Here is a 72089-nt window from a genome sequence, read left to right as displayed (position 1 = left end):
GACACAGTCTTCCAATGGAGGGAGGAAACCAAGAATGCTGAATACCTGGAAGTATCTAAAGGAGATGTCAGAGCAAATGTTGGCCAACAAGGACTGTATGCTGCAGCTTCACTGCAACCCCTGATGGAAAAGGGAATGAACCAGCATTGCTGCTGTCAGTATTAGTGGCAAAAAAAAAAAAAACAAAAACCAACAGATAAACTTAGGAACGAGAGGCAGAAAAGCATTAGCATGCAGGGTTCCTGAGGGTTTCTGTTTCTTGAGAGACGTGATGCAGCCAAACAAAACCTCCAGGCCTTGTTTTCTCCCCACTGTGTAGTAGGTACAGACCATCGGGTTAGTGAGATTTCATTTATTCTTAAGTTCTACTTCAAATTTGGTGTCTACTGTGAGCACACAGTGAATATGAAAGAACTTCTATTTGAGCTCATTTTGAGTGCCCCAGACTCAGGCTGTGCATGAAACACATGGCAGGAGAACACCTGAGCATTTAGCATCCAAGTGGAACGTTGCAATCCCACTGATTGCAGTAAATATGTGTTTGCACTATAATTGCTCATCTTTTAAATTAAACAGCACAACAATTAGCATGTGGCTGTTCCTCACACACCTTAACATCCCTCACATCATTAAGTGCTTTACATGATCAATTCTTACACCTTCATTTGAGTAAATTTAAAGCTAATCCGCCCCAAGTCTTTTCAAGCTTCTTAAATCTTCAGGTATTGCCTTGGTTCTGACACCAATTCCTGTGGAAATAAAGCTGGGGCTCATCTAAGTTCACTTTTCCTTCTGTAGAGAGAAAAGAGAAAATTCTTTTCTCTTGAGTTCTTGCTGTGGGATCAAACCAGCAGAAGTTGGGCTACCTTTAAAATACTGTCCATGCAGGTTATAAAAACATGAAACCCCATCCATTTCTGAAGTTTGACTAGAAAGCTCCAAATTTAAGAGCATTAAAAGGGTGAGAGAGCAGAAGAGAGCAGAGCACAGTGTGGCTTTCTGTATCTTTTTTTCATTCAGAAGCCGCAGGTCCCAGAGCAGCGTCACACTTCTATTGCAGCAGGTAGAGCACAGCAGAGACCTTGTCCAGCCACTTGGTCACAGCATGCAGTTAACCTAAGGCAGCCAGAAGTTCAGTGACCGCCTGTGGTTTCAAATCCCAGAACCCGTACAGCACAAATACAGGTTCTATATGTGAGGCTGCGACCTCTCTGCTCACCAATAAAACATGCCCAAAGTCATAATAAACAAAGCCTCACAATTCAGGGTGGCAAGGCATAAACCAGTCATATGTATTTTCTCTCTGGCCACAAGCAAAGCTTTGCTTTCACCAAAAACTACCTCAGTGCACTAAGTTAGCAAAACAATTCTGATTACAACATAGGTTAAAAAAAATAAAGTCAAATAAACTTAACCTAAGGTTTCCCATGGGATGTTTTATGTTCTTGTTGTTGCAGAGCAGAATAAGGGCCAGAACAAACATGGAAGGGACACGAGTGTGATAATAGAATGATACCTTTTATTAGCTCAGAGAAGAAAAAAAGAATAACAGAGCTTTGCATATATCAAAGGACCTTTTTCTTTACTTTCAGAATGTAGAAAGGAAAAAAAAACAGTTTGTGCATTGCATTCCTGACAGTACTCATCTTGTTAGGAGCATGAACTCACATTGTGGGCTTTTCATTTCTCCATATAGCCAGCAAAGGAAGGGAAGGGGAAAAAAGGAGTTGCTTTGCAGGAACCGAAGGCACTGACATTGGGTTATACAACAATACAGATTTCCAGGTTGCACCTAACAGCACGAATAATAAACCAAAAAGAGGTGCTGGCTACTTTTGGCAGAACAGCACAGCAACCTTGTTAGGCTGTTGACCACGGGCTGCCCGCAGAGCTGCAGCAGAGCATGCAGGGAAGGAGCAGGGACAGACTGTCAAGAAATAGTCAAGCAGAGGTGAAGATGCTAAGATCCCAGCCACACAAAGATGCATGCTGCTGCAAATGTCAGTCTTGACAGTACAAGGTGAAGAGCAGATGTAGAAACAAACAAGCGTACAAAAAACCCTTCACCAAACCCGAGGAGAAGAAGCAGTGCCCAGGAGATGAACCTGCGGGTAAGAGGTGTGCTGGCAGCCCAGTATCTGCTGGCTGTTACCACGTACAGTTGATGCAGTGGATTAATGATTTCTTTTCCATCCTCTTAACATCTTTTTCAGCCCCTGCCATTATTTATTATAGCATCCTTACTTTGCTACTCAGGCTGACAGAAGGGGAATAAACTTTACCCTGCAGGCGTCTTCAGGAGAAATTACCTTTTCCCCAGGAATGGGATCCTAGATGTGGTAACAGCTATCTTTCCCAACAGTTCATGACACTTGCAGCAGATACTTTTTCCCTGGGTATTTCATATATGCCCACCTACATCTAGACAGATCTGTTCTACTGTGAACATCTGTTTCTCAACTGTCAGATGGTATTATAGAATGTTAGGCTGAAAAGTACATTAGAAGATCTATCACTTACATTGATTTCAAAGCATTAAATTTTGACATCCTCGGTGAAGACAGACCAAGAAGCTTAAAATGGATTTATCATATGAGAAACAGATTTCAGTCCACTTTACCATTTCAAAGGGGATCTCAAGAACTTTCTCAAGGAACAATGGTGTATTTTTTTCCATTGACTAAAACATAGGGGTCTAATAAGACTTAAAGTGACTGGAGAGAAGGAGCCATCTCTAAAGGAGATTCCAGGACACAGGCAAAGGGAGATGGAAAAAGGGATGTTTCCCATCATTCTGTTCTCCTGTTAATATCCTCCCACCTTCACTTAGCGAAGATCTGACATCCAATTACTTGCTTCCCTCAGTATTTGTGTCTGTATTAACATACAGCAGAAATGCTGTAAGAAAAAAGCACGAGGAACCTAATGCAAGTTTAAGAGGCAGCCAGCACAATGCAGGAGGAACGAGAGAGAAGTCATCAGGTGAGCAGCTCCAAAAGCTGAGGATGGTGGTGGCAAACATCTGAAAGGACAAGGAGGGAGTGGGACAAGCATAACATGCTGATTGCCATGGCTCAGAGAGGAGTCCCCAACTTGCACACATCTGGTTTGGGGCTGCAGCACCAGCTCTTGACCCCAGATCTGTTAAGCAATGTTTGATGAAATAAAATGGTGCATTTTAATAGATTTCTTTTTCCATACAACAGCATTACTCTGAAGCACAGAGAGACTGAAGGAAGAACAGAAATAGGTATTTCTAGAAAGAGCAGTCCCTGTGCTCCTAGTACACAAGGCACTGCTGGAGGAAGCCGAAGTGCCAGAACATCCCGCTCCAGCAGAGCTGTGCATCACCAGCCCAGCTCAGACCCCCATCCTGCTGAGCTCCACACCGGGAAGAACCTTGATGAATTATAAAAGCAGCTGCAGAGAATTTGGGAAAGCTTCACAGCACCACCTGGAAGCCCAGACCAGAGCACAAGAGGCATCCGCACAGTTTCAAAGGAGGAGAATTTTGCTGATGTTAAGCATGCCCTTGTTGATTCAGAGAGATATTCAGATATGAGCAGGGTGAATGCCCACATACTGAGAGCTAGCATTTACAGTGTGCCTTCAGGTGCAGGGTAGGGCAGGGATAGAGAGCTGTGCACAGGACAGATGACCCCAGTCATCTCAAGAGCTTCATGAGAGCAACCAGCAGAGGGGACCAAGCAGGCCAAAGAGTTTCTGCTTTCTTCCAGATTGTTTTTCTGCATTTCTGTTGCTCTCCTTCCAGCCACTGAGCAAGCTATTGTTGGTTGTGGTAATACACGGAATAAAAATTAGGCCTTTTAAAGGTTATTTTAATGGATTGCACAGCTCTCATTAAACATGCACTCTGCCACTAAGACAAACATGAATAAGATGGTCACTCAAGGAAGACTTAGCACTGGTGCATGAATATCCTAAGAACGTCAAGTTTGACACGTGGTCATCATATGGGAAACCTCATAGGGCACAGACCATAGATTATTTTCTTTAATATTTTCTTTTTGCCACAGCCAGTCTTCACAGAAGACAAGGATGTTACTTAGACCAGCCTGTCAGCAGCAGCTTTTGTAATTGCACCGGGCCTTTACCTAGGCCTAAACAAAAATGTTGTTTAGGCCTAGGTAAAGGCCCGGTGGGGATTTAGGTAAAGGCCCGGTGTTTAGGCCTAGGTAAAGGCCCGGTGGGAATAAGGGGAGATAGGTTTTGTCTTTCCTCCCTTCCTCCTCCATCATAAAAGATACCAAATGTGTCAAAAATCTAGTTTGCCTGTCCTCACATTGCTGCATTTGTGAAAGACATACTCCACTTAGATGACAGCCGAGATTGGCCTCGATCCAGGAAATGCAGAAAGGAAAATACATGAGTGATCTATACCACTATTTATCGTAGCAGCGCTGGGTCATTCCACAGGTCAAATATTTGCTTTATTGGATTATCAGTGAACACACGTATGTGTCACACACACACAGAGCAGCTTCTTTCCTCTTTTTCTCTGGCTTATGGGTTAGGTGGGAAGAATACTCCATTTCTCCTTTTCCATGGAGGAACATGGATAGACAGCTTTGCTCAAGCACCTAAGTAGCTCTAAGTTCCCCACCATGCCCCACCCAATGCACAGCCATTAACTACAACAGCTTCATACCCCTCGCAGCAGTGCACAGGGGTAAACTGGCCACCCCAGCTTTATGGATATCAAAGACAAATCTCCCCCTCTCAGGAAGGAGTGGCTGCCCTAAATCTCTGCCACTAGCACAGCTCTTTAAGAGCACAGTAATTCTCCACCAAATTGAATCTTCTCTGACAATTGGCAGCACATCAGAGACAATTCACAGGCATATTTTTTCCCCTTTCCTAACAGGAAATAGGGCTTGCGTTACATTTACAGTGACCTGGAGCTTTGAGGGCAGACTCATATCTCACCTAAACAAACAGACAGTATTTCTTCCCCGATGAAGGCAGATGGGCTGAAAAGGAAAAGTGCTGTGTCCAGCTGCCTGCAGCAACTCTGCAGGTGCCAACAAGGTGCAAACCCACAAACACCAACACAAGCATCCCCAGCACAGCCCAGATGCAAACAGCACTTCAGAAAGTTTGGGTCTTAGTTTTCATTACAACCAATGATTTTATCATCTCCCATGGATATGTGTGCTTTGGACTGGGGCTCCACCGCTCAAGTCACAGTAGTGCAAGGGATGCTCAACACCCCTGTTCCTGCTAAACCCCTCCTTGGAGTCTGTGGGATTTTCCCAAGAGGTTCTCACTTGCCTCTGTGGGGACAGGGAGGATCATTCCAGGTTTCATTTGCAAAAAAGGAAAACTTCAAACTGTGTTAAACAGCTCCGAGGGACAACAACTTGCAACAAACGTCACGATTGTTCAGTGTCCAATTAATGAGAAAACCTTCAGAAATTATAAGTGCCTACATGTTCTTGCTTGTAAGACAAAGAGCATTCAGATACCCTTTCACTTAGAGTACTACATCTAGGGGAAATCCATCTCCTGCCCATAAGTGACACCCCACTTAGCCCTTGTAAACTCAGAAACAAGTCAACCCTGATGGGGAAAAAAAAATCTACTGATTACAAAACAATGCACCGTATAGACATCACACTAAATATGCACACAAAAAGCAGAAGTGAGAGTCCAGTTTCACTCCCCTATGCTCAAAACTTCCAAGGCACCATAAAAATCTGCACCTTCACAAAAATCTTTGTTTCATAAATACCTGCATGCTTCAACTGCTTGCAGGCAACACACCACCAAAAGCCTGACTTTTGATGCCAGCAGCATCCACTTTCCTGACGCACAGGAGCTTTGCATTAGATCCTTGGCTTCCCCCAGTGCACAAACTATAGAGCTGAAGGCAACACATCTCTCAGCCTCGCACATTTTCAGCCTTGCCAGACACCACCAAGAAGCAAAAACTCTGCAGCTTCTCTCCTGCTGGTCTTTGCCCCTACTGTAGTCAGGCAATGGCTGAAAGTAAAGAAGTGGTGTATACGGGCTTCTGAGAGTCAGCAAAAGCCCAGCTTCTTGGCAAATAAACAAAACACCCAAAACACAAACAAACCCACAGTATAGCATCAGGAGAGAAGAAACCCAAAGTGGGATAAGTGTCTTTAGTAGAAGGACCAGCAGAGCGACAGGCAAGGGAGCAGTACTGCTGGAATGACTCCATTTAAGCTGTTGTTTTGGCTTTGATAATGCAACCACAAGTCTGATCATGTTAGGAACAGACCTCTCTCTCTGGTTATTTCCAGGAATCAGCCATCACCAGTTGACAGGAGAACAGCCTCAGCACTGTGGCTGGCCAGTCTCAGTGGGTCTGAGGTTCTTGGTTCATTATTTTCACAAGAGAAACAGCTGCTGACCTTGGGTTTCTCATTGCCACTCATTGTCATGGCACTGAGTGGAGGTAGGAAGGATGACCACATCTGTTTACAGTAACAGTTACAAAACATCCCCTACGTATTTCACTGTTAGGTGGAAAAGCAGTGTGCCAGTCAGACGTCACTGCTGCCCATCCAGATGCTCCACAACCATCCCCTACAATGCTTCTTCCAGTCCAGGGCTGAACTTGGGAAAATAGTTGAATTTCAACCTCACTAAAACTGCTTTGGGGGCTCCAAAATCCCGTGCTGAAGCTCAGAGTGAAACCCTATGCCAGCCTCAAATGAGAGAGAATTTTCTGTGACAGAGTCCTGTGGTTTCATCTGGTTTTGCAATTAAGTTTGTGTCCTAGTTTCATTCTGAATTTCAGCTGATGCCATCTTCAGCTCAATAAATCAGAGCCTTAAAGTGAAACTCAAGGCCATACCCATACCAACCTCTCCTCTGAGAGAATTGTTGCCTTACTCTACTTGTCTGCCTGTTATTCTCCTAGCCCATCTCACTCAGGCCAAACCCTACTCTAAACCCCTGCCATTTGCTTTTGGAGCAACCTCCTGAGGACACAGAGGCAGACACAATCTTCTCCTCTCACGTGCAGACTGAGCAGGAGCTTCGCTTCCAGCCCTCGTGCATTTCTGAGAATAAAAAGGAGCTCTGTTCCCTGCCAGTGAGCACCACAGAATGGTTGGGTTGGAAGGGACCTTACCACCCACCCAGTCCCAACCCCTGCCATGGTCTGCCCCACACCAAAAGCTGGGGCACCATGGCTCCAGGCCACAGTGCCAGGCCTCAGCCCCCCCGGGTAAATAATCTCCTCCTCACCTCTAACCTAAACTTCTCCTATTTTGGTTTAAAACCACACCCTCTTGTTTCACTGTCATCTGCCCATGCAAAAAGTCACTTTCCCACACGTTTATAAGCTCCCTTCAGGTACTGGAAGGTTACAGCGCAGTCTCTCCAGAACCTTCCTCTTCTCCAGGATGAACAAGCCTGACTCACAGCCTCTCTTCATAGGAGAGGCATGAAAAGCAGTTAAGATAAACAAGCATTAAAATGAAAGAGAGTGGTCAAGTGTATGCTGAAGGGCTTCACAACTTCCCAGGAATCTGAAGCCACAAAGCTGAAATTCGGCCTAGCGCTGACAAAGCCGGGGTCATGAGGGTAGGCCGCATGCTCGTGCTGAAGTTATGCAGATGCAGTTATGTGCTTTTGTTTTCACAGTTAAACATGCAGCCTCCATCTGCACAAACAAGGAGCACAGCAAACTGATGCTGCAGTGAAAATACAGTTAAGAGAGCTGAGCAGGTCTTGGCTGCAGAGCAAAGAAACTCAATGGGATTAGGGCTTCAATTCAGATGTGACCTCATTCTCCAAAGCAGATGAAGGAAAAGAAAAAACAACCTGCAAAAGGAGGAAAGGGGAAATACCCTGAAAGGTACCAGCTAGGCCAGCAGCTTGACTTGGGAGAACTCAATTTGATTTTAATGCAGTGGGCAGCATACCCAGGACTCCAGTAATGCTCTACATTGAGCAAAGCATTTCAGAGCTCCAACGTCAGGGTCTGGAGCTGCCACAACTGGAGGGAAAGCTCCACAGGAACCCCACACTGCACAGCCAGTAAATAAACAAACCTCAGTGCCTTCACATATTTGCAGAGGTTTTGTTATTAAGGGTTAGGCACATTAGAAAACTAACAGCCACCATTAAGGACCTCAGTTATATTTCCTTCATGCAACCAATATTTATTATACCTTAGCACGTTGGAGTTAGACCAGATGAGCTCCAACCTACAGCACTCCATGATTACCTCTCTAGAAACACATCAGTTTCACATCTGCCATCTCCCTTCCTGCCTTCCTTTCTCCTACTCAATATTCTCTATCACTTCCTTCCTTCCTTCTCCTGTAAGTTTCACATGCATCTTTATCTGCTAGATAAAGCACCAAACACATTCATTTGACACTGCAATGCAACGTGCAGCAATGACAGCAGAGCAGAAAGGTCCTAAGCTGCAACAAGTGAGGATTTGCTCAAATGCAGCAGCCACAGAAATACAGAAAGAAAAAAAAAACAAACAGATTACCCTCAGAACACCTCAGGTACACAGGGATCTCCAACAAAATAACTGCCTCCACTGCTAACAGTTAAATGAGATCTGCCAACTATTAAATGGCTCCACCCCTTCCGGTTACTCAGGTTCATTGCATGCACCTGAGCATCCTGGCTTGGCCCTGCCTTCTCACCAAGTGCTCCATCACTGCTTCAAGCTTGACTCAGCTTTTCTGCTACAGACACATCCACTTAAAGCATGATGTGCCTCAACCTCGTGAAATCCCTTAAACTTGTGATAACCATAATTGCTTGCCCTGTTAATGTGATTCTTAACAAAATGATTAAAAAAGAAATCAGATGATTGAGTCCTGGGAAATCCAAGAGCATCTCGAGATCTGCTCAGATTGTAGAGCAAGAGTGCTGCACCACAGGTGTGGAGTGTCTCTTTCCCAGCTCCAAGTGTGGGGCCATACCTGTGGCTTTCATTTTTTTAAAGCTATTAGGCAACAATAGATAGACAAAGCTTTCCACTCACCCATTCAGACACACACCACCCAAATCAGAGCAAAACCAGACAGTGTGGGTAGAACAATGAGAAACACTGGTGATTTATGTGACCTGTCTGGTACGGGCTGCAATGTAAGAGGTGTAAGTAATATCCTCATGTTGTCATCTCCGCTGTCATATTATTAATAGCAATCAAGAATTCAGTAGGTTCCTCTCATATCCCAGTACAGTATCTTTGTGTGTAGAAAACACATAAAAGTAATTAAATAAACATGCTCATGGATTGCATACTACCAGGATTTAAGCCACCTCTGGGTCTATAATCTTTACTTTTTTCTTTTTTTCCTATGCCCGCAGAACCCCAAAACACCAAAGAAGCAGCTTCAGTCAAAAAATCAAAAGCCACTTCAGAAAACTTGGAAGTCAAAATGAGATAGTGTTTCACACTTCACAAACACGAGGGGTTTGTGTTGCCAGCATACGTCTGCAAAGAACCAGCCATGTGCTCCATTCTTTTTATACCTCTGAGCTGTGTAAACTCCTCAAAACTGGAGGGCACATGTCACTTACACTGACATGCAAATCCTTACTGCTTTGTCTGCCAGGAAATCTGTGCAAACCAATGCTGAGTTCAGGTTCGTTCTATTGACATTTTCACCGAGTAAATTGGAAGGTTGCACTGCTGACATACCAGATGTTATGCAAACTGCTTTTCAAACCAAGCTTTCCATATATCTCTACAAATAAATAAATCAGACATTTGCAAATGGTGTGAGAATTCCTTTCATTTAAATATGGCAAATCATCCATTTAAATACATGCAACAGAAACTACTGTGTGTAAACCCTATACCTCACACTATACCTCACACAGTGTCAAAACCTCCATTTTCACCCAGTACTTTTCATTTTCCTGAAAATAGCTGTCATCGATGTAAATGTTTTCCCTCAAGACCAACTGTTCTTCATAGTAAGAACATCACATGGAAGCCTGGGTGCCTGAATTAGCACATGGCATTATCAATGGGAGCTGTGCACCCAAGTGGGAGTGAGACTACCATGTATCCTGAAGGATATGAATTTATGTCTTTACAAGACTAGTTCAGCATGTGCCAACTCCAGGCACACTCAAGTTTTTAATGTAGATTGGCTCCAGTTTTGATTTAACCTTGGGGTATTTTGACCCTTTGACTCATCTCTAATAACAAAACGAAGCTAAACACTTCTTGTCCAATGAGACTGTGATTTTGGACTGTTTCTGCTTTCATGGTGATGCTAATCAGGACTGACCTTGTAATTCCAGTCTCAGCAGAGCTCATGGAAGCACAAGAGTTAACCTGACTTCAAATTGGCACTGCACTCCTTTAGTCTCAGGACTAACACAGAGCTGGGCTGACCCCAGCAAAGCTTACAAATATCTTCAAGTTCTTCAGCTGCATTACTGCAGGCAGAGAAAAAGCCTAATACAACACTTCTTCATCCAGGTCTCCCACTGCCTTATCTTTAGGAGTACCCTGCAGTGCCAGTGATTTCTCACCATATTTAAAATGTATGAGTTTATTCGGGTGTAAATCAGGCAAACCAGACTCATTTCCTAAATTTCTAGATCCAGAGGAATGAGATTTCTTGCAATGACAGTGATGCCTTCTGCCAGTTGCTTCATCTTTTAATCAAAGTAATGTCATAACAGATCAGCTTTTCTGCAGTATCTCACGTGCATTCAATGTGCAGATGCAGAATGGTTTCAATGCACTCCAAGCTCGAAGAAGCCTTGATCAATTCAAAGCCTTCTCAACCAGCTGAGACACAGGACTGTGTCTTTCCCACTTTATAATTCTTCACTGAGTGCTCATACTGAAATTGTTTCATAACCACATGAATTTGGAGTTTTCATTTCACCCTTGGAAGAAATGTAGAGTCTGGCATGGTGACAAGTATAACAGTGTGTAAAAGCACAATTAACTTATGCTCCCACCCCATTTTTTTACATTTCTAAGGAAGCTCAGAGATTTCAGAGTGATTGTTTTCACTTCAGAGCCAGCAGCACATAGTCCCTTCAGAGCCAGCAGCACACAGTCCCTTCACTTCATCAGCCGGGCACGGGCGTGAGCTCCTGTCTCACAGCTGTGCCCCAGCAGTGGGCTTCCTAACCAAGAGAGGAAGGAAGAAAAAAGGCAAAATGGAGTTACATGCGGAATGAACACTGTTAGGCACTGTAACCCTGTTTTAGAACTGTGAAAGTTAAATACCTGAGTGATAGGGAGAGCACGACTGAACCTCACAGCTCATTTCAGATTTGTGTCACTCCTGGTGCCCAGCTCGGTCTGCTGGGTCGAGTAGAATGAGATGAAAAGTGTGCTCCTATATGTTTTCCACAGGGAAACACCAACTTTGAAAGTCTACACAGAAATGTGTTACACTGGTGCTTTATGCAGTTGCTAAAAAGAAAGAAAAAGAAAAAATATAAGAAAAGAAATATCTCAAAACTGCAGAAACATTTTCAAGTTTTGGGCATATTATTTCTTTTACCTGTATAACGAATCTGTCATTTCAAAATCGGAATTTGTTTATACATAAACAAGAAGGACCCCAGAGAATTAAGGTCAAACATAAATTTTCAATAGGATTGGGTTAGAAGATGTCAGAAGATGCTGAAGTACCTGGTTTGCCAAGTACTTTGAGATCCCGAATTCTCAATTTGCCGTGGTAAAAGAAAGATGGGTAAAACGAAAATGGTTGCCAGCACCTCATACTCATATCTCAGCAGTGCAAATTTCTACCAACTTTTGTATCTTTTTGACTTTCCAAAGGCGACTTTGTTCAAGTGGAGTAAAATGTAAGTGCTCTCAGAATACTGCCCTTCTATCTGTCAGACCTATCGTGTGGGGGTCAGAGTGGTGTGTGTCATTTCTGAATGAAGGAGCCATTTTAGTAGTTAAAGGATGCCAGAGTGAGGCAGAGGTGATCTGTGCTGAACCTGAAATGTCCACCAAACCACTGCTATGAACGTGGCTCCCTGGTGAATCTGGTTTACTGCCACTTGCATCCAAGTGACACCACGTTGAACGTCTCACTTGCACTTCACCTTGCTCCTGATGACAGCAGGCCCTCCCAGCTCTGTGTCATCTTCCAGTATATCTAAGCAATGGTCTATTCTCCCTTTCTTCACCCTGTACTTCACTTTTTTGGCAGCTACGTGGAGATATCTCACTAACAACTGGTGGTAGCACAGGCCAGAGGTGCTTTCAGGCCCTAATAGTCTTGAGTCAAAACTCAACTCCAGAAGCTCATCTGTCTTAAATTCCCCTGAAGTTTGTTTTAGATATCCATCAGGCTTGTCACTTCCAGGGGAAAATAATTTAAGCTGATATCAAGCAGACTGCTACTTCAGAACTGCCTTTGCTTGGATCATGGATGGCACAAAGCACCAGGCAGGTTTCAGACTTCCACAGCAGTCGATACCAGTACATGTGCTTTTCCCTTACCACCAACACCATAAAGACATTCTGCCAGGCACGATCATCTGCAACCAGCCTGGCAACTCAGAAGCTACCCTAAGCACCCGGTCTGAAGAGCCTGGCTGTTAAAAGAGGAACAGCTAGCTGCAGGAATGCATAAAATTGCACTGAAAAACAGAACAAAACAATGCCATGCCAAGACTTTGATAACAAAGCTTTTTCACAAGCCCACAGCCAGCTCTGCACAGGGCTTAAAGACCTATTAGATAAATAAATAGATATGTAAAAGTATTCCACCACTCCTAGCAGTCACAGTAGTCACAAATTAAAAGCAACGCACGCTGATACCCTCAGGAAAGGGAAGGGAGATGGAGTAGGTTTTATTTCATGAGGTTTTGTTCCATAGATTGACTTTTTTTTTTTTTTAATTGATGGTTCATTTTTAATGGAGTAACACCCTCAAGATCTGCAGTGGTTTGCCCCTACGGTTAGCAGGCCAAATAGTAGCACGTTTCGTTCTGCATGTAGCATTAGAAATGAGAGAGTAAGAGCATGGCTTGGTTTTACAAGACGTGGAGGGGCTCTTAGGGCCCATACAGCCCCTGTTTGGCTGCCTGAAGCCTCCTCTGGTCATGAAGTAATGTGGGAAGCTTGTAATAACAGCTGGTGACCAATACATTCCCTTTGTACAACTGCTTTACGTGTGTCACCAAAACCACTGCAGAGAGACAGCTCTGATCTCCCACATTTTTTGCTTACTCAAAAGCACACCATTACAAGGCACTACTTGCTAGGTATTGTTAAATTCTGATGAGAGCCTACAACCTGTGCTAAGATGAAAAAAGATCAGCTACAACACAAGCCTTCAGGATACCAAGGTATATAAAGTATCTCAAGGAGGAAAAAGGGTTCAGAACAGTCTTTTCTTACACTGCTAGGAATCATACTTCCAAAGGAAACTCTTTCCATCTGTAAAAGGCAAATAACCTCCCAGTTTTGCATGCAGTGAGGAAGAAAAAGGCCCTGGGCCTTGAGATGCACCATGTGAGTAACAAGCTTACTGCTGGGAAGCAAGAGGGGACAGTGACTTTGCTTCAAGTCCCTGGGGAAGGACCAGCAGCCCCTTGTTATAGAGGAATTCTAATCACTCATCTTCCACTCTTTCCAAGAAGATGAAACGTTTTCCCCTACTTGTACAGGTAATGTTATAACCAAACACTATTAGAGGCACTGCTATGAGTCAAGCCAAGTACTGCTGTTGGTGGTGCCCTCAAAAGCTTATACAGTGAGGGAGAGGATGTGAGACTGATGGCTAGAGCTGGCTGAAATGCTACAGCAAAGATTTTGCCAAAATCTCATTTCTGATCAACCAAACTGTTTCCCAGCACTGTGCTGCTTTCTGCAAAACACACTGGTTTAAAATAACATCCTCAATAAAAACAGCTTAAATTTTTTTACCTCTTTTATTTTCAATGTTTCAACAACACATGTATTTTTCAGGAACCAATTTAAAATTAAAATTCTATAAGGTTTTTACTTAAAATTTAAGGAAAAAATAAGACAATTACACACACAAAAAAAAAAAGGAGGTAAAATCTGTCATGCAACTGAAGAAGCAAGGCAGACAGCTTTTCAGTTCACACACTTCCTAAAGACAGTTTGTTTTGGATACACTCAAACAACCTTTACAAATATTTTTGCTGAATGTTTTCAGAATTGTCAGAAAACAAAAATAGTCCATTATTCACATAGCTTTGCTAGCAGGTTCCGTAATTACAAAGGACACAACTCACATGTCCTGCAACAGCTGTATTCCATCTAATTCACCTAGTTCAGCTTTTGGTTTCCTATTGGTTTGGCAACCCTGACGGTCCACAATATACTGTGGATAATGTCGGGCATAAGAACACAGGTAGTGTTTAGGCTGCCAGAAAACAGCTTTGAATTCAGAGAAATTTTCCATCTCCTGCTGCCCTTCCAGGAATGGTGCCACTCTCCTTTCACCAAGGACTGCGTTCAAATGGCAGATGTCCTCTGCAAATGACATTGAAATGCACACATACATCACAGTGGTGCTAAGGAATAATGCAGGACTGATATCAGATGAAAGGAAAGAGAAGTGCACCAAAGAAAAAGAACTTGGGAGTGATGAGTAAACTAACTCCTCAGAAAGACAGCAATGAGATGCTCTGGTGACAAAAGGAGATACGATTCATAGCAAAATTCACATGAAATATGAACCCAGGACCCAGTGTTCTCTTGCCATCTCTGGGGATGACTCAGTGCTCATGAGGGTTTCACCAGGAGGAAACTCTGCTCGATGTGTGTGGTAACCTCTTTCCTGGAACGCATGGCTGTCATTCATCAGGAAACAGAAGAGGAACTAAATACGAATGTACAAAATCTGTGCTTTCTCGTCAACCTTTTATGCAGTTGTGTTTTTAAATCCAAACTCAGCTGTTTGGATTGCTTTGTGACTTACATTCAGATTCTATGACCATCACTGTTTGGTCCCAAACTGAAGGCTCCTCTGGAATGATGACTGATGTAACACTGAACACCAAATCATTCTCTTGGGCTTCATCCTTCCCAAGGAGCCCAGTACCTAAATGGAGGACAAAAGAGAGACAGAGACAAACAAATGAGACATTAGAGAGATCTGTGAGACAATCATGGGAAGCAGTAATCTCAGAACATTGTGTTCCCTGGCATTGACAGCCCTTTTTGTAAGCATCATGGCAAAGGAAAATCTTCATTCTCTTACACCAAAAAATAATCTCTATTTTGAATGTTGTTATAAATTTGTTTTGACCACTCCCATGATCTCTAAGTCGAGAATAAACAAGTTATTTTAACATAAAAATAACTCACTGGATATTTATCTGCTGGCTTTGTCTCCCAAGCCATTTTATAATTCACACACACATATTAAATTGTATGCTTTAAATGAATTGGTGTTCATGCTGTGCCTGATCCTCGTTATAAAAATACATTTTCTGTGTAGAAGAGATATTTTTATAAGACACGGTTTTACTTCTGGTTATGGACAGCTCGGCTGTCCCTGGTGGAAATAATCCAAATAATGTCAGTAGAGGCAAGTCCTAAGTACAGACTGATGGTCTGTAAGATGGATGTGCTGGCATATTTGATTTACACTGCAGAATTGTAATTTTTGAAGTTCTTTGAGATATTGAGATGCAAAGTCCAGTTAAAGCAGACTTTGTCTTTGTTGCTACAAGATTCAGTGTGACTCGGTCTATGTTCCCATGCACAGGAAGGACAAACAGACTGGCCACAGAGGAAGAGGAGGATTTAATCCATTCACCACTGCTCTCTTCCAAGCAGGCAGTGGAATTATGGGGGAGGACACTAGGCCAGCTTCAGCTCAGGTTGCTGGCAAGAGCAGCTTAGGCTGTGTGGGGTAGGAGAAGGGAAGGCAAAGAGGCCTCCTGAAAATAGTGGCCTCCCTCAAAGTGGAGGAAGCAGGGAGGAGCACGATTCCAAGAGGTACCGAATTTCCTGCTCAAGTTTGCCAAACGATAATGCAGTCTGCATGCTGCCTACTGCCCTGGGAGATACCTGTGATCATAACTTCATGCACAGAGATACAGAGGCACCTGATATTTTAAAATGGAAGTCTACAGGCAGGGTTAGATCTGGAACTTCCATGTGGCAACTCGGCATGTGTGGGGGCTATTTGTAAGAAGCCTGGGGCAGAGGCTCCCAGGGGGAGCTTCCTAAGCTCCGTCTCCTTTATGGGAGATTTTTGTCTACCCTCCAAAACCCGTAGCTTTTGGCACAGAGCCACTTGTCACTAGGTGACTTGTTCAAAATCTATCATGAATATAGTGTTTACTACCTAATAACAAGAGTTTGGCAGCTGACATAAGCTGCCTTCTGCATTGGTTCAGACCCCAGTGGGGCACACTATAAAAACCTACCTAGCTCCCTGCACTAAAAGACTTACCAGAACAGCAGCCCACATGCAGTGCCAGCAGTGCTATACCATCGGTGTTGCCCAAAGCAGTCTAGGAAAGGATTGTCTGACTACTGTTTCCCTGAGGAGCTCCAGGAAATGAGATGTATCTCATGAGCTTCTCAATCAGCAAAAATTGGAACAAAAACAAATAAAACAGTTGGTGGTCTCAACTGTGTTTCTTGAGGTCAAAAGCTTTCCTAGTGATGGGCATTAATTGTTCCCCCTTGTTAGAGCTCTTAGCAAAGAAGTCAGCAATGAAATTACAACGAGAGTAAAGGTCAGGCAGACAGAAGCACTTGGGTTCCTTGCCTCACATAAAAGAAGCCTGAGCTTCCACTGTGACCAATACGAATTTTGGTGCCTATGCAGCAACCAGGACCTGGACACACCTGACCCACATGCTGTGACTGTTAAAATGTTGTCACCGTTTCAGACTTGTCTACAAAGGAGGGAAAAAAAAGTATCTCCAGATGTCTGCTCAGAGGTTTTGTTCAACACTCTGTTCCCCTGGAGGCATTCAACTTATTCATCAGTCATAGAGAAAGAACTGGAACTATAAAACCTCCAAAAATTGGCCGAAATGGGTAGTCATGAATCGTGGCCTTATCCAAGTCACCTTGTGTACCAGCTGTGATGGCAGACTGTCCCTCATCTCCCACGAGTCACCACAGTACCTGCTTCTAGTCCAAGCTGCTCACTGCAGGGAGGCATCTCGCCACTGATCCAGATGGATGCTTCACTCAGATTTGAAGCTTCAGGCTTCAGCCACACAGTTGTCAGGTCAGAGATGGAGATCTGTACGGGCCCTTTGTTGTTCGGCTGCAATGGGACGGCCAGCTTTGCTTCTCCCCTGACACTGCTTGTTTCCAAGCCAAATAATTCTGGTGCGTCAAATCACTGCTAGTTGTTATTCCTGGTCCTTTTGTACTGCCTTTTCATAGGGCTTCAGCTGTACTTTTCCTGTTAATTAGACACATCTTTTCCAGAGCTTGTAATCGACCAAGCCAAGCACAAGCAAAAACTTGATTTAAACATTAGGGACTTATCAATGTTATCAACAGGGGGTGGGCTGAAAGAGGTACAACCCTGTCTGCCCTGAAAGCATAGAGAAATATCTGAAGCAGTGTGAACAAGGAACCAAAACAGCACATTTTGAAGGCAACTAGATGGAAAAGATAGGCAGTCATTCACAGACACAAGCAGTAGTTCTCTAATCACAAAGCGGGTCGCTAATGGACTGCTTCCCATGAGCAATACATCTGTGGTTATGCAAACCTTATAGGCACGGTTCCTATTACAAGCTAACATCAATATTTTCATTGCCAGCAAGTTCACTGCAAATATGCATCTTTGTCAGTAAAACTTAGAACATTTTAATCACATCTCGCATCTTATTTTCATTCATTAGTGCATGGCCTCATTTTTTAAAATTGGGATTTTTAAAAAGAATAAACAGTTACAGAAGACACAGTTTCTCTGTGTTTAAATATGCATTCTGATGACCATGTCTACCAGAGCAGATCACGGATATTAAGATATCCTAAATGTCTCATTGGAGAAACCCTCAAAATCTTAAATTTAAGGAGTTTCAGGTAAATTCAAACCTTGCTCCTATGTGGGTCTGGCAGAAGGTTCTCCTCATATGAAGATGCTGTGAGGTCTGTCACAGCAGTGAGCAGAAATCAGTCTTTGGTGGGCAATGGATCAACTTCTTCAGGTTGTGCTGCAGCTCTTTCCATCAGAGGTGTAATCTTAAGTCTCTTCCCGCTACGGGTGTCTAGGTCTCATTTCTCTCTGTCTTCTGAGGTGGCCATGTAAGCTGAAAATCTTCAGGCACACAACAGTTATCGATGGCACGTGCTGTATCAGAGGGCATCTCTGGAGGTTACAAAGAAACATAAAATCAAATGAAACATAAATAGTTCAATTATACAAAACAAAACTGATAATACGTTTCCTAAGAATATATGTGATTTTAGTGGCAATTTTCCTATGCCATATTTCAATACTCAGGAATGTCAGAAGTTTAGAAAGTCACCATTTCACAATAAACGGTGTGTTTCAATGCCAAATGTTGGCTTCTTTTCACTTGAACATCACTGATTCTTGGGAATGTTTCAATAGCTTTCAGTGCATTAGTCAGTTCCAGCTACCACTCTCTGAAGGAGAGTAAAGGGGAAGGGGAAAATTCCTAGCAGAGCAAACAGGGTTTAGGATGACAGGAGCTCCTCAGTGCAGAGTAGGAAGGTGAGTTTGTGTGGGACCCACTCTGCCCAACCCGTCCCTCTCTTAACTTTAGCTTGGAGCAAGCATCAGATCCCAGTGTAAACTTTCCCATCTGTGTTATTCTATTAACTGAAAGGGAAAGGGATTAGCATGTGTACTTGTCACATCTTTTGACCTGCTGCATACTGAGACCGAAGGTAATGTTAAAGCAAACAGCATTCTTCTCCCCCTGCCAGGATAAGCAAGGCATGGGGGCGGCCTTCTGCTAAAAGAGAAGAAAGCCAGACCACGTAACACCAAGTATGTGCCCTGTGCAAAAATAAATCTTGGAAGCTGCAGAATTCCAAAGGGTATACCTTAAACAGGGCAAGAGAGACAGGGAAAACATCTGAGAGGAAAGTTCCCCTTGCTGCCAAGCACCAGAAGGAGGAGGGCCTTCCCACAGAAATAGCTGCAGAAACCACTGCCAGGCGAGGAGGTCCCACTCATCCTGCTGCTAAGAGTGTAGTGGATGACTGAAATGATGTACTCTGATGAAAACACTTGCTCCAAAGAAGGGGGTTGGAATGTGATACTGTGCTTTGTAATGTGACAGATCATAGCCTGTATCCCTGAAAGGAAGATTGTGTGAAATCAGGAACAACATGCACAAGGAAGGACAGAACAAACTATGGCACTGTCATCAGTGCTGGGGCAGACTATTGTACACAGCAGCTACAAAACGTACCCTCCCATCCTATTTTCTGCACATTTGTATCAGCCTCAGAGAATACTGCTTACTATCTTATGGGACTTTGAACTGGCAGGATTATGGCTAACACACAGAGAAGCTGGAAAATGGCTCCAAAGAAGGGTCATTATTTCTATCGTGCACTCTGGTGTTACTTCCTGCTAGCAAAACTTTACAGGCAACTTTTGGAGGTATTTTCCAGACACCCTTGGTCTACTGGCCCAATAACAAAGAGGGACACAAAACTTGCATTTTTGTTGTCTTTTGCCACCTGCCCAGGGAAAGAGTCCTCAAACTTGAGTAGTGGTCCCCTTACAGGAGAGGGGAAGATAAGCAAAATAGGATGGGTGGACATAATATAAGAGAAAAGCTTAATAGGCAACAATAAACTTATCCCTGAGGTTGATCATGCATGCATGATGACTGCTTTATTAACATTAATGTTAGTAATAATATTACTAACAGTAAAATTATTGATATTATAATTTTCACATTTCTATATATTCATGGCCTTGCTGTACAATGCCAATGACAGGAATAAAACACAAAGTGGATCTGTTGAAGGCAGTGGAATGAGCTGTGCTTAAACAACACTGCTTAAGCTCACGGCTCCAGTCTGGCAACCTACCTTGCACTCAGGATGTTTGTGACAAAGTTGTACTCTCTTCTCCTGAGTCCCAACTTAATTTTTCAGCCATGTGGGCTCTGTTCCTCGATATTCTGCAACACAAAAGTCACAAGATGGAAATTCAATTAATATTAATCAGAGATGTCATCAGACCTCTGTTGTTAAGGCAGTTGTACTCATTTCTTTGGATGATAATTCAGATGTGTGCTTACCAAACAGTTATCTTTCAAGCCAACAGGAGTAATCTTTTCCTAACTCTAAAATAGAAACAGTAACCTATGCCTAACACTAAAGTAACAGAAGTAAACCTAACCCTAAAACTGAAACTAAGTTAAAAAATCAACCATGAAAACAGAAACAGTGGGACTGGGAGTCCGCAAAATTTTTTCCTAAAGAAAAGAAGCGAGGGGGAGGAGATGTTACTGAATGACACCCAGCTAATGCTGGGTGTGGGGGCTGCTGCAGTGCAGAAGCCAAGTGCCAGGATGCTGTGGCCATGCCCAATGTGGGGTCTGGCATGATGGTGTGGTGCCAGACCAGCAATGGTGCAGGTGGATCCACTTCCATAGGCTCATCCAGAGGTGGATCCACCTCCATAGGTCCATCCAGAGGTGGATCCACCTCCATAGGCTCATCCAGAGGTGGATGCACCTCATCAGCTTCACGGGGCCTGCGTTCCAGGCGCAGTGGTACCAGAAGTTCAGGCTCCTGTACTGCATGATGTTAATTGCAGCCCCCTTCCTCAAATTATGGGAATTTAAGCTATCTAAAATGCAGCAGCCTTCACCCCTCGCTCTCTCAGCCTGAATGGCCATTAAGTGACAGAACTCCCAGAGGTCAGTGCTCGGGGTCCTGTTGTGGCAACAGTCCTACCGGCAGGGGTGTTCCTAACCCGTTAGGCAGGTGGCTGGAGAGCAGGAGTACGTGAGCATCCTTTACCTACAGCAGATGCCCAGCTATGACAAGTGAGCATTTCACCATGCCTTTCAAAAAATCCCAAAATGACATTTCCCAACACAGTGCGCTGTATGCTTCCTGACCGTTATCACTCTTAAGTCAGATGTGAAGCTGCCAGATCCTAGCACTGAGAGCTGCACAAACAGACTGTCCTTTTAGATGGAGCAGTCCATGCATACTTTTGTACAGGTGTGCACAGTGACATTTGTGTAAGTACTCAAGCACATAAAAACAGAGATGCACACATGCACATATGCCATTCATACTGTCAGAAAAACCAACATCTACACATCAGGGTAGTGCTTTACATCAGAAATCTGTGGTCTCCTGAACTGGACAGGTGATATCAGCTTTCCCTAGGGTTATACAGACTGTGTACCAAGTCAGTGGCTTTAAACACTACTGGTACTCTCGACAGAACTTAACAGTACTTGTTGGCAGCCTTCCACTCTAGCTCTGTACTGGCCAAATAATCTGCCTAATGCATTTTAAGCCTTAATTAGATTTTTCTGACTCTTATTTTTTCTGTTTGAAGAGCTTATTAGTTCAAGGACTAAATATTTATAGCATGCTTGGTGGTGTTCTGACACCAAATGCCAGTATTTCCACTGCATGGCACTGCCAAGACCTAACGACTCACACAGCTACAGGCACAAACACCATATCCTTAATGCTCTGAAATGCCAAAAGAGAGAAACTTGATGATTTGCCCTTACTTTAGCAGTAGCAAAGTGAAAGGAAAACATCGTGCGGAACATTCTAATACCTTAAGCTTTTCTATTTACTTAAATAACATTGCAGTTTTCCCAATTAGGATTTTTTATTTATTTATTTATTTTCATTTTCTGTTTGCCCTCTATTTAATTTAACTACAATACGTCTTCAAATTCTATATTTGAACTTGTCTGATTTCCACCTTTTCTCACTATTCCAATCTTCTGTTTTTATTTCTTAGCTGACAGGACCCAAAACCTATGTAGGATGGTGAGATTTCTGATAAAGAATATCTCCAGTTTTTCCTGTTTTACAACAACTGAACAATGGGAGCACTAAACCACTGCTCAAATGTATCCCAGTGTTGCAGACCACTTTTTTTTTTTTTAAACAGATAAATTTGGATCAACTCTCCAACACAATCAGAAACAGCAAACAGCACTCATGGGATCTCGTGGTAAGAAATGTAGGTGGAAAAGCTTCTGAAGCTGAAGGCAAACAGCAAATAACCATCGCTGTCAGCTTCATGCTGAGCTTTTTGAAGGGCAGTACACCCTTCAATCAGCTATGTGATAGAAGCATAGGTCTTGTTTGCACTTGATTTTCCCTATTTTTTAATTCCCTCGCCAGCTGCTGGGGTACCCCCAAGCTCTGTGCAGCACCATCCTGTTGGCTCTTCACTGTCTTCATTGCCACCAGTGCCACTCACAGAGCTCACACCAGTCCATCACACAGCCTCTTTTAGGCAAAGGTGCATCAGGATTAAATCACATCAAATTTCTCTTGCTACCTGGCTATGCTGAGTAGGTGTTGGTGTGAGCAAGCGTATCGAGACCTACTCCTCCAAGATGAAAATAAAGTTCTTTCAGCTTCAGCTTGAGTTTTGGACTGCAGCTTTTCCAAACACAGATGTGATCTCTGTCAGTTTGCTTATCCCTTCAAGCTGATAAAGTCCCCCTATAGTAACACAAAGTCCTCAGAGAAGTCTGTAAAGTGAAAAAAATAAAGGAACCCCAAGCTAAATCAACTCTCAAATTCCCATGTAAACTCGGTTTAAGAGTGGAAAATTTCTTTTACCTATTCTTTGGGTGGTACGAAAATCTGAAATTCCTATATCCCTGCTTCCTTGCGCCAAGTCAAACAAGGATATTGTCCTTTTAATGTCTTGAAGGCTCTGTTTTCTTGTAATGCCAAATGCAATATTTTTTTGAAAACACTACACCAGAAGTTTCCCAGCTGAGAAAACAGGCTGGTGAAAAATGGTTTCAGAAAACGAAATAAACCATGCAAAAGCTGTTCAGGGTGTGTGTATGAAATGAACATCTGGATTTGGCTTGTTAAACTGGCTCTTTTTTTTCCCTCTCTTCCCCCCTCCTTTTTCTTTTTCTCACAGCTGTTCGAAAGAGTCCTAAGGGCAAAGAGACAGGTCAGTAGACTGGGTTACACCTTTTCTTCTTTTTCTGTTTTTTTTTTTTCCAAACCTCTTTGCACCTACGCAAGGAATCCAGGCCACATGTGTGTTTAATAAGTAGGCACAAACACAAGAGAGAAAAAAAAAAATCTCAATTCCTGTTGGTTCTTAGCAGAGACACTGAAGGAAAAATAAACTCCGGATTTCAAATTTTCTCTCTCTCAAAAAAAAGAAACCTTATGGTTCCAATAAAATATTTCTTCAGAAACCCAATGGATTTTATTTTTTAAAATCGTGGTCTTTGCAGAGTGTATCTTTTTCTCTGCTCCCTCAGAGAGAAATAACAATGGGTTAATCCACAACCTGCTGGAGCAAGAGGAAATTATAAAATGCCAGTGGCCTGCTTTCATTGAACCAAGTCTTCCGATACCACTACACAGATACATAAATTTGTATTGAATGGGTTCAGATCTAATTTCAAGCTGCAACTTCCCCAGTCGTGAGGAACTACAGTTTGAATAGTACAGAAACAAATCAGAACAAAAGGAACTGAGAAATTAACTGGAGAAGACACCTTCTGAGAAATGATTTGCCTTTTTCTACTAATGCTACGCCCCATGGCATTGCTAAAGCTGTGGCCAGCAGCAGAGCATCCTTCAGCCATGGCAGCCTTCAGCATGCTGCTGCAGCAGGTTTAGGGAATCACTCTTGTGTGAGTCTTCCAGTCATTGTGCTAGGGCTGTGCTGGGCTTGACCCAAATCTTGGATTGTATATCAGATGAATAAATTACACGTCTTGCAATCAGGGCTGCTAAGATAGCCACAGACAACTGAAAATTATCTCCACTGAAAATACTGCATTCCCTTTGGAATAAAGCCACGGGGCACTGTAGCTTCACATACAGATGGGGGCTATCAAGGACGAGGGCACCAGCCCAAGGAGACACTGAGAGTTGCTATAAGTAAAACAAAACCCCTTCATATTTTAAAACACTGCTTTCTGCTCAACTAATAGCAATTTTTATGTAGCCTGTGCACTTCCACAATTGATACATGGATTTTTAAGGTTAGAACAAAGTATTGCACACCTGCTGATACTCACAGTAGCAAACTTGAGCTATGACTGCTGACTACACCTCAATTTACTCTTGCTCCTCTGAACTCTGCTTGAAGTTGGCCACGATATCACAGCCCAATAATGCAACAATGATCCCCCAAGTATTTGAATTTATTTGGAGAATATTACTTTGGCTAGAAAATTTATGTTGAAAATCAAAGTATCCTTAGTAAAGCAGAAGTCTCAGTGCCAGGAAGGAACCTCTACTGGCTGACATAAAAAGAACTCAGGCCACACGAAGACACTTTCTGGAGAAAGCCTTTGCAAAAAACTTCCATCAAAAAGCCAGGATCTATCAATAGATCCTGCACATCCAGACTGAATGAAACACACAGTGATGGTGCTGAGCTTTGGGAAGGTCTTCTTAAGAGAGGAGCAGGCAGTGCTGTTTGACGAATCTGGATTTGAACTATATTAGCTCACATTAACAACAAACATCAGCCCAATCCCATTGCTTCCATTGTCTGCTGCACCAGGTCTGCATGGGATCCACAGCAAGGAGACCAATCTCAGTCATAGATTCATTAGGTTGGAAAGGACCTACAAGATCATCTAGTCCAACCATCCTCTTATCACCATTCCTACCCACTAAGCTACTAAATCAAATCCCTTAGCACCTCATCTAAACGCTTCTTGAACAGCGCTAGGGATGGTGCCTCAACCACCTCCCTAGGCAGGCCATCCCAGTGCCTGACCACTCTTTCAGAGAAAAAATGTTTCCTCAAATCTAATCTAAATCTTCCCCGGAATGGGGATAGATGGTCATAGAATGGCTTGGGTTGGAAAGGACCCCACAGATCACCTAGTTCCACCCCCTGCCATAGGCAGAGCTGCCAACTGCTAGGTGAAGCACTAGATCAGGTCGCCCAGAGCACCATCCAAATCTCAATTACAAACTTGCCTCACACTGTGTTAAGTCTCGTGATTGTGACAGGGAACTACGTTTGGTCTTCAAAGAACTAACTTGCTGCTGTTTTCCAAGCTCACATCTGCTTCAGTAGGGCTGAAAGGCAATATTACCCCAAAACCCAGCGGAAGGCAAAGTGAATTACATTTCTCTCATCTTCTCCATTATTACATATATGTACATTTTTTTGTGCAGACTGTGAGAGGAGCGTGGCAGTGAACATTATTTATGGAGCACCTAATAAAAATGCTATGGGGAAATAATTACTGGAAACATCTGACTGTGTGACTGTAAATGCCTAGGCCCCAGTGCGCTGATTTAATGGACCGCTGCTTTCCTCTGTTCTGCCTCGTGCTACTGACTGCAGCCCCCTGCCCTCCTGTTAAACTGCCTGCGTCGCCGCGAGGCCGGGACTCAGCTCACGAGCTTCATGGCAGCATTCCAGGGACTGACTGTGATGGTAGGGCAGCAAGGCCTCAGCAGGGAAGAGGGGCTTCGTGGATGGACAGGGCTTCACAAAGCGACCATGGAGGAAAATGAAAGGCTCTGGGGTAGAGCATCCCTTAGCAGCGCAGTTGCCAGGTGCTTTCAGGTATTTCTGACTGACACTGTTGGGCTGCAAATTCTTCCCTCTTTTTTTATCCTATTCCTTTATGATCCACAAACCACCAAACAGGTTTCTCATTGCCTCTTAAAAAAAACAACAACTGTATTTAAATTAATCTTTTCTGACCTTCTGAACCCAGTGGCACCAACCCACACAGCCTCCCCACACAGAGGGCCTCTTACCCCGAGGATCCACTAACCCTTGCCGCCTTTTTGTGAACAGATGCAGGAGTTCTCAAATTCAAACACCTTGTAAGTGATACGGAGAACGTGAGGAGCTGCTTCCATTTGCAAGAACCAGTCCTGAAGAAAGACCGGAGGATGTCACTTCGCCACCGCTGCTGACTCGCTAAATGAAGAGACAGCGAAAGATGGCTCACTGCTACCCTGACAGCAAGAACAAAATCATTCCCACTCTTTCCGAGCCCAGCAGTTAGCACATTTTTTTCTTTATTTTTTTTTCTTTTTATTGCTGGTTTTAATGCAATATTTAAGTTGGAACTAAAACAGACCACGGAACGTTAAATCAGTACCAAATGCAAATTTACCTACGTATCTGAACTAAATTTTCTCCTACATTTACAAAGCAAAATTCTACCATTTGAACTGTGGGCTCCCATTGCATTGAATGGGAGGGAGCAAACTCCTGACATTATTTGGAATACACATGCACTTATCTTGTTGTTACAGGTCTCCCTTGCAGAACTAAACGAGAGCTTTAGTTCCAGACAGTATCTCTCTGGAGTCATACCCAATGAATAGTGTTTTTTGAAAGGATTATTTCAAAGGAAGTCTGAGAAAGAATCTAATGACTTGCAAGCTACAGAATTGCAGCACAGGAGGAAGCAGATAATGGAATATGACAGCAATGCATTTTTCATAAACTCAGTGATTTTTATCATAACAAGAAACCCATCTATAATTCGGAGAACTCCCCCCCTCCCCAAGAAGGAAACCCACACTGTTGCAAGGAGTGCACTGAAGTACGAAATGAAACAATGATGATGATGGTGGTGTTGCTGATGAATCCCACAGCTCTGCCTTCCCTCCCATCTCTCTACAGTTCCAAGAGGAGCAGCTCCGATCTCTCTCTGCCTCAGCACCGCTAACCAGGGGAGCTCACAGGCACGCATCAGAGACCTCGTGATAGATGAAGAACCCTGGAGAAGAGGTTGCTCTTTATCTGCACAAAGTTAAGGCCTGCATCTGCTCTCAATTAGCAGGCAATTAGGGGAGTTGAAAACAAACCTGTTTACATTGGCTACGAAGCCTAAAATAATTTGTGAGATGTCAGGATGGGATATTAAGATGTTAATGATCTTCTTTCTTTACTTTTTTGCATGCAGTGCAGTATCACATCTTCCTCTCACAGCTCTGTACAGTGACAGACTGACAGATGTCTGGGAGGGCAGGGACCACTGCAGGCAGGTTGGGGTGGGAGAAGTGCGTCTGATGAATGTGTGTGCTGGGGATCTGACAGTGAGGAGCATTTTGCAGAAAAGTAGGAAAAAAAAAAGCAAAAAAGGTGGCTGTTCACTTGTAATTGTGAAGTAACGTCAGGTCATGTGTTACAGCATTCAGAAAGTTCAAGCACAGTTCCCATAGCAAAGGGCTGGTCTGCAACCTGCTCCTAAACTGACTGCTGAAATCCCAAACTGTTTGCAGCCCTGTGCTGGAACTGCTCTGCTTGGACCAGTTTGACCCTCACAACACCAGTTGTGACCAGTGATGCTGCCCGCTCCCTGGAGTGCTCCCTCTGGAAGGACACAACTCTGAACCTCAGAGCTGGGAGAGTGTCCCGTGTCCTGCTTATTTCCGTGCTGCCCTCTGTTCAGCAGGGGTGAGGCCCTGCGGGCACAACCAGCATCTCTTACTTCTCCCTGGGTCACTGCTGCTCTGCCACATCCAATGCTTTGCAGGAACACCCTCCTTGAGCAGCAGCCATCGAATGGATCAGAAAAGCAGCAGGAAGCTGCTGCCCTGGAGAATGCCTGGGTCAAAGCCATCACACAGCGCAGTATTATCATCCTGCCCTTAGATGACACAGCCAATACATTTTACCTTTGACCCTCATAACTAACCCAAAAACAGTTCTGGTAAAATGACATTTTTACCATTCCAACTAATCAATGAAATGGTGCTAATTACTTATGTCGTGCAAACACAGGCCTAAATTCCCCTCTGCCCTCTGGGTCTTCAAAAACTGGCGAACACAAAGTGCACCACAGGTGCCACTGTGCCCTCTTGTGTTCTCCTCTGGGCCATCTCCTTTCTTGTCCTCCTTTTTTCCTTCCACCATACACTACTGATGTAGCTCTAACAAGAGCCAGGTGCTCAGTCCCCCAGGCTACGAAGTAGCTTTAATTATAATATTATTAATAGCATTCTGCTAAATAACAACAACAACAAAAAAAAAGAAGAAAAAAACCCAACAAATAGGTCATTATTTGTGGTTACATTTTTCAATGTCCTGGTGTTTGTTTTCCTTCCAATTTTATGTTTCTCGCTGGCATTTATAATGCCTAAGAGACATTCCAGAGGCCAAAACACGGGCGATTTGATCTTTGCATGATACTCTTGACTTCCCACAAAAAGAAATACCAGGAGGAGATCACATCTACATTATAGTGCTCCCAGAGGTATATACCCTTGAGTCTTGACCTCTCTTTGATGAAAAGCAGAAGAGCTCAGTATTATTAGTATTTATTGTTATTATCTTAATTGCTGCTATTATTAAGCAGCCCATGAAATAGATTAATATAAATAACACAAACACAGACATCTGAAACACAAATCCAAGTGCCAAGACACCTCCTCTTTACCAAATATTAAACCAAATTCATTTAATACTTTCCATTAATAACTCCTGCTGTGTGAGTCAGTCAGTAGTAAAGGTTCGGATGAGCGTGTACAGTAAGGAACGATCTCCTTTGTGGACACTTATTTTAAAGACTGGGGAAAAAAAAAAGAAAAGAGAGAGAGAAGCATTGTACTGGCCCCACTTTAATTTCTGTCAGCAACATTCAGACCAAGTCTGTTCAGTTGACAAGTCAAGAAGAACACAAAAACAAAGGCAGAAGATGACAGCACGCCCTGGATGCGCACTGAGCCCAGGGCTGATAGCAGCCGGTGCCGCGAGCTCAGCCCATTCAGTCCCAGCTCTATTGGCTCCACACAGCTGAGAGTAGTAAAACATGTTTTTGTCAGTAAATTAAACGGCTGTGACTCAGACATTGACACACAGGGTGCAGTCGCCGTGTGTACAGTAACACGGTGCCATATTTAGAGCCTCTAACCATAACCACACTCGCAAAAAACTGCATTAGATCAGCAGCCAGTTTCCCGGACTCCCACTCCTTGTTTCTGCCTTCAGGAATTCAGATTATTTGTCTTGTACCAAATAAAGTTGCTTAGGAGATAAAACAGTGAGAAGGAAAAACAGAGAGGCCTGACAATTAATCTGTTCTGGCTTGGACAGATAATGCTTATAGCGGAAAATAGCAGATAGGGAGAAAAAATATATATATTGTTCCTTTCTATTTTTTAAACTTCTAAGTCATCGTTAACAGCAGATACTCAATTAACAGAAGTGGTGGCCAATCTTCATTAATTACGTTTGTCCTCATCAAGACTGGCTGTGCATATCAGCACAGACAAAGCAGCAGGAGATGCAGCGCTGAGGTCAGCGTGTGCCTACAGCCGTTAGCACTGCCGAGGGAACTGCTCTGGTTTTCCCCATCAAGAGCACATTTGGTGCTTTTCTTTTTCCTTTTGTATATCAATAAAAAGGCAAACGGGTATTGCCGGTAGGAGGAAGAAAGCTGAGAGACGCACACAATCACACAGGATGTTTTGGGATTAGAGGGGATCAGAAGCTCACGCTTTCATTGCAAGGGAAACTGCTTAGCAGTGAGAGCAGCCAAGATCAAAGATACCTGTCCTGGGAAAGGAGGGGCAGATCAACATCGAGAGCGGGAGAAGATGACAAGTGCAGGAAAAGGGGATCCGGGACATATCAGATAACTCTGACCTCGGTCCCAAAACATCACCTGCCTGGTAAGGAAAAGGAGTCAGCCCTGTACAGGTGTATTTATATTTTGTCTACACTTGTTTCTTTCCCATGGTATTGAAAGGGAATCGTTTTAGCTCTGCAGGCAACACCTGCACACATGCTGCTCCCAGAACAGACGTCTCAGGAATTACCCGGTGAGCAGGGAGCGCCCGTGGGGCTGGGAGTCATGGAGAGCTCATGGACTTCAAGTGCAAGAGGTCATGGCTGTGGCTTTAGGGCAGCTGCACCACAGAGCTGCCTCAAACACAGTGCCAGGCACCGAGGGAGGAAGCATCCCAGACTTGGCACTCTTTTGGTGTAAGCACAGAAAGAAAACAAAGGGCAACGGGAAGCAGAAAAATGAGAAAAGGGAATCAACTATTGCCCTGTTCAGATTAGTTAAATGTTGAGCTCTGAAGAGCCCTCTTCTCACAACAGCACTGACATGTGCTACTGACCTGGTTCCTTCTCATGCATCATCCGGGCAGGGAAACAGCTGAGCCCAGTTAGCCAGGGCACAACAGAGACCGAAAAAGAAACCAGAACTGAGAAAATAAAGGCTTTCAGCAACACTGCTATTTTCCAGGGGACCCTGGGAAGTCCCTTAAATCATCTTCCTGTCCCTAGCAATGCCTCTCCATCGCAGGAGGAGCAGCATTGCTCCCAGCCTGCTCATCGGCCCCTGGGAGGCGGGCAGCAGCGGAAGGAGGGGGCTGGCTGGCTCTGCCATCGCTGTTTGTTTTCTGGGAAGTCAGACTTGGTCGAGCGGAATGAATCTTGTGTTCGTTTTAGGAAAGTTTATATTTGACTCTGGCGGGGTTGGGGAGGAGGTGAGTGATAGGAAGGGGTGGGATGGACCAGAGATCATGTGGGGCTGCCCCAACACCGCAGGCTGTTCCCAGCGAGATGAAGCAAAGAAGCAAAATCAAACACCTTGATTTATTTTTTTTTCTTCAAAGCTCAGAGATGACTCTAAATCTAAACCCACCTCTTACCCCACAGCTGACCTCGCGACCCACAGAAAAATGCAAACTAGTCTCTGACTTTTAAAAGTCAGCTTCAAGACTGAAGAAGAACACTTCCAAACGCGGCAGCACCACCCGACTCATGCTGCTGCAGAGATCTCTACTTGCTGTCCACATCTCAAGGATCTCTGAAAGCCTGTGCTGCCCTCCAAGAGAAAGCAAAGGGCTGCTTTGCTTTATGCAGGTGTTGTTCCACTGCCACAAGACGCAGCCCTCCTGGGGGAGGAAGGAGCTGGCCCAGCCCTGAGGCTCACCACCAGCTTTGCAGTTACACAAAGTGCTTCTAAACTTTTTGGGCCACATCCTAGCAGCAGGGTGGGGGAATAGTGGCAGAGCAGGCGCAGCATTGCTCCCTCTCCAGTAACTGCACAGGGAGTGTAAGCAATTCAGCCTTGGCTGCATGCAGAGGAAGCAGTAAACGGAGATGCTCTGTGCAGACTCTGAGTTCCCCCATGCAGTGTAAGCCAAAACCAGTCCCTGCAATTCAGTGCAATAATATAGAAAGCTTGCTGGCTACCTCTCCCACCCGTCTCCTGTGGGTATGGAATCCTGGCCTCTGAGGAAACCAAGAATGCCATCCTTCTAGATTTATAATCACAGAGATTTAAAAAAATACTGTGCTGTTGTGAGATGCCTTGAAGTGAAAGGGGAAAATAAATAAATAAGCTACGTGGGTGTTGCCACTGGAAAAAAAGAATCTGATCTCAATCAGCCAGCCACATCTACTACTCTGCATCTGTAGCCGGGCTTACTAAATAAACCACTGCCATCATCCCTTCATTCTTTTCAATACTTCTTAGGGGCATCCATCTTCCTTAACACAGCGTCCCTGATTTCAAAAGCCAGACGCAAATTAATTCCGGGAATCCTACGGTGGGGAGACATTAAAGCCCATTTAGAGGTTTCTGTGGAAGCCTCTCTCCATGCCTCTTTGAGCCAGCTCAGGCTCAGAGCAGAGCAGGCTGGAGCCAGCCTGGAGGAGCAGGGGGTTATAGGTCTGCGGCAGACGGCAGGGACACGCTGGGCTGGGCTTGTGCAATAACCCAGGGTTTTGTGTTCTGTGGTGGGGTGTTGGTGTGGCATGCGTGGGAGGAGGGGACAGGGCAGAGCTCTGTTTTAGGAGAACTAAATGAAATATTTCTTTTTTATTTTTGTTTTAACTCCTTCGTCCTTAGTCAAGGCATTAAGGGTCACACAGGTTTCATTTCCAGAGCCGCCTTCAAGATTTCCTCCCCAGCTCCCTGAGCCTAGGAAAAATAAGGGTGGGAAATGAGGAGGGGGAGCACAGACGCAATATTCCCAAGAAACATAGCTAACACATCTCCCAGGGCCTGCAGGAAGGAGGAGGCTCGCTGCAGGCTTCGGGTTAGGCTCCTGCTCTGTGTCCAACACATCAACATTTACCTTGAGAAGTGCCTCCTGCTGCTTGCTAATGCTGCCCTGAGGCACAGGGAGAGCAGGGAGGATGACAGGGACCTGGCTGCCCCGGGTCACGGTGTCCTGGCTGCACACTCAGCTGCTGGCAGCAGTAGAGAGCATCGCTGCACACTAACTCATAAAAGTCATACATTTTGTCAATAGCCCCTCTTATTTTTATATTACATTTGTGGGGACTTTTTTTTTTTTTCCGGGTATTGTCGAACCTTGCTTCGGACAGTCCTGCGGTAAAATAAACATTTCCTGAAGATACATTTCCTTCCTTTGTGCTTCAGGAGAGGAAAAACACCTTGTCCTCAGCGGATACGAGAAGAGGTTTGGGTTTGTTCAGAGAACAGGCCATGGCGTGGAGCTAAGCTCACCCCTCTGCCTGAGCCCTACCTGCTGTGCCCTGCGTCTCCTCTGTGACCTGGATCCACCCATGTCTGCAGCTGCACTCAGTGGCTATCCCCTAGATCCAGCAACAGCCAAACCAAGAACTCAGCTCTGCTTACTCCCTGGCCTTTGAGAAGCGTTTGATCTAGCCACTAACACTATGATTATCTTGGTTTCTTGCCCTTTGCACAGGCTGAAGCCAAAGTGGTCACTGGGCATTCAGGGAAAATGGCTGGTGATAAGAAGATGCAAGCTGCTGCATGGCAGCCAATGTCCTTCTCTCACTGACAGCCAGGGCTTTGGAGAAAGGTGGCAAAATTCAACACGTGTTCAGGAACGAGGAGGAATTATAGAGCCTTCTCTGGTCATCCAGGGCAGCCAGCCCAGTGGCAGAAACACCAAGGGGAAACTGAAAAAGTGCCTGTTACGTTCTGGGGGATTGTTCCTTACCAGCACTTCCATGACCCGTTGGATATCAGAGATTTCTGCACTGCAGAATTTTGCAAAGTGAGACCTGCTGATGTTTTTTGGACAGACAATATCAAAACAGGCATTTTTCACAGATGGACTAAGGTGTACTGCTCAGAGCAGTTGTTCATTCCCTAGTTTTGAAAGCTCTGTTTGAGCTTTTAGTTTTTTTGCTGGTGAAGGAACATGACTTATTCTTGACTATCACACAGACACCTTGGTGTCCTAATGGTATCATGACAACAGGGTTATCCTCCTCCTTGCACATTGGGGTAAATGGTTTCTGGCCATAACAGTCATGGAATGCTATTAGAAAACTGCCTCACAGACAGTATTTATAAGTGGTTGAGAAGATAGGATCAAAAGCAGCATTTCAGGGAACAGAAACTAAATGCAATGGAATAGAAACTAAATTCCTTGAAAGATCTATAAGGAAAAAATACAAGAGGCACATTAATTATTTAACAAAACTCAGATGTCCATTAATGGCTACTTAGACAGCATTTTGGCAGGATATCCTATCTACTGTATTGCTACTGTAACCCTGGAACTGCACATTTTGCTTTGCTTCACCCCTGAGCCATTTCTCCTTCTCCTGGCAGCGAGGAGAGATGGCAGCTGCCCAGCCCTACGCCCATCCAGTCCTACACCCATGCCCATTCCTACAGCAGCACCCAAAAAGACCACAGACCAATGAAAAACGACATTACCAACTCTAGGGAGGAAGAAGCTCTGAGGGATATTTTTTCCTCATTTTACTAAAATACTGGACCAGATTCACGTCTACATCAGGCAGCAAAGCTTCTGAGAACTGAGGTCAGAATCTGGCCGATGAAAACAGGTAGCTGGGAGAAGACATATTCAGTGCTCTTGGGTGCCGCCTGCAGGTTTTGGAACTGCAGCTTACTAATAACTGCTCTAAAACAACTCTGAACACTGTCATTTCTGGAAGAAAAAACAGACTGACAACAAAAATTCCTGGAGAAATCAAAGCGTGAAAATACAATCTTTTCATTCTCTTTTAAGTAGACAGAATATGTTCTTTTTTTCTTTTCTTCTTATTTTTTTTTCCCAATCGCAATCAAATTTAGTGATATTTTAAATGAAAAGGTCAAATTTAAATTTAATAAACAAGCCTGAGCGCCATAAAGTCAGGCAGATTGACCTGGGAGGAAACAGGCCCAGGAATTTTCCAGACATTGCTCTAACACAACACCGTGCCTTGACGAGGCCTCGTGGACCTTCAACCACATAAATGCCTTTTTGAGGATCCTCAATCCAGACCCCAAAGTTGAACCACATATGGAGTTTTACTATTTTCAAGCAAATACACCTCTTTTTTTCATCTTTTCCCCAGTTATTTTGACAAGGCCCAACCACCCCTTTTACTTTCCAGAGGCTCTGGGCTCTGCATCCGCAGACAACCCCACAATAGAGCAATGCGGGAGCATGGCTGGAGCTACCTGGCCCTCATGAACACCTCTCCTGGAGGTCTGACATTATTTGTGCCTTCCCTTCTCTCTTTGTTCTCCAATCTTTCCTGAAGGCTTGGAGATGTTTCCCAGAGGGCTCTGCATTTGTTCTGGCAGCAATCCATACTTTGCTTCCCCTCAGACCTCTGGGTCCGAGGCTGCTGCTGCCTCCACTCTGATCCTGGTCCCATCGCTTCCTCCCCACGTCCCACAGGTCCCCTTGGACTGACCCAGTTACAAAAACACGGGCTATTTGTTTATGGAGCACATTACACACTCGAAGACAGAGTCAAAAACAGCTTAAAGGGGACGTGGAAACCTTCTGGGTTAAGTAAAAGTCATTCTGATGGGCAGCTCACTCAGACTCCGATGAGCCCTGCCATCACAGGGAGATCACCTGGGTATGAGGCAGAATGGCACGGAGTGTCCTGTGCACAGTCCCTATCGTCAGTGGTTTTGAGTGGATGGCAAAACAAGTGAGGGAAGAAATCTCAGCATCTTCAACAACGGATAAATTAAGTGACTTCATCTTTCTGATGGCCTGAGACCTGTCAGTGGATGCTGGTCGTACCAAACTGTAACAGCACTAACACCGAGCTCAAAAAATCTTCTCTTTTTGCTTTACAGAGAAAGAAGATGCCCCATCCTCTGGCACTGCAAATCCTTTTCTGTAAAGAATCCCAACAGTAATGTTTTTTGTTTTTTTTTTTTTTCAAAATATTTCCAAAGTGCTTTTTACCAATCAAAATGGTAAAAAAATGGTTGGTTTGGCTTTAAAATGAATAGAATCATAATAAAGAAATCTAAATGTTACTCTCTGGCTATTTCTTAAATATATATATATATATATATATATAGTATAAACATAGAAGAAAAAAAGAAAAGAACAAAAGGAGGAAATAAGAGGAAAAATCGACCAGAAATACAGATCTGGGAAGTATCAAAAAAAGACTACTTATTCACAATTTTATTTCCCCTCAAGTGATGCAGTTTTCCATTGTAACAATTTTTCATGGAAATTGCTGCATTGTCCACACGTCTATATTCACCTTAAAACATAGGACTTGAAGAATACATTTTAACCATTGCTCATAAAACATACTCTTTTCTCCATCTCAGTGCTCCCTCTCATCTGTCAAGTCGATACCAGAAGTTCAAGGCCCTTCACATTGAAAAAGAAATGGGAGAAGGAGAAGGGGAGAGGAAACAGCAAGAGCACAGGCACGTGAATGGGGGAGGAACAGCCCTGACACAGCAGGATCACAGCAGTTCTGTGTCCTGCTGCAAATCTCCATTGTGGCCACAGAAATCCATCAGTGTCCTGCACGAGTACTAACTTGGGGTTTCTCCAGTCACGCAGACTGCAGCAGCAGACAGCAAGCCCTGGCTTGCAGGGGATGGCTGCGTCTGGGGATTGTGCTGGGAGGAGGAAAGGGGTAAGGGATGCTTGTCTGGCTACTGTCAATGAGATTTTATATTTTAATAGGGGCTTGGATAATATTTCATTCCCACATTTGACCAAAGCCTCTCTTTGAGGCTGGCTGCTTCCTCCTCTAGAAAGCAGAACACCAGCCAAATCTTTCTAAAATATTACCACTCTTCTTATGAGGAGATTTTCCTTCTGAGGAAGGAAGGACCGGTTCTAAAAAGGATGAAAGGGAAAGCATTGCAATTGCTTTTCTCCTCTTATAGATAACCTGAAACCTGAGTGTTAACATCCGTGTGAGAACACGTGGGAGCTAGGAAGAAGGATTAACAGTCGATCCTTATGGAGCATTTTCTCACCCAGAGGATGCCAGCATCCTCTCCACCACTAGTAACACTCATCCCACTGAGATCCACAAGCACAGAGTGAGCAAAGGACAACCAGGGAGCCAAGGAAACAAGGTCCAGCGGACCCAGCAACGTCAAGAACTTCACTGGTAAAGCTCAAACAGAAATTAGGCAATAAAATATCCAGTGCTGCTGCTACACTGACCAATGCACTGACAGCCAACAAAGTCAAGAACAAAGCAACTAACAGACAGATCACCAGCTCCTGAAACTGAGGCATCGATCAAGCGGCGGCCAGAAGGCCATCTGACAGCATCGCTACGTGATGGGCTCAGGAAATGAAGAGTGCCATATCTATGTGAAACCAAAGGCAGTATTTTGATCAGGAAGCTGGTTAGGAGTGGGAGCAGCAGACTAAAAACAGTGTCAAAGAGAAAAAAAAACACCAAAACAATAGCATGCTTTCCAAGTCTCTAAAATAAATCAGCGTTTAGAGAAAAACTGAGAAATACTGCCTTTCTTATGTGTACGTTTTATTTACACTCGTTTCCACACCATCGACTGATCTAAGCACAGTAATATCCCAACAAAGCAGAGTAAATAAGCCAAACACAGGCTCACTGGAAGCTGCTGGAGCCATTCTCCTGCTGCACTCTCTTTGTGGGTGAGTGCAGACAGCCCTGGGCTTCTCCACTGTACCCCACCTGGCTTCTAGCCCTGATGCTGGATTAGCATGGTGTTATTGGCTGCAAGCACCTATTGCCCCAAACAAATGTGGCACCCTCTTCAGGCTGCCATAAAGCACACATTTATTTCCAAAGTTGTCTCCATCCCTACCTCTGAGCACACAGCATAAGGTCCAGGTCTCAGGAAAGCTGGGCCCCCAGCTTCAGCAGGCTCCAGCTTCAGCCTCACTGCACAGGCCCAGACATGTCCCGTCGATGTCGGAGGCAAATCTCCCCTTTGCCTCAGCTTGTTATGGATTTGGTCAAGCCTAGTCTTGTTTCTTTCAAAGTCAACAGTCAAAACTCTAATGGAAGGGGACATTATCCTGTCTTTTTTTCTCAATTTCTAGTTTCTTTTACACGTCAGATTAACCTTCTGCAATGCAACCCTAACCTCTCCATTCCTACTGGCCCCAGCCCTTCAGCTGCTAGGTTTAATCTCTGGAGTTTGTATCCTGGAGTCCCATCAGCAGCAGCAAAAGCAGCTGCCAGCATCCTGGGAATATCTGCCTTGAAATCTCAACTACTGTGTGAAGCTGCTGCTCTCCAGTACGAGAGCTGTGTTTGCAAAAGAAATCTGTCCAACAACAACATTTGAGAGAGAGGAAAAAAGAGGAGGAAAAAGGGCTTTATATAACAGAATTAACAGAGCTGTTGCAATAGTAACATGAAGTTAACAGGCAGCTTTTCCTCCTCTCTCTCCCCCTGCCCCAACCTCCTTCTCCAGCAGCAGTTTCAGTTGTTTTTGTTTCCAAGCTTCTTTTACTGGCCATTCACACAGCCCCGCTCCCTTTGTCTAATTTGGATCTTGAACCTCCATGCAACTGACTCTTGCTGTAACTGTAAATCTTTTTATGGCCCTTCTGCCTCTGAACTGTAAAAGCAATGCCACTGTAAGCTGCCTAAATGGGTCGTAAATCCACTTAGTGCACTGAATGAGGAAAAAAGTTTTTAAGGGAAAGAAGGAAAAAAAAGGCAACCTAAGGTGGCTGGAGGGACACGGGGGAAAAAAAACACAAGAATGTATTTGCCGAATGGAACCAAAATAACAGGAGTCAAAGGGAAAATATGAATGTTGAGGGGGGGAAAGAAGAAAAAGGATGAAATAATGCATCTTGGTGGTAAAAACAAAAGGCTTCTGAAGAGCTCCTCCATTTATTAGGGCTCAACAATTTACGAGAGGACACTGGTTGCCCTCCTCTCCTTTGGCATCGGTGGGAGCTGGTAGCCCCAGGAGAGCCCTGGGGACAGCCAACAGGTCAAGGCTGTCCCCTTTTCCACTGGGGTGGTCCAGGGCCTCGTAGCTGGGTCTGATTCCACACACCATCAGCCTGACACGCTGCCTCGTGGCTCCATGCCTCCATTTATTCATCTGTGAATGACTGACAGAGGTATCCCACTCGTTTGTAGGGTATTTTGAGAGATTCTGCAATAGCGCCATGCAAGAGCCAGGACTGATCCCTATGGCTGTCACCCTACGGTGCCATTTGTGTCCTCAGAAGAAGAGCTAGCCCAAAACAGGCAACTTCTTTCGATGTAATTTATTGCGTTTATCACCGCGGTATCTGAGCTCTGAGTATTATCCAAATTCCACTGAATGCAGAGAGCGTCTTTCCACTGCTTTCAATAAGGTTTGGATTTGACCCCAAAGTCACAAAAAACCTGAGGAATATGTCAAAAGAATCTAAGTGGGTGTGAGTTGAAACTGAGGAGTTTGGAAACTGGAGTATGCAGAACAGTAGCTATTTAAAGACCGAGTGTGCTACCGAGTGTTCACTTTTAATAGGGTTATATAAATACATTCCCATCTCAATATATGTGGAAAAACAGGCAGTGAGGTGAGACTCTATTGCTTTATTTCTTATGGGAAATATTGTGCATAGCTAACCCACCTCTTCCCTTTCCTCACCCACCACCCACAGTCGCTGGGAGCGCTCAGCAGCTGTGTGCAGTGTGAGGAGTCACATCCGGGAGCAGGGCGAGAGTTAAAGAGTTCACAGCCCTGCCTTATAATGAAGCCCCTGTTTTCATTGCCTTCCCACTCTGCCTTAAAGACTTGATCCGAGTTTTGGCACTCAACATGTCAGAACGGGAGGGGAGACCAGCTATGCCTTTTGTTATTATTATTATTATTTTATTGCTCTGCTCTCTTGCAAGGAAAAGAGGTAGTGGTGGGTGGGAGGGAACAAATTAAAAAATGCTCTTGTTTGGCTCTGTCAAAAGAAGAAATGAGTCTCCCTCCAGCCAGGTGCATCTCTGCAGAAAGTCTCTGCCAGGACAGGCACCAAGAGATGTCTGATTGCCATTCTCAGAAAAAAACATCAGTAGACAAAGAGGACTGAGAGGTGAACCCCACTCTTTGTTCATCCTGTGGGCACACTGATAGTTCAGGCTAGGGGATGCTGATACTGTGACTTAAAAGAATCCTATTAAAATGATGGAAATCTTTGACTATGAAAAATAGAGTCTGCACCTGGACAGTAATTATGTTTCAAAGGAAATCCATCTGGTATTTTATTGCTTATTCTCTCAATGTACTTCGTGTACAAGAACAATACAGGGATGGAATATTTCATATCAGGAGGCTTCCAGAAAGCTGTTTACACCCTGTCAGGTCAATAAGCTACACAGATTTTCGCAATATTATCTCAATTATGGTTAACAATTGAAATACACATTTAAAAAAAAAAAGTCCTGAACACTGGCATAGGTCCTTGGAGCAAACAGACTCCTGCAAACTCCACCAAACTCCATGAAGCTCATATACTCGAGAAGCAGTTAGGATTTCAGTATCTGGAAAGAGTTAGAACTACAACTGACGTCAACTGAGGTCTACCTTTGCCAACACCAGAACTAGAGCAATCTGCTTGTACTGCAGACCGACCTCTGCCTGTGTGTATGTAGGCAGCAGGACTCAAATCACAGAATCATTAAAGTTGGAAAAGTTCTCTAAGATCACCAAGTCCAACTGAGTCACCCATCCCACCATGCCCACTGACCATGTCCTTCAGCACCACATCCCCATGGCTCTTGAACACATCCAAGGACAGTGACTCCACCACCTCCCTGAGCAGACTAACTCATCACCACTCTTTCTGCATAGAAATGTTTGCTAATATCCAACCAGAAGCTCCCCTGGCATAACTTGAGGGCCATTTCTTCTCATCCTATCGCTGTTACCTGAGAGCAGAGACCGACCCCCACCTCACACAACCTCTTTTCAGGGAGTTGTACACAGCAGAAAGATCTCCACTGAACCTCCTCTTCTCCAGACTCAACCATCCCAATTCCCTCAGCTGCTCCCCATAAGATCCCATTGTGCTCCAGACCCTTCATAGCTCCATCGCCCATCTCTGGACATGTTCCAGGGCCTCAGTGTCTGTAGTGAGGGGCTCAAAACTGAATAGAGTACTCAAGGTGTGGCAAATGCCATGGACTCCAGGATGATGAAGTAATGAGGGACTCTTTATGTGAGTGAGGACTAGCTCCAAGATGAAGGCTGCGTGCCTGTGTTAGTAATGCCAGCCTTGAGCTGGATTGGGCCTGTCTGTGCACAAACACCCATGCAGAAAAAAGCACATTTAAAAAGGAAAACAAGATACGGTCCATCAGAATGGAGTGCCAATCTTTAAAGCACCTTGGGAACCCAAAAGATATCTTGCAATTAAATCACGTTAAGTCCAGAGCAACTTGATTACAAGGCAACCTCTCCTTCGTTGCCAATTCTTGTGGATTTATTAATTCTAGTGAATATATCTCAGGTCTCAAGATGACTGATGCTTTCATTACAGCTTTGGCCTGAGCCATTAGGTGACTGTCATGAATCTCAACTTTCATTTTTCAAAGTTCTAGCTGTCACCATCAAAGGAAGAGGTATTCAAATCAAAATATAAGAACTTACCAGTAAAACAGAGGAAAAATAGTAAAGTAAACCCCACAGAAATACAGGAGACAAACTAGAAAGAAAAAAAGAGATTATCATAGCTATTATTTCCTACATATCCTGAAATTTTAGAGATCATATCTGAAGGCTAGAGCAGACATTTCTGGATAGCTGACAGCAGCAATGTTACCTTTGAATGAAACCAGTGTAACAGAATTTGCATATGATCTACATTTGCCTTAAAATAATGCAACCCGTAATGCAGAAGAAGGAAGTTGCCACAGATTTATTTTTCACTTCTGCCGCTCCTTCACATATTATGGGAGATACAAAATTTGGCAAGAAGTTGGCATTTATTAGCACATAGAAACTCACCAGGAATGTTTGGTCTTGCTATTAAAGCTCAGATCTAGAACACAGAAATATGTCAGAAGTGGAGCTGAGCTTTTAAAAGCAAGCTTAAAAAACCATGTATTTCTGCTGAAAAGGCTTCAGATGTTAAGCGATTGCACATAAAAAGTTGAGAAAGCAGAAATTGAACATATCCTGAAATATTCTTTTCAAAAACATATTTCATTATTTCTAAGATTTGGAAAGACTGACTCAAGATTTCTAAACACTTGGATTGGAAATGCTGCTGCTAACGGGCCATCACTGTTTCACACAGCATCATCCAGATCCAAGGGCAGATTTCATCTCCCTCATTAAATTTCAAAGAGAAGATTTATTGAAATAACTTGCAGAGTCATACTTTAGTAACTGAGATCCAACAGCAGATGCTGGCACTCAGTCTGCTGCCCACACATTCTGTACAAGTATCACTGCAGGCCCTGAAAGTCCAAGCACCCCAGGGCATTGTGTTAGCTTTTGGAGGATTCAGGTATGAGATTTTGCTATAAACCATCCCCTGTGACCCTGCTTGCTGCAGATGGGCCCACATCCCTTAGGAGAAGTGAGTGCTGGGGATCTGGATCTTCTGTCTGAATTGTGCAACAGTGAAACTGTTAAGTTATTCTGCAAACCACCAGGACATGTAATGAATGCAACAGAGCATCAACCAGTGCACTGCACTGGGCAAGGTGGCACAGTCTCACCTTCAGAAGGCTTGGAGCTGAATGTGGGGCAGAGACATTGGCTCGGGAGCTTGGACTGAAGCAGTGAAGCAAGGCAGAGAAGTGCACGGTGGGCTGTGAGCAGGGCTGTGTGCTGGCTGTACTGCACAGTGCCTGGGTCTGTCCCCACTGTGTGCCACTGCCTGCTGATGGAGTGCCTCTGTGGTCATGGCATGCTGCAGAGAACAAAACTGCAAGAGATGTTGAAAATGTTTCCGTTATTTTGGTTTTCAAAAAGATATTCAGAAATATTAAAGTTCAGACATGCCATGTTTCCCTTCCCACAGGTGTGGAAAAGGGAGATGTGGACAGAAGAAAGTGCCGAGCTTGGAACTGCTTCTTCATTTCTGTTTGTTTTGCTTAACCTCTTTCCAATGTTTAGGATGGGGACAACTTATTTTGGAGTCTGTATTAACTTTCTTGTTCATATCAGTTTAGTTTGGATCAGATTCCTGAATTCACACAAGCAAACTCAAACACCAATTTAAATCCACACGCAACTGACCCCATGCTATTAAAGCAAAAAAATCCTCCTCTCAGCTTGAGGAGAACCTGCTGTCGACAAACTCCTTTCCCCTCTGAACCATAACCTTTGACTCATCCTCTGGGGGAGAAGGGAGAAATGCAATCAGGTTCAGAATGCCAATGCATCGCTCTGGGGTGACGGACTTCCCATTTCCAAGCAACCATTAAAAGTGCCATATGGAATTTTATGTTTATATGAAGCAAAGAGAAGTAGGAAAACCCAACAGCGAACACATGCCGTGTGTTACATCTGCCTGCAAGCATGGGGCAGTATCTGAGCCTTCTGCACCAGAATGAGCTATGGGATGCTCAGCACGCCTGGGTGCTCGTACGCTTTATTATTATTATTTTAACTAAGAAACTAGAGCTGCTCGGTCCATTTGAGGAGGTTATGGCTTTGACACAGATCTGAAAATAATCTGAAAAATGTGAGGGCCAGGCAATGGAACATTTCCGGGATTGTATGAAATATTAAGGAACTGAATGGAAAACATTTATTTTCCATTGAATATTCCACAGCAAACGTGGGTTTCTCAAGCTTATCTCCACATCCACATTACAACTGAAGACCAATTGTATTTTCCTCAGTACCTTTCTGCAGATATAAAAAAGCTCAAGTCCCCCCATTTCCACCAAAAAGCTTTCCTCACCTCTGGGGCCGCCCAGCAGCCAAGAAGCCAGCACATGAGCCAGACACTGCTGGGCTACGTGGAACTGCTGCAGCCCAGGGAGCTCTGGAAATGAAGACAAAATGAAGTTCTGTTGTGTGTGGTGCACTGATAAGATTTTGCCCCCATTTCAGCATGACACAATAGCTTTAAATTGCTCCATTTCTCAGCCAGCCATGAGCAAATGGGTGGTAGATGTGATATGGCTTTCACAGGAAATCACTCGTGATTGATTTAGCTTCTCCTCCTTGGTGGTGTATGGGCTCAGCCTATGGTACAGGCACATAAATTATATGTAGGACACCTTCCTTGGTTCTGTGCAGTGTACGAGTTGTCACCCCATCAGGGGGAGAAGATTTTATGAAGTAATATGTCCAGTGTACACAGAATAGAAATGGCCACTTTCAGTTGCTCAATGAAAATAAAGTCTCATTTCAAAATAATAACTTTGAATCAGAATAAAGCAGAACCAAGTCAATTCAATGAGCTTTTAGTTAAACAAAGAAACAGAAAATGCTGCTGGCTGTGAGAAGAACAAGTGCACTTTTAAGTTTTTGTTTGTTTCTAGAAAGCTAATATGAGCTGTGAAATTCAAAAAAGTTTTCATTAACGAGATTTCAATAGTTTGAGTTCTGCTTTTGCCTTTTTGAAAGAAGAAGATCCAAAGATGTTTCATTTTCATTTTAATGTGTTTACAGAAGAAAGTATCTACTAGCACTGCCACATTGTTATGTCTGGGGGATGAGTAACAAGATATTGGAGAATTATTCATAAGATTCATTTGTGTGATTTATACACACTTTCTTCTGATTGGAACAAGGACCTCATTTTGCAGTACTCTCAGTTTCTACCCACAGGCAGAAGTAGCACGGAGGAGAACACTCACTTGAACCTAGATTAAAGACAACAGAGATTAAAATCACTGAATATAGCTTCATGATACAGGATAGTTTTGGCTCGGGTTCGTGCAGCACACGACAGTACGGTCCTTGTTCCAGACTGCCTTTCCCAAGCAGCACAGCACTGAAAGCCATATGGAAAATTACAGAGGGGAGGGAAGAAAGGGGTCTCCTGACCAAGCTGAGCATGTCTGGGAACCCAGCAGTGATGTAAGGCTGTGAGAAGAAAAGAGAGAGAGGCATTTTGCAAGCCTATGCTCCATACATGCATTATCCTGCAGGCAGATTGGGTTTTCACACAACTCATTTGGACAAACGTGAAATGAGATTTTTAGGCTCATCCGAGTATCACTGTTTCTAAGACACCCATTGTCCACCTTGCTCTGAGTTTCATGAGTCTCAATGTTATTTTTCATCTTTAAGCCCAAAATTTCAAAATTACTCCAAGTAAGCATACGTTCTTCTGCTTATCCAGGCAGCAACCACTGAAGACAGTGGAGATATTTTTTCCCCAGGCCAGGCTAGGGTTGCAGGACTCAGACCCAATGTTCCTCCAGTTCTGAAATCTGCTTTGCTTGCCTGATCACTGTAAGGTAAACAGAACACAACTGCTGACTGCAGAAACCCTGAAGAAAGTGACCAGCCCAACAAATATCTGAGATCATTAGCAAGACTCCACTGTTCATACTAGTTTAGGAAATAGGAAGAAATAGTTAAACATTACAACCATAATATATGACTACCCAGTGCAATAGACAGCAAAAAGACCACTTTCAGAAATCCCCATCAGTCCCACAGGACCCTAACCAACCAACCAGCCCAAGCTTCCCCAGCCAAAGCCACTCACTGAGTAAAGCTCACCTGCCATCACTATAAAGGCAGGTCTTGCTGAATGCTTGGAACATCGGGGCTAGGGTATGACACAGAGGGATGTACCCCACATGCCCAGTGCAGGCATCCTTCTAATGGCTTCAGCCATCAGCACTTTGCAGCCACCGCACCAGGTGACAGCTGGGCAGCGAGCAGCCAGGGCTGGAGAATGGAGGAGGGAGCTGGACATAATTAACTGGACAACTGAATGGGTTCTGCCTCTCTGATTTCAATTAACCTCTGAACTTTGCAGTGACAAGATCTCATGGTTACCAACTAACTTCAGTGAAAAGCAGATGTTCTAACTGGTTAATCCAGCCCCCAAAAACCATATAGTCAAGCTTTGATTATCTTCTTTCAGATCTCTTAATGCTCATGAAAAAGGTGAACAACATCTCAGACTTCTTAAACACTGTTATTGGATTAGAATTGAGATCTGATTACTGTATAGGAGCTGGGGGCTGATTCTGTTCCCATTTGTAATAAAATGCAGAATTCATTAATAGAAGGAAAATGAAGTCAGAAGATCCCACAAAAATACATTAATTACATTAAGAACATGCATTCACAGCCTGCAAAACAGATTCATGTGCACCAACAGATAAATAAGAAAGAGTGAGATAAGCATGGAGCTACCGTCAGAGAATAAACAAATCTAGCCATGATAAGAATAGATTTTACCATGATTCACCCATGTGTTTAGAGAGAACTTTTTAGTCTGAAAAGCAGAAGCATTTCAGCAATTCAGTACAAAACGTTCTCCTAAAATCCTGCAAGAATTATGAAGATTTCTAGCTTACAATAAAGCTGTAATTTAATATTAAAATGGATCAAAAGAACTCAGTTTTCAAAATGGAGACATCTTCCAAATTCATCCATCTTTTCCATTCAGAACCTGGAGAGAGAATTGGTTTTCCACACAACTCTGTCACTTAAGATGCTGACCAGCTCTAGTCAGTGGGCACAGATTTAATTCTGCTATCATTTCTAGGGCTAAGATTCCTAAGGATTGTATGATAAACAGTTATCACTTGGCCTATTGGCTCAAATGAATTTGTTCCTAATCTTTAAGCAGCTATAGGTGAGAGCCAAATTGCAATTTATGATGGCAGACTGCACGTTTTCATGTGGCTGCAGTTACAGCAGCAGGTATGAGATGTGGTGAAGGGTACTGAAGCAAAACTGAAAACTGAGGTGCTAGAAAGATTATAAATATCAGAAAACTTGACCGAGATCATATCATTTAAAACAAATGCAGTAACCTATAAACCACTGCAAAGCAATTTCAAGACAAAAACACAGTTGATGATATAGATCATAAACCTCTCTGAAAAAATGAATTAATAAAAATCTCAGGTTTAAAAAAAATACAAAGAAAGATTACAGGACTTTATTATGTATTTTTCATACTTTTAATAGTATGGTCATTTGCTAAATTAATCACAAGCCTGCAAATCCTTTAGTTGTAAGAGTAAATAATTATTTCTATTGAGTAAGTTCCTCTAATGTAAATGTCACAATCTAGCCTGATATTATCAAGCTTTTTTTAACATAACACTTATTTAACGTATAAACAAGAACCAAAATCAAATCTTTTTTAAGGAGCACTATCCAACATCTTGATATTTACGACATTTCAATGGATACATTTATGAAAATCCTTCTTCCATCTTCCATTGGAAGATGCCTATGTTGTGGCAGTAATGCCCTTCAATTTCTTGCACATTAGTAGCCCTATCTAATAAAGCCTAATGTCCCAATGATAGAAGCATCTGTCTTTTCTCCCCTAATCAATAATGTTCAGCAAAAGTCCTTTCTTCTAGCAGCAGCATAAATTATTAGATATATGCAAATAGACTTGCTAATGTTAATTGCCAGGGCTGATTGGTGATTAATTTTTTGATTATGGTCAATCATTCTTCAGGAATCTTAATAAGACATTCAAGGCAATCTGCAGCTTGACAATAATTAGGGATCCCAACCCATAACGCATCCACAGCCAATCACAAAACATCTCCATGACTGAGTGTGTTACAGGAGCAAGCTTCCTCACTTCGAAGGGAGCAACCAAAGGCTCTAGAGTCTGCTGGGACATGTAACTAGGAGAGGATTTTTGCCATATCACAGCAAGAGAGCTCTTGGCATGTACTACCAGATGTGACCATCTCAAATACTGCACGCCTCTTGCACCATAGGAAATGAAATGGGTGTTTCACTTACACTGTGATGATGTGCAAACACTGCTCCAGCTCTCAGTCATCTGAGGGATGGCTCTTCCAGCATCTGATGGGGAAAACCTGCAAGACATGCATGGGACAACATGAATGGCAAGATGAAATTAGAATTTCAGGGAATACACATTTAAAAAGAGCTATCCAGGAGATTCGTGCAATGCCTTCTGCCTAGTGCAGAGCAGGCAATAAGATCACAGTTCTAGCAGCAGAATCACTTTCCCATGCTTGTATATTTTAGGGCAAAAGTTCAGACAGTGTTGTGAATACATCAGCTCAAAACGTAACACTATTTATAATATTTTCTTTAAAAAATGAATTCTCTTGCAAACATAAATATCCTCACAGAGTGCTTTAAATCTGAATGCTAACTATTGCTGTGCACGAAACAGAAGCATGAGCAGCAAGTGCTGGACATGAAGTTCACAAAAAAAAAAAAAAAAAAACCCTTGCTGAAGCTGCAGCTGCTTAACCATCACTGGTTTGTGCCAGGTGCAATGCTTTTTGCTCACAGAACTCTCTGCTTGCACATCCCAGTGCGAGTGCTGCACAGCGCAGACATCCAGAACAGACACTATTGCCACTCTAAGAGCTGAACAGCCCTTATCTGTCACCAAAAATGAGTGATATGCAGAAAGCAAGGAGCGTGGAGGGAAGCACACAAAGAGCCCCTGCATCTCAGGCCAGGCCTGTCGTGTTCTGCAAACACCCAAGCTTCTGAAATTCTGCCTCCACGGCTCAATCCTGCTTTGTGCAAAATCTTCCTTTTTACATGTCACAGTGTAAAGGAGTTTAAATGTTAATGAAAAAAAAAATCCCTGAGGCCTAAAATTTGTCCCATGCTGCCAAATGTACCATTTTATCACAAGTTCCAAGGTATTTGCTCCTCGCTTGAAGAGCGTGCAGTAAGTAGGTGGCTCAGCTTCTGCTTGCACTGACAGGGCAGAGCTGGTCCCTACTTCATGTTGTATCTTCCAAAGAATAGTTAGATCTCCATCAAATGCTATTTTGCCCAGGCAATATCTTCTTCTGGATTATGTCATCATTTCCACAAGAAACTGAAACACGGTTTTCAGAAATGGTCCACCTTTAAGCGAAGGTTTTTATGCAAATAGGAAACAACATTTCATTCATCTCAGAACAGTTTCAAATTAAAAATAATAATAATAAAGCCCTAAATGAGTGCACGCTTTCTGATTCTTTTTCTGTGTCATAAGCAAGAAGTTCTTAGAAGCCACAAACATACACGTGAGGCTTTTAATCGTACGACGCATTTTTTAAAGCCTCGGTCCATTGTTTGTTTAATCTCATTACTTCTAAGCCAGTTTCAAGAACTTCAAACATTTACAGAGGGAATTTAGTGGCCAGAGCAAGCATGGAACATCACCAGCAGAAAGCACAAGTATGTACCAAACGTTTTCATTTTGGAAAGAACTGGCTCAGTGCTTTCCTAGATGTCCCAGATCAACAACAGCTCATCCATTGTCAGAAGAGCGATGCTGTTGTAAAACCGCCGTCTTTGAAAAACAAATTAGGTTCCTACTTTTTAATTTAACATGTCATTATTTTTAAAACAAACGCTGCATATTTTCTTGAAGCAAATAATTTAACAACTGTTTAAGTTATCTCTGCAGCTGAGATTCCTCGCTGCTCCCTTTATAAATCTAGCTCAGGAAAACTGAAACGCTAACACATTTCTTGGATTGGGTCTGTCATTCCTCTCTAGCTCCTCGCACTTTTACAATTCACAAGGTCATGAGTACAAAATGTGCTTGTTAACTTACACAAGAATAAAGCTGTCAGATGGGCTGAAGACTCCTTGCGTACCAGTTTAGTGAAATATGATTATCCAAGCTGTAAAATGGATAAACCTATTAAATTAATAAATCTGCTGCCCCATAGTCTACCACTGATGTCACTGCCTTACCTACAAGGCACCCCTTCTTAAATTAATACTTGATAAAAGAATAAATCTCTGAAAGACATACACTCAAGCTTTGCATGGAAGAGTTATCTTTTGTGTTGCAAACTGTAAGTAATTTTTATTGCAATGGAGGTGAGAGAAAATGAATTCCAGAAAAAAAGAAATCTTAGTAAATATTATTAACCACCTCACCCCCTCCCCCCCCCCCCCCAGTGCTGTACACAACTAATCACTTCCCTGTTTCTTTATTACTGTTATTCTAATGTGTGAGTGGATTTTAGTGGCCATGAAAGCAAGGGATAATTAGCAGGGTGGTGGATAAACTGGAAGGGCACTGCCTTATCACAGATTGGGTCCACTGCATATGGGCAAATGGTTCACTTTTTTCAGATGCTTTGATTTATTACTCTGAAAGTCCAGAGATGAAGTTTCACATCAGGGGAGACAGAAGGAAAAGGAGTTTCAAAGCAGTCTTCCTTCAGGACTTCTTAGAAATCCTCTAGCATATTGTTTGCTGGAGTACAAAATCACTGCTCCTAATTATTATTAATAACCATCTACTGCACAGACACCCTCACAGAAACCAGAAATGCACCCTGCCAGGCACCAACTAGATAAACATTAAAGACAACAATCTCTGCCCCCGAAACAAAAGAATAACCAAAAAGTGTAAGGGAAATAAGTACCGATGTGAAATCAGTTGTTTTAGGATCACATGGCAAAGGACCAGCAAAAATGTGGAACAGAAAACAGATTTCCCCGATCCCAACCAGCACCCACAGATTACGTTTCGATAACGTTAAAAATGAGATAAAAATAAAATCCCAGCTCATCCAGAGGCATCCAACAATGTGCTCAAAGCTCAGCAGTGAATTTGTAAAAGGAAACAGGAAATGAAAACTAAAGAGAGTTGACATGATTACGGGGTGTTAATAAGAAAAGACATAAGCCAGGGGCCTTGATGTACAACTAGACAACAAGAGGTTATGTTTGGAGTCAGGGCTATGCTAATTTGCAAACTTGGGTCCATTTCATTAAGTGAGCTGAGAGACAGGCTGTCTCAGTCCAGCAGAGAGGGATCTCATTATCCATGTAGGGAGCAAGAGATAAGAATCTTTTAATAATTGCTGGGAATTTTTTTATGATGATATGGAATGCCAATTTATGCCTCTCCACTCGATGTGGATAAAAACCAGCCTCCTTCATAGTTCAAACAGCCCCTCCCGGCCGTGGCCATTAGGACATGGAGGGAAAGCAGAGACTAATGTGCTTGCCTGGGAGACCACTGCTGCAGAACTCCATTAAACACACTTCATAGTGGGAACATTTTTGTTTACAGTGGATGGAAAACTTTGCCAACCGTTTTTACTTAATTATTAATAGGTACAGCTGTAGGGTTTAGGGCACAGTCCAAAACTCAGTACAGTCAGCAGACAAAACTCCTACAGACTCCTATAGTCTTTGGATAAATCCTTTACTAATTTCTTCTTAAGGAATGGTCCTGAACTGCCTCTGGGGACAGAGGTGGAGGTGGTGCTGTGTAATATCTGCTGAAGGCTGAGATACAGGCACAACAGCTCCTCAAAATCACTCTGGTAGCATTAAACTTCTTACAGCCAAACTCCTAGGACAAAGCGAAACTCAGAAGAGCCACATCTGCTCTCATTTGCTTGAAGTCTCTGGGTTGGACTGCACATCAGAGTTGGATAACACTGCTGAGGCTGTGCTCATCTCTAGAGCTAGCTGCAGCATTCGCATTTATGCACTGGACTGAACTAAGGACTATATACAACCTACCTCGCTCCTTAGCAGGAACAAAACTATAAGGCTCTCTTCAGTTGAACATGATCAGTTCCTGCTTCAAGGGGTGAGATTCATTCAATGAATGCCACTTCTTGAGGCACTGCAAAAGAAGTTTCATTTCAGAAGCAGCTGTTTCTACTAAAAAAAAAAAAAAAAAAGAGAGAGAGAGAAAAAAAAAACACCAAAAAACAGAGAAGTTGAAATGGGGAGGGCTTAGAAAAGCCCAGTCCCAGGAGAAACCCCAAACACGTTAGCACGGGCTGCTGCTGGTCAGGAGCCAGGAGAGTATGGGGATTCACCACGTGCTTGTTCTTAACCTTGTAAGGACGAAGCTCTATGTTGTCTTCCTGGCAAAGCTCTGATAGAAGTTACAGCTTCAATTCCCCATTCTTCCCTCCCCCTTCACTACCACCACCCGATCCCTCAGAGAGATGAAGAAATATGAACAAAAGCTGCAGTAGATCACATCAAGGCAATATTAAATGCCTCTAATGGAGCTTAGATGAGACGAGCCTTCTTAAATATCTGGATGTTGACAGCAAACACTCAGGGACGACTCCACAACTGAAAGTCCTGCTCACTGGGGGAGGAAGGGTCAAATACCAACCTTGCATTTGCAAAATGTCTCAAGTTCCTGATGTCTCAGACCTGATCCCATAAAACGATACTTGGAGGCTTCTCTCATTAATATTTTTTAAGGATATGGAAAGCATAGGTGTTAATGAAAACAAAGCACTTTGCCTAGTGATCGGATGCTGCATGTGGACTCCTTACACAACACTTCAAGCCAGAGATGAAGCATCCAAATGCCATTGTTTTAGGCTTTGAACACAGTTCAGTCAATGTTCATCAAGCCAACAGTAAATTCCATCATTTTTGTAGCTTTGGGCTCTGCACATATGCAGCTGCTGTATTACACCACGTTTCATCACAGACAGCAACAGGAATTATGTACATCAGCCTTCACTTTTAAAAGTTTCCCTGTCTTCCAGTCCTCCTAACTAAGCATATTCCAAGCTTCACCTTCTAATCAGAAACCTCATGATGTTAAAACACATGGTGGTCTTCTCAACTGGATAAATGATGTCCACTAGGGGCTTGTATGAGACCACTAATTTTTCAGCTAGTTTGTTTTGAATTAAACACCAAATTTGGACTTAGGTATTTACAGGTAAAAACTAATTTTCAAAATCTGACACTCCCAAAGCTTCACGGTAGTTATACTGCTCTGCTCATTTTTCTCCTGCCTACAGGTTCCTGTTGTCAACTTGGGTAACCTCTATCCAAGCTAACCCCATCTGAATTTATTTGTATGGTATGGAGATAAAAGCCCAGCTGTGATAGCATTAGGATTTGGCAAGGTAATAGACTCCAGATTTTTGAAAACCCATTTTCTATTAAAAGGAGCTCTCTCTCTCTGTGCTTATTTCTCATAATTACAATATGAATTTAAGGTACTGTAAAATTAATAGAACACCAGTGCTACAGACTGACGTCTCCGGCACAGGCAGACAGACAGCCTGTCCCTGACAGTGCCCTCCAGCTGCGACCCCAACCCCGTGCATGATAACAACTGGCTTACCTCGAGCCAAACTCATTTATTGACCCTGTAAGACTGACAGTAAAAGACCAATTGAAGCTAACAATGTGCAATACTTTTTGTGAGCTGGATCCATGACCACGCAGAGCAGGTTTTAAATTACCCACCTCATTACACGCAAAGCGCCACAGAAATCTGTGGAAAATTCAGCTTCTACTCCTGATAAATACACAGGGAGATTCACAAGCTAGGAAATGCACAGACTTTAAAACCATCTCCAGCCTTCTTTTGGGTGAGGTCTGAGCTCATTTTTCGAGAGGCTTTAGTAAATGTGAGCAGTAAACAGCTCCTGAAGTTCATTACTCCAAACCAAAATATTACCTCCAGCCACACACCACTGACACATACAACCACGTATTTGCTCAAGTGTAGGATGTGATATAATTATAGCCAATTGAATGCTTTTCTTCTAAGGCACTTTTTAAAAATCGAGCTGTTATCTGTTCATCAGACTGTCAGTAAACACATCTATTTCACATACAACATGTTTAACTTCTGTTCAGGTAACGTCACTCACACCCAATCCTCGTGGCAATTAATGATAACTCCATATCATTTTGAAACCTCTGCAGACAAACGAAAAAGTAACGACTGAGAGAAGGGTCCCTGTACCATTTGAGACTGGATCACGAGTGTTTTTTGTTTGTTTTTATTAACTACATTTATATTCACCTGCATCCCATAGAGTCAGGTGTGGGGTCACTGTGTCCCCAGCCCTAGCAGTGCTCACTTGTGTTGGCACCTTCAGGCAAAGGGATGGATCACACCCAGTAGCTCAGGTCTTGTTTTGCTACATGTGCATGCAAACCTGATCGCTCTTCTTACACTTCACAGAAAAAATATATGTACACACTTTTTGCTTCACAAACTTTTTACCTATGTGTACGTACTCATGTGTCCTGTATGCACATACAAGCCCTAAATTCAGGGTCCAACTGGTTATTATTAAGTTGCAGTCCTACATGAATCGTGACGCACTGCCTGGTCCAGAAATGCCAAAATGGTCAAGTGGCCTAGTGGTAAGTGTGTTCTGTGGTGTTGATGCCAATGGCACTGCTGTAGACCCAGCACACAAAGCTAACCAGCTGCCTGTGTTCCCCTACAAGCTGATCTTTTCCTCAACAGCTACCAGTTAGTCCCATTTTAATCCTCCACAAACAGCTTCTGTCTTTATCCTAAATAAGTCACAGAGTTTAAACAATGCTGTTTAACCTCCCATGCCCTCTCCCCATATTTCTACCAGTGCCAAACACACGTTAACTCATTCCTAAAAGCCACACGCTGCCCAACCAATGCTGCCTAAGGAAAGCATTCATGAGTGTTTATGGGGCAGCTGAAGTGTAATGATTTAGTAGATGTTTATAAATGTTTATACTGTACAGATTAACATTCCCCAGGGGGCCTGTAATGAAGAGAGCTCTCCAACTGGAATCAAACCAGCCAGCCTGAGCTGAATGAGCATGAATGAATCCTGCTGGCCTACCCTCACTAGTTGTTTACTTAGTTTGAACGGATTTCCTCTATCCATGCTCCTTCAGCATTTTGTTTGGAAGAGGCAGAAGAAAAGGATAGTCTTACAAGGAGCACAGTTTGGAAACAAGCTAGAAAATCCAGCCTGACACCTGGATCATGATAATTACTCAGTAACTGCACTCGACAAAAGAACAAAGAGCCCAACCTGTCTGTTTTGGATGTCAAGGCTGAAATTCCCATTGACTTCAAAGGAAATTAGGTCTCAATCTTAGAATACAGTTTTCAAACATCAAGGTTCTCAATGCCTTCTTTACCTCTGTCTTTAATAGTCAGATCAATTACCTTCAGGGTACTTAGCCCCCTGAGCTGGAAGACAGGGAAAGGGAACAGAATAAGCCACCACACACTTCAGGAGAAAACACTGACCTGCTGCTTCACCTGAACTGTCACAAGTCCATGGGACTGGATGGAATTCATTTAGGATTGTTGAGGAAGTTGTCAGAAGTGATTCCTAAGTCACTTTCTATCATTTATCTGGTCAACTTGAGAGGTCCAAGACAACTGGAGACTTGCTAACGCAGTGCCCATCTACAAGAAGGGCTGGAAGTATAATCCAGGGAACTAGAGGTCTGTCAGCCTGACCCCAGTACATGGGAAGGTCATAGAGCAGATCATCTTGACCGCGATCATTTGCTGTGCACAGAACAACCAGGGAACCAGGGCTAGCCAACATGGATTAATGAAAGTCAGATCCTGCTTGACCAACCTCATCTTCTACAACCAAGTCATCAGCGTGGTAGAAGAAAAGGCTGTGGATGTAATCTGCCTAACTTCAGCAAAGTTTTTCACTCTGTGTTCCACAGTATTCTCCGGGAAAAGCTGGCAGCCTGTGGTTTGGACAGGTACACTCTTTGCAGGGTAAAAACTGGTTGGAGAGCTAGGCCCAAAGAATTGTGGTGAATTTAGTTAAACGTAGCTGTCAACTGGTCTCTAGTGGTGTTCCTCTGAGGTCAGTATTGTGGCCTGTCTTATAGAGAACAGCTGAGAGAACTGAGACTGCTCAGTCTGGAGAAGAGGAGGCTCAGGGGAGACCTCATGATTGCCTACAACTCTCTGAAAGGATGTTGTAGTAAGGTGGAGGTCAGCCTCTTCTTCCAGGAAACAGCAAAAGGACGAGAGGTGTATGGCCTCACACTGTGCCAGGGGAGGTTCAGATTGGATATTAGGAAAAACTTCTCAGAAAGCATAGTGAGGCTGCCCAGGGAGGTGGTGGAGTCACCATCTCTGGAGGTTTTCAAGAAACATGGAGATGTGGCACTGAGGAATGTGGTCAGTGGGCACGGTGGGGATGGGTTGATGCCTGGACTTGGTGATCTTAGAGATTTCTTCTAACCTTAATGATTCTATGATTCCTTTGGTGCATGGGGCCAAGCAATAAATAAATAAATCAGAAGTGAGGAAACAAACCCCTCTGGATTTCTACTGTAGTCAGGAGAGCAAGGCTATTTATTTATGAGAGACACATGTATTCAAAATATGAATCATATCAAAGGAGACAGGGAAGTGAGGGAAGAAAACAGAATCATAGCAGTACCATAGCCAGCACTGGCCCAGAGAGGTGGCCAGAAATATTGAGGTGAAGGTGAAGCATATCATCTAGAGAGGGGCACCACTGCCAGTAGATTTCTGCACACTTGAGTGCTCACTTGCACTGGACAAACAAAAGCACCACACATAAACAGGTATCAAATAAAAAATTAGCTTTGTAAACGCTCAAACCACAGCACAGAAGGCAGTCCCTCTGAAAATGTCTGCTGTGATTCTCCAGACTCTCTAATGGATCGGATAAGCATAGCTGTCTCTACAGGAAAACACTTGTTTCAACGGGTTTCTGAGGTGTTTTTAAAGGTTCAGAAATGAACTTGCTCTGAATCTTGGATGGAGACACTGGACAAAGGCAATTTTGTCTGCAGTGGTTTATTTGCCCATCTCACAAAGCTGTCGGAGCTAGTTACGGCATTTGGCAAACACTCCTGGTCCACGTTCTACACAGTAACCCCACTTGGGTCGTTAGGTGAGTGGAAAAGACAGATATTTGAAATCTTCTAGAGCACTGTAACCATCAGGTAATTAGCTGTAGCAGTCTTACAAAGTAGGAAAGGCTCGTGAGAGTTCTGAAATGAAAGCACAAAATGCCTCCTGGAACTAATTTTGGAGCGGCTGAAGTATTTAATCCTGCAAATTATTGCCAGTGCGGAAACATCAAGGTACTGCTGGATCGTAATAGTGGCAAACCAGCAGGAACGCTTCACCCTAAGCTGCCTCCTGCTGATGGCTAAGCAATCAGACATGTTTTACATCACTCACAAAGGACAGGGTGCAGGGGCAGCTATCTTTTATCCCATGACTTGCAAAGTGGCCTGGAATTGTTCTCCTTCGTGTTTGCAAAGGATTCTGTATTGGCAAAGCCAGGGCAGCCCTTCATTGCAAACACTGAAGAATAAGGAAGAGAAGAAGAAACACTGGGGGTACAGACAGCACTCTAGCACTGCTTGATTATCAGCTCTGATTCCATGGATGCTCTCTGTCCTTCAGAGAACAAGGAAGGGTTTGTAGAGGTGCACAAACACCTCTTTCATTTGAAAAGATGCCTTTGGAATTCTTGATCTGCTAATGAGTCCACATTAATGAGGTTCAGGAGACTGGATTTATCCTTTCATCCTTCTAGGAGTCAGACTCTCCATGTGTGAAATGGGAAAAGTAAATATTAATCTTGCAGGGGCCATTTTTAGGAAGAGGGAATGGCAGACATGGGACCAGAAACAAACCTCCTAAGTTTTCAAACCCAATCTGTTTTCAGATGCAGCTCTTCAGACCTGAAATCCTCTTGTTTATTTGATCAGACACCACACCACGTGAAGGAAATAGGGAAGTCCGTATTTCTTCCCACTGGGAAGCCACTCAAGAATCATGTTGCTGTTCTAGTTAAAAAAAAAAAATCATTTAATTTCCAGCCTGAATTTATTCATAGCCAATTAATATCCATTTGTTCTCGTGCCAAAATATTCTTTTATCTTTAACAAGTAGTTTGTCTAGCCCTGTGAAAGCTATATACTTGATTGCTACAGGACCTAGGAATTTCCTCTTTCACAAGCTGTAGAAAAAAGTGTTGATGCAAGAACAAGGTGTAATATTTCATGCAAATTATGCAGGAGCCCATCCAGACGTGTGCAAGAATCTGTGTACTAATTTCAAAACCATTTCCACTGCCACCTTTCTCAGCTAGGAGGCTTCTCCCATCTTTTAAGACAAAAAGAAGCGGCAAGTTGCAGTTTAACCTTTCCTTGAGAACCATTTTCCAAATGGTATAAGCTGCAATGTATCATCCTCTCCAAAACCCACCAGACACTAAGAAGCACCTCATCTACAAAGGTAAGAGTTAAGATCCTGCATATTTGATTAAACAACAGCACTTTGGAACTCAGATTTTCTTTCTTTTCAGGCACAGGTTTCCTTTTGCACAGGAAGCGTTTATAAAACCAAGTGAATGAAAGTTAGGCAATGTCAGAACAAAAGTTGACCATCAAGCCGTATACATCTGCATTATGATTCAACCTTTAAGGATAAGATCATGTCTTACTTTCCCCCAGATTCTACCTCAGGATGGACAGTGCTCACTTAATAAGCAGATATTCAATATCTTGTTACATCACTATTCAGCATGTGGCTTGAGGTCTTATTTACCACACAGTATTCAAAGCCTACTTGGAAGACACAGCTGCTAATTTCCTCATGAGTTCTTCTAGAGCTCTTATCAATATGGCATATGAGTGCTTCAGAAACATTAACTTCTGAATTAACCCCCTAAGATGAGAGGATATTATTATTCCTGTTTAACAGATGGGAAACTGAAACACAGAGATTCAGGTCAAAACATTCTGCTAGCACTGGGTATCCAAACTGAGGCATCTGTGAATAAATTTCTCAGAACACTTAATGTACAACATCACATGTCAGAAGAAATACCACTACCAGTGTGCTCTGTGAATGGGAATAAAGCAAAAATAAGAGTCAATTGTGAAGAATTTAGTTTAAACAGACTTCTCTCACACTAGATGAGTTTTACACTGTTCAGAGGCCTTACCCATGGAACTATCAATTTTCTTTTCACTTCTCTTCCTACACATCTCCTGTACCAAAACCAGGCAGAGCCCTTTAGACACCAGCCTCCCTCTCTACCCAGCCGTGACTCATCTGCTCAGCTCCACCTTCTGCACGGAACGAGAGCAGAGTCCTGCACTAAATATAGCACCTGCTCATGTAATTAAAGACTGTGAAATGCACATACAAAAGGAAGCCAAACAAACACTACATGGGAAACCTTAATTTCATGATTTCCCAATACCCTTTCCTAAATAATAAGCTTTTCGAGGAGAACGTTGCCTCCATTATGTAAACATACATATAAAAACGCATATATGCACACCATATACATTTATATATATGTATAATACCTATGATATAAACATTATTATATAAATGTAATAGTATAAATTTATATATACTCTTGTTCCTGATTTATATCAGCTGATATTTTCAAAAAACTGAAAAAGGTTTGGGAAATAAAATATCTGGTCTGTCACAGAACAGTAACCCCAAATTATTAAAGCTTTCAAGCAGAAATCAGAGTCACTCACAAGCTGCCTACAGGTTTCAGTTCAGCATTTTGCCCATGCCTTTCCTTTTCAGGGATAGATGTGCCTAGCTGAATCAGACCCACAGTAATCTGTAAATTTTGGTGCTGAAGCAGTACATAGAGGCAGTAACCCACATTTCCAGTTGGGTTTAAGTTATTGTAAATGAATCAACCAGAGCTGATACCAACATGGGAAAGTTCAGCGTGTCTTTACAGTCTGACGGTTACAAGGAAGTAAAGAAGCCTGGAAAGTTTCAAGCAACCTTAGTCACAGGTACAGCTGCATCTCTGGCCATTTCTAAATACCACTATAGTAGAATATAAAATAGGTAATAACAGATTGAGTAAACCCATGCTGTGGGTTATGTTCAGCGCAGTGACACCAAAGGAGCTTTCAGCAGAAGTATCCTTTTCTTCCCCACACGCATCTACTGCTTCCCACTCGCACAGCAGAGCAAGGAGGGGAGCCCTGCTCTCCTGCCACACTTCATATGCTTGTGAAAAAGAGACCCCAACCCCTTCTTTCTCAAGGAACCAAGGTGAAGCTGCACCACAGGAAGCACCAGTTCCAAGCAGGCTGCCTGGATGCAACGACTGCAGTGTGCAGAGCACAGGGACTGCAGGGCAGAGCCGGAGTGCTTTCAGGAGGTGTAACCAGAGTTTGGGCTCACCGGGCACTATCTATGATGGAAAATGGGAAGTTGGGCCGTTTTGCTGGTTGACAGCTTGTTCTTTTGTGTTTCCTTACCAAGTGTAGCTGGATCCAGATGCCTTGGAAGGTTACTCTGGGGTTTGCTGTGAACCTGGGATTCTCCTCGTTTACCGAGAGAATGGGAAGAGAACCATTTGCTCAGAAATCCATACATTGGGATCTTCTATTTTGAAGGGAGATGAGAAACTGGAATTAAGCATTCAGCCGAGGGCGGCTCTTTCCATAACAGTTGGGCAGCGAAAACCGCTCAGCCCCGACGCTGCTGCCAGCAACCAGCGAGGAATTCCCCTGTCATGAGGCCCATGACTCACGCCTGCCCCTGCTGCTTCTCTCCCTCAGATGTAGGGGCCATGCTTGTGGTCTGGGATGTGTCAGGAGAAAGGCACTGGCAGAGCTGCCCTGTTGCCCAAGCCCTCGCTCACTGCCCATAGTGACAGCACGCAGGTGGCACCAGCTCCATCATCCATCCCTGCGCAGACAGACAACATTCCTTCATCTCTCTTTTCCTCATGCCCCTGCCCGCTGGAATAACCAGAGTAACTGTCAGCTCCCAGGCAGCCCCAAAACCTCTCGTGGGGTTTTACCATCAGTTTCAGCAGTGCTAAGCGAGGCTCTGCACGCAGCAGTGCTAAAACTGGCATTGAGAGCTCTCATCAGCTGTACTCAAATTAATAACAGAGCTGCTGCCACAGCAGTGCGAGCAGTTTGCAGCATTTGTATTTGCGCTCTGGATATTTATTGCTTTGTTTTTCACAGACCCTTTTAATGCCTCCAGGAGTAATTTATGGGGACAGAAGAGCATGAAAAGAGCAGATCCCACTTATTTAAATCTCTGGAAGATGAAAATCGCATGAGAATAGCAGATTTCACATTGCTTCCTACCCACAAATGGCTTTCTGAGGCAGTAAAAGCAAAGGAAAAGCAAACATAAACACCATACAAACACCAACATATTCAGGTGTGTTTGGGCTTAGCCAAATGCTACATGGAGATACTCAGACTTACTCAGTTTCAGTGCTCTTTTACTAATCTACCCCATAAAAACTTTGCAGATTTCAGTAATCATTAACCCAACTACCTAGATACACATCATAATTATTTTTTTTAATTAATTTTTACTGCAGTAGAGGATTACTTTATAAAAACACAGTCCTTAGCTTTAATCTTGGTGCTTTTCAGATTGATGAGTAATATGTGTGACTGTGGTAGCTTTGTTTTTTTGGCAGCTCTTACTGCTCCTGCTCCAGAGCGTGAAGCAGACTCATCCGCACACTCAGGATGGTCCAAGTTTCCAGCAACTGACATACTGGTTATTTATTTTATAAAATAAGCAAATCAGTGAAGCATGACTAATGAACTTTTTGATCCAGGGAGCACTCATCTACGCAGTCTCATTCAGAATCGTTATCCTTTTGGGGCTAGGAGTAATACCAGTGACCTGGGATGTTTCACCAACTTTCCCTTCTAATGCCAGGTAGAATTGTTTTGGAATATCTGTCATTTGAAAAGCTTTACATTATTTGAAATGCAACATGACATTTCTGAAACAAGTAGATTTTGTCTAAATAAGGCATATTAAAGAGGCTTCTTCACTTTGTCTTTTCCCATTAATTAATACTCTGACTCTCTGATTTCCAGATAAAGTCTCAGACCATAAGATAGAATGGTTTTCTACTTCAGCTCTACTATATTTCATGCTTTGCTTCATGAGACCCAATTTATTACAGTGATGGATGAATCATAAGAGTATATTTTAAACAACCATGAGTGTACCTGCTTGGCTGCTCATTTTTCACAAAGTCACTCCAGGAAGCATTTAAAAGTCAGAAGACTGCCCCAGAATTTGTTTAAATAATCCAGACGTCGTGATTCTGCAAGATAGGATAGAAAGTCAAATTGAGAGCTTTCTTAGGCTTCCAGTCCCATCAAAATGCCATCAGGGCCTCGGACACTTTAACACACTGTTTTCACAGTATTGTGAAGGGAGAGGTAGCTCAAACGATTTCTGTCCATGTTTCAATCTAGATTTCCAACCAGTGAAAAACGTGCACGCATGCTCAGCTTCATTTACTGTCACCTCAGTGTAACCGGGGGAAATTGTCCACAGCACATGAAGCTGCAAACATGTGCAAATCTTTGCAAAATCGCAGCCACTACAGCTCTGAGCTTTGGAAAACTGTGAGATTATTCATAATCTCAGCAGCCTGACTCAGCAGAAGGAATATGGAACCATTTCAAGACATATTTCAGGCTGCTTATAGTTACTGGGAAAAAAGTTGTGTCCCCTGAATGAAACATAGCTTGCTCTGTTCTTCTATCTCGTGTTTAAGGAGAATTAAACCTTCCCGAAACTTGCTGGGAAAAGGGGGTCAGGGGGATAGAGAAGGACAATTCATCTCTAAATTACATTGCTCTTCAGAGTAAACCACAGAGAGCTGTAATGGGACAAGTAATTTTTTTTTTTACATGGCATAATTAATTAGAATCCATAAAACCCAATTAAACAGCACTTTTGAGACTATCAAGTGGTGCATGTTTGAAACTGCAAATATGACAGCATAAGTACAATTTTATAGCTGGGCACACTCCTCAGGATTATTTTCGGTGCTCTGCTGAAATGGGAAATGGCACCACTTTGGCCCCTGCTAATAAATCGCTCACAAACAGGCTATATTAATAATCTTTATGGGGGCAGGATGGAAGCCAGATGGGGCAGGGAGGGGAGTGTGGAGGTGGCATAATATATTGGCCTAGAAAACATAATCCAGGCCAAAGCAGACATTTAATCTCTGTGTGCACCTGAGAGGGCTGCTAATATTAAAGGAGAGGTGGTGGGCTGAGAAGGGAATCCCCGAGGGACCACAGAGGATATCTTCAAGGTAAAAACTGAGGCAATCCCCAGTCAGCAGGCACTTGGCAATCTGCGTGGAAGGAAACAAAGGAAAGAGCCACACACCAGCACACTGAGCAGCCTCCAGCCACGCAGGGCCTTGTCCCCTCCCCTGGAAATGACAAATGTGCTGGGGCACCCACCTCACCCCTGCCTCTCGCTCATACTCAGTCCTTCCTCGCTGCCCTACGAAGGGGTGTGCGTGAGCGTGCAACGCAATGGGTTCCGTGCATGTGCACAAGATTGATATACAATCCATCACAAGTCAAACCTCACTTTGCCCTTGTTTATTTACACGAGGCCCCACTTATGTTTAACTTGGCAGCCAAGAGGTCTGCTCCTTGTGCCAAGCACTAATTCCTTGACTGCCCTGACAGGCCCTGGCGTGCACACCTGAAAGTCATTAACGCTCGGACCCATTTTGTTTTCACATTTTGAGGCAGTGACCCGCAGCCACGTACAGCTTCAGCAGACACTCTATCATCTCCCCTGTCATCAGCTTCACGCTCAGCGGCCCGGGCACTGCCAGACCACAGCAAGCAATGGACTAACGGGAAAGGCCTCGAGCAGAGAGGACAAAGGCCTCTGTGGAACTACAACTCCCCTCCAGCACACGGAGGCGAGGGACGCTTTGCAGAATCCTTCTTTCTTCTTGAGTTACGAGTTTGTTTGGTTTGGGAATATTTTATCCTTCAGAAAATAGCGATGCAGTGTGATAAGTAAACAGGCTGTGACAGCTGAGCTTCGGTGGCAGAATCGGACAGATTCCGTTCTAACTGCCCCACAGCATGCTTCATGCAAGCGCTTCCCAAAAAGCGTAACTTTATCTTATCCGTCAGTCAGAAAAATTCCTCCAGAGTCAACTACCAACACAGGAAGAATAATGAATCAGGAAATGCAGAAAAAAAAAAGGGCTTTCAGATGAGATTGAGAAGCAGAAGTGTGGAGAAAAGCTGGTCGGGATAGGAAGCACGGCAGTGAAGATGTGCACCACCTATAGGAAGAATATAGTGGACACTCCACAACAGAGAGTAGATATCCTTTGCCTATTTCCTCTACATATTTCTGGAGAAATTCTCCTGTACTGCATATTAGGTGCTCTGAAGGTTTGCAGAGTGCCACAACATTCTGTTATACGTATATGCTATCTGTCTTGTTTCTGAGATCCCTTTTAGAAAACAACCAGACATCCTAATTATCTTCATTTCATAAGGCCATTTCACCTGCACTGAGATCTTTAAGCTTTCTCCCTTACATAAGTTATTTTAAGCTTCCAGTCTCCCCAGCAGCTCCAAATACTGCCATTTTGGTTTGCTAGAGACATTTTTATGCTTTCTATTCTCACCATGTTTAAGTTTCTCCCTATAAAATTGATAAGGATGGAGACTCTGACAAGCTAATAGTCAGTCCTAGACCACAAACAGGTTTTAGACTAAGTTCTCATGACCTTGAAAAGAAAGGAATGGGAAGCCTAAACCCTGGGGAGCTTTAGATTTCCATCGGGGATAACAGCATTACATATTTTCTATGGCAACCTCAAGGCCGTGCACTTTGAAATCATCACTTACTATACATTTATCTTAAAAAAAATAAAACAAAACCAAAAGTCTGAACAACAAAAACCCATTTTGGGATTCTTCTGGAGGCTTTTTTTACAGCTCTTCTGAGCTCTGTGCTGTTAGACATGTGGTAACTTACAGTCAGAATACAACCATGAAACTAATAAAATGTTTATAAATGCTTTCAGACAGTACAAAAGCAGCATTTTCTCTGAAATATATTAAGTGCATGCTGATATTGACATTTTTTCAGAAGTCTATATAGTTCACATGTGGCTTCTCTATCAAGTCCCTCCTTGCTGGGATTTTCAGTGTTCTTGCTTCTCACTGCACCCCTGTAAGATCAGCCAGAGTAATACTTCCCATTGGTACACGTTACTTTTATAGCCAGAAATGAAAACGGACCTTAAAGTATAAAAGCTGGGATGGTTTAATATAAAATCTTGCTCCAGGAGCTCTTAACACAGGCTTTCTCCCAAGAGATTATCTTAATGAGAAAAATAAAAGGGTGTCCTGCATCAGATAAGACATGGAAGACTTTCCTCTCCAGTTGAAGTAACATGTGGTAGGAAGAGTCTGGCTGAGCATTTTGGATCTGAGAACTCAGTATAAGTTTATGCAGGCAAATATAAGGTCATATACAGAGGAAAAAGGGTGAAAAAAAATACTTTTATCTTAAATTCTGGTCTAGATGTTTCATGTAAAGGACTCATGCTAAGGAGGTTAGAAGCTGGGACTGTAGCAGACTGGTGGTTTAGCTAGTTGGGGGCACGAAGAGTATCAGCAGCCATCTCAAATGGATGACAAATGCAGTTTGTATAGACATGTGCCATTCCTGTACTGCAGCCAAGTGAAACTACAAACACTATTAAAAGTATAAGGAGGCTTTAATTTACATTCTTGTTAAGGCATCTTTATGTTGCCAGAATACTGCAAGTGGGCTTAGCATAAATGAGAACCTGGCCTTAATATTCTCAGACAGAAAACTGCAATACACAGACACACTGACTTGGATTCATATGCTCCCTTCTGTTAACCTGATGTACGCACATCGACCAAAACTGGGGGAGAGAGGGAACACAGCTCCTCGTGCTCCTCCGCTGCACGGCAGCTTCAGTGAGCACAGGCAGTGCAAAGGCTCATTTCACATCTCCTATATACTGGCTCTGTACAGCACCACAGCCAATATTATCACAACACACAGCTCGAGACACCAGCTGGACCACGGTGCCCACGCCAACACAGCAATCCCAGAGCTGAAGTCGGAAGTTCAACTCCAGCACTCCTCACCACAAGGCATCCAGGAACCTCCCCTGCCTTACTGCAAGCTCCAGACTTTGAGCACACAGGACTAAAACCCACGAATACCACACCTGTGCTCTGTCCTTCACAAGACAGAAGCATAACAAAAGCAAATTGCAATGATCCCTGCCAATGTGACCGGGGGCAATACACATCAGCCAGGAGCCCGAGAAGTTTCTTGCTACCACCAGAAGCAGCTGTGTACCCCATCCAACAGCTCATTTCCAGCTGAGGCCAATTCCTGATGCTTCAGAGGAAGACGGAAGAACAAACAAACCCAGAGGCCACGTTATGCATGAAAGGAGGAGAAAAAAAAAACCTTTCATGGCCCTGAGGAAGCCCTGGAGCAAAGAGATGAGACGTGGGGTTGAGAGCAGGCTGTGAGGAGACCATTCCATCAGAAATAAAAAATCATCATATAAAAGACAAATGAGAGAAAAGGTAACTCTAAACACACGTAAGTAAACAGGGTAAAATTCTAAGGCCTCTGGAATCAATAACAAAACTCATCTACCTTATTTCAGGGCAAGATTTTTAACTCAACGTATCTATGTTTGTTTCTAAAGAAGAAATCTGTAGCTCAGGAAATGTCGTCTTAGGATGTGTTAATTTTCATAGGCAAATGAAAGGTGCTAATCTGTCCCTGTCACTGTAATATTAAAAAGTTAAATGCAGACTGAGCTTGGAAACAGTATATGGCAGACATCCTTAAAAATCCATTCAAAATACACTGAAAGAATCATCTTTTCCAAATCTGTCAACAAGATCCTAGCCACTGTTCCTGGCAAGAAAACCAGCTTAATTTCGTAAAACAGTCACTTTTGCTCTCACAAACACTTTAAAAGAAATGAGGTCACAGAAAGAAAAACGGGGATGTTAAGAACAGCTTTGATAGCTCCTCAAGCAGCACGCTGCCGTATTACTATTTCCAAGGGACCACACGGGCTCTAAACACACAAGTGAACCTGGGCTGGGAGGGAGGTCAGGCTCCAAGCAAGGGCTGAGGCACTGCAAATTCAATTCACCGAGTGGTTTTGCACTGAATGCTTTTCCAGGTCTCACACCATTACATAGGATGTAACATCATTATGATGTCAACTCTTGGACCAGGGAGCAAGCTGATTTAAGTTTTACGAGGGAAAGGATGAATACTTTCAAAGGAATGGTGAGTCGAATAATGCAGAACTGGTAGGATCATAGTTCAGGGAACTCATGGTTACGCTTTGAACTATTTTTAGCAAGGTACTGCGAGTTCAGGGATAGCAAGAGCTCAAGTGAAGCACAGCCTCTCAAAGCACTGACAAATTTCTATCAATTCTGCTGAAAGGGAATCAAAACCTCTCTTGCCTTTCACTGAAGGTGACTACTGTAGCAAGGCTGCTGCCTGCATAAGGCCAACTGTGTGTATGCATGTGTGCAAGAAGCCTCCTTTCCTTGTGCTCCATCCAGGGATGAAGGACAAACACTGACCTCATGCTTGAAGCCACACAAGCCCATCATCTCTGCTTCCTTTGGGATGCAGCAGGACCCAGGCTTTCTCCAGCTCTGGCACAGCTCCTCATCATGCAGCATTGCCCTCCCATGGGCACTGTGACTTTGTTTCGCCCACCTACATAGGTTCTTCCCCAGCTTGACTTCACTCCCAGGGTTTTGAACCTGTAGGGGAAAAGCAATAAACAAAACCACCTCAAATTCAGATATTTATAAACAAACAAGCAAACAAGAACCACGTAAGCAGGTAAGTTTGCCATCCAGGTTTCAAAGCTGTTGCTGTTCCTGCAGTCAGAGCACGTTAATAAAAATCTCCCTTCAACTTTGGGGAGCTGCTGCAGATGCTTACTTCTGCCAGCTCTCGTAAGATTATTATTTTTTTCTTTCTTTAAATGCACACTTAAGAGTACTGCAGATCTCCAGGAGTGCACAAGGAATGGGTTGCTTTATAAGCTTTACTACAATTATGGAAAATGTTGGAAATACATACTGTACATTTCCTGTATGTTGGGACTGCTACAAGCAGAGAAAACCCACATTGAAGGGGATTTCTATGCAAGCTATGCACCAGATGAAGATTGTATTACAAGCTTGGATTACTGATTTAAGCCTCTTCTCTTCTCCCCACCCATTTCTATGATAGCTTTTAAACTTGAATAGCCATATAAGTTCAAATGTTCTTTTATAGGGTGAAATAAACAGTTTTTATGGTTCAGAAACTGCATGCTTAGAGATCAACACTTCACCACTAATTCACGCAGGTTCAAGTTAAAGCAATGGCTCATTTTCTTCTCCACAGTCGCTGAGAAATTTTCTTCCAAAAAATTCAAGATGCGCTTTAAATTAGATGTTATGAAAATTGTGGATGCAGACAATGTTTCTCTCGACAAAGTGTATCTAGCGTGCTGCCTCCACATCCCAACTGCCATGAAATCAGAGTGCAATCATAGCTAAAAACCTCAGAGGTGCTGGATGTTGGTACAAGACATTAGGACGTATTATTCGTATCACTGACATGCCTTTTTTAATAGGTTTTTCTTTAAACACAGGAAACCTTTAATATACTAAAAAGGTTTTATTAGTGCAAGTATAAATTATACCAGTTTTACCCTCTTCTAAGTTGTCAAAGTAATGGAAACAGCATTCAGCTCAGCCTTTTTGGTACAGCCCTTTCCAGTGGAGTAGCAGGTGATGCCCATCCCAGCTGCTACATGGACCCTGCAGAGGAACAGCACTGCCAAGTCCTCTAATGTACATGATGCATTTCCATCCAAGTGCGCATCCGGAGGACTTCGTGGGTAGCCCTGGCTGCTCTTCTGCAAAAAGGGAAAAGCAATGGGCCAGCTATGCAAATTCAGTGTTCACATAGAAGTAATAGGAGGGTATAAAACCCAAGCAAGACACAGCTTTAAGGGGCTGGTACAACCTTGAGTGCACTGAAAGTTACTTTCAAGCCCGGAGACAGCAAAATCTATATTTTGCTGTGCTGGAGAGACTCTCTGCCCTATATGATCTAAACAAAAACAGCCATGTCCTGATATTTTTCTCCTAAAACCTAAAATGAGTATACATCTGATTCATTCTTCTATCCAGCTGTGTATCCCTTCCTTGTCACTCTGTTTTTTGATCAGCCTTTAAATTCAGTAACAGCAGTTTTTTTCCTCCCATTTATCAGCCACATTAGCCAGCATTTAAGTGGTTAAGGCAGTGGCTTTGTTTCCAAGCAAAGATAATCCTGTTCCTGAGGACACTAGTAATGGTGGTATAGGACAACATAATCAGCAGCACAAGGATATAAACAACTCCCAATTATCCCAAACCAAAAATTTTGAACATCTTGTTACATTTTTTCCTTAGGCCTTAAAATTACTGAGTTGTTATGGTTGGATGCTTTGTGGTGAATAAATCTAGAATAATTCCCTGGAAAGAGTGAATTGCCACTGAAGTGCTGTTGGTGCAAAAGACCACAGGACCACGTTTGCCCTGGCTTTCCCATCCAAAGGGGAAAACCATGCAATGTTCTCATCGTGTGGGGACAGGGAAGAAATGGGGAGGAGTAGTGGTGATTTGGTTTCGAGGAAGTGGGAAGCAGTTGCTCATCCTGCACGGAACACAGGCAAGAGGGAGAGCTCACAACATGAGAACACACAGTGCTGGGGTTTCTTACACATTTCTGTCAAAATGCTAAATCCTGTAGGCCTACAGGTGTGTAACAAACAAACAGCCATTAAAGAAACTCAGTGCCTGTGTAAGCCACCTGTGTGAAGCCTGAGGGGACCAGTAGGTGTCCTTTCCCACACCACACACACCGAGGTACTAATCAAGGTTGAGAGCTCTCACAGAGATAGAAACACAATATTTAGTGCCAGAAACAGAGATGGGACGGGACACAGTATTCAGATCTGAAGCCAGATCAAAGTAACCATGTTTAGAGCCAAATCCAGGCGCAGGCATTGAATATACCTCCAAAACATGGATGTTTTTGGATCTAGAGTTAAGGTTCTGTCATCCATCTAATCTTGAAATGGGTGGATCAAAGATGCTCAGTCTGAGGCTCAGCAGAGTGTTAACAGATAGTTTTGAATAGGAATGATTAAGTACAATGCTTCAAGCAAGGAATGTATTTGTTGGTAGACAAGTTGTGAACTGAAAGAGAAGTGAAACTGGATAAGGAAATTACTACGTACTTACAGATTGCTTCGGTGTGTTACCTTGCAAGGTTGGCCTTATTTATGAAAGCAGGGGAAAAGAGGTACAGTGTGGTTGAGGAATTGGCCCAGAACATTGGTAGCAATGCCAGAAGAGACTGGAAATTAAGAAGGATGTCCAGTGGTTTGAGTGCTGGCTCAGAAATCAGAAGCAATCATATGTTTGCTTCTTCATCCCAGATTTCCTGTATGACCTTGGCCAAGTCACTTAGTATTTTAGTGCCTCAGCTTCCAACTCATCAAATAATAAAGCTCGTTAAAAATAAAAATAAAAATATTGTGGGGAAGGCATTGCTCACAAAAAAAGAACTCTCACTCACCCTTTTTCAGCCTCATGACTTGCAGGTGGCCCAATACACGGAATAAGGAGAATGGAGAGCCTCCTGATTTACTGAAAATAGAAACAAATACAATCATAGAAACAAACAGTTTGCAAAACACTTAAGGTTATAGGGACAAGCGTGTTGATAGATTTTCTGACAGTTCTGTGCTTTAAGGTTGCCACGCTCCTGATCAAGCTATGGGAAAGAGAACAGACATGAAAAAAGTTGCTCTGTTCAGGCTGGCATTGGAGGTTGCTCTGTAGATGGCACAAATGCTGAACAAATATTCTGCATTGTTTATTCAAGCGTAAAGTGGCAGTAACTGTAGGCCACTAAGGAATCAGTCCTGGCATATACTTGTATGAGATGTGGCCACAACAACCTTATCATTTATTCCAGCATATGCATTTTCTTGGCCACCAATTTTCAGCCTCCTCTAGTCAACTACACTAACATTTTTGGCCAGGATGAACTTTTGACCTGATGTCTGTGCAGACCTGAAAGGAATTTCCCCTTCCACACACATGATCTTCCATTAAACACAGCCAGTTCCACTATTCCTGGAAGAATTAAGAGGTACAGATTTCTGGTAACTCTGGATCTTTGCAGTTAATGTTGTGGTCTCCAGTCAGGATGCAAGAGAATTCTCTCACACCTAGCGCAGGCTGCTCATTTAGGGATGGCCTTACACACCCAGTGAATAAAGGTGGAGTCCTGATTTGAACTGGAAATCTCAGATGACGTTCACTCCTCTGTTCCAGGTGACCAAGTGCTATGCAGATGTTGGAGTGGAAAAATATGCAGTCAGCTTGGAAAAAGAATTGCACTATGGATGGGTTACTGTGTTCTGCAGGAAAAAAAAAAGGATAAGAGTGAGATCTTATCTACAGTTCTTTCAGGTTTACCAGTCATGGAGAACTGTAATTAAAAAGGGACAAAATTTTCTACCACTGTGTTCTCCTAATTTGGCTCGCAGCACTTGCTGGTGAAGGATTTTTCTTGGGGCACTGCTACGTTTAATGGTATAGCACTCATGGACAATCCTCCTAGCGAAAAAAGGAAGCAACTTTTTAAATGCCTGCACAACTAGAAGTTGAATTTCCACTGAAAGCCAAGTGACTGCTAGCATTAAAGGTCAAGCTTTATAAATATATTTTGGCAATAAAAGCAGTAAAAATAATGAAACCAATCAGTAAGATCAGTAGAACAAGGAAAATATTCAGCATCAGAGACATACAAAAACTTAAACTATGACCCAACAATACTGTATGACTTCAAAAAGGCTTAGCTGAGAGCCTTCCTCCTCCAAACCAGTCCTTCAAGCTGTCATTTTTCAAAGCTTCCATTTCTCTGCTATGTAAGCCTGACGTCTCTGAGAAAACATGGCCACTCAGAACACCAACACATATTCCTCCAGAATCCTATCTGCTCTCTCAGTGCCCCACTGCTCTGCTCTGAGGTGGCAGAGCTGTTACATTCTCAATTGAGATGCTAAGTCAAACTTGTAGAACAATGTAGAACTAGGACTCTGTCCTAAATCTCTCTCACTCACAGATTAAGGAATATCTCCTTGTGCTGCAGGAATGCAGCTCCCCTTCAGAAGCACCAACTCTTTTTCATGCATAGACCTACTGCAGAGTGTCCTGGCAAGCTGCAGGAGGACACAGAAGACTCTTAAATTTCTTCTGCAGAGAACCCTTTGTGGTAGAAGGCAAAAAAATCTCCCCTTCCTGGAGCTGAGTCCACTCCCTGCCCAGCATTATCCAAACCCAAGTGCTCAGGGTGGGTGACTGCTTAGTTAACCCCACTAAGGAGATGAGCCTTTGAGGTCTGCTGCATTACAGCCTGCACGTCCTTTGATGTGCTACCTCTACGTGTCCATATTGTATGAAAATAGGAATGAAATGCATTTGCAAATTCAGCCAAAGGTGTTTTGTACTTTAGTCTTCGGAGGAGATATTCCTCCAAGAGTCCACCTGGGACTTCTGGATTAAAGCAACTCGTAGCTTTCTCGAAGCATGCATTGGGTCTCCTTGAAATCGTTGTACACACTCTGTGAGAATAGGCTTAGGTATAAAACTTGCTACTTCCTTGCAGGAAAGTCATTTGGCAAAGGCAAGAAATGCCATGCATTTATCAAATCGGGTGCACACATGGCGTTTTCATTTTCCACAAGACCTTCAGTTGGACACCACTGAAAGAACTGTAATAGTCTCAAGTGTAGCTGATCTCTTTAGCCACAGACATGAGGATACATCAGAGGAGGGCCTCACAAAATTACATGCATCTTTATGCAAAAGCAAATACAGCCAAAGTTAGCTGTTTCCACATGTAGTGCAGAAATTACTGTGCAGATTACACATCTTATTCATCCTACACCAGTGAA

At 43.3% G+C, this 72089-nt stretch overlaps 1 long non-coding RNA gene across 2 annotated transcripts; it reads right to left on the bottom strand.

Annotated features, from left to right (window-relative positions):
* Nucleotides 1-53020: 53020 nt before the first annotated feature.
* Nucleotides 53021-70043, bottom strand: LOC136060098 (uncharacterized). 2 transcript variants are annotated; one of them, XR_010623324.1, is made up of 4 exons: nt 69701-70043; nt 66652-66837; nt 61204-61301; nt 53021-53115 (listed from the first exon to the last, which is right to left on the bottom strand). It is a non-coding gene; the product is annotated as an uncharacterized LOC136060098 (long non-coding RNA). The 2 variants fall into 2 exon arrangements; XR_010623325.1 differs by lacking the exon at nt 53021-53115 and adding an exon at nt 56945-57003.
* Between the last annotated feature and the right edge of the window lie 2046 nt (nt 70044-72089).

Source organism: Cyrtonyx montezumae, unplaced genomic scaffold (assembly GCF_038088225.1).
Source record: "Cyrtonyx montezumae isolate F1298 unplaced genomic scaffold, pur_monq_1.0 scaffold_9, whole genome shotgun sequence".
NCBI classification, from domain to species: Eukaryota; Metazoa; Chordata; class Aves; order Galliformes; family Odontophoridae; genus Cyrtonyx; species Cyrtonyx montezumae.
This window is presented reverse-complemented; position numbering and strand designations above follow the sequence as displayed.